The sequence below is a fragment of the Mobula hypostoma genome, chromosome 4 (assembly GCF_963921235.1).
Source record: "Mobula hypostoma chromosome 4, sMobHyp1.1, whole genome shotgun sequence".
NCBI classification, from domain to species: Eukaryota; Metazoa; Chordata; class Chondrichthyes; order Myliobatiformes; family Myliobatidae; genus Mobula; species Mobula hypostoma.
Window position 1 is genome coordinate 128,637,223 of NC_086100.1, and position 72,089 is coordinate 128,709,311.

General features: G+C 44.5%; 1 long non-coding RNA gene across 1 annotated transcript; it reads left to right on the plus strand.

The window, feature by feature from the left end:
* Positions 1-19,336: 19,336 nt before the first annotated feature.
* On the plus strand, positions 19,337-43,640 carry LOC134345602 (uncharacterized). The gene is made up of 4 exons (XR_010017734.1): positions 19,337-19,507; positions 31,282-31,417; positions 34,223-34,325; positions 36,965-43,640. It is a non-coding gene; the product is annotated as an uncharacterized LOC134345602 (long non-coding RNA).
* Positions 43,641-72,089: the final 28,449 nt, after the last annotated feature.

The window sequence follows — 72,089 nt, forward strand, 5'->3', positions numbered from 1 at the left end:
TAGTGGTGTTGGGGCAGGGGGTGGCGAAGGGGAACCGCGAGCCACACCACCTACCAAGGAAAACTTTAGAGATAAGTTTGTTACGTTTGGGTAACTACATTCCTGAATTTCGATTTAATTTTACAATTCTTTTCAGAGCCAGGCTCAAGTCTGGACAACGTATTTGTCTGGACCCTAATGCTCATTGGGTGAGGAGGGCGATTGGCAGGACTTCAGTAGAAAATTGAGTCAATCTTCTGAGTAAGTTCCCATTTCTGTAATTGGGTAAGAGATAAGAAACCGACAACATTTACACATCTTCATATTGCTGCCAGGCTCGCATACCCACCATTCACCCTGAACACGTTCCTTTATCACCAGCTGCTCTTCCTCCTTCCCACCTGGGGATTTTAATTTTCCACCGGAGTACATGGTGTGAACTATCTGACAATTGATAATGCGTGGGGGTGGCGGGGGGCTGGGGAGAGGGGGAGGGAGGCAGCTTCTGTCAGGCTGCCTACTGTCGTACAACATAGAGCACAGAACAAACAGTATGCATCCCCTGATGTCTATGTCGAACGTACCAATGTAACTGATCCCATCCGCCTGTGCTTGGTCCATACCCTTCTATTCCCTGCCTTTTTGTGTGCCTGCCCAATTGCCTTTTAAACATCACCATCTTGCGTGCTTCCATCACCTTCCCTGGCCGCAGATATCAGGCTCCTGTCAGGCCTGCACAACAGACACCTCCCAGTCTCCACCCAGTTAACAGCAGTCACCTGCCACTTGTTTCCAAATCATCACTTCGTGTGAACCAGTCAGCCTCAACTCGTTGCTCCGAGCCTTCAGTTACCTTGTTGCCTTGTCATTTAAAAAATCCATTCTCTCTTGTTTTGTGGCCCCTCTTGGCTTCTTATTTTGCAGCTTATTTTAAAGGTAATCATCTCCACTGCTCTGCACTTGGGACAAGCCCCCTCTTTCTTGACAGGATGAGTGAACTACTGATTGACCCAGCAGAGATTGCTCGCCGAAAGGGAATTATCCCCCTTAACGAGTTCTCGATCCAGAAGCAGCTTGCAACTCTCTGTCTTGTTACAGCAACCCCACACCAGTCAACCTCCCTTGGAGCCCCAGATTGTAGATCCTAAATGCTTTTTGGATCCCCAGCCTGATGGTGCACTTTTCTGTTCCAGTGTGCCTTGTACTTCAAGCTGCAACATCTCTGTATTCTACAGATTGAGCCAAGATTTCCTTAGTCATCTCTCTCTTGGCTGGGTGAGCTCTAAACTGGATCACCTCTAACTCAGACAATGAAAACACCATTCATAAAAAATATGAGAAACTCGCTGATGAGATATGCTGGATTTTTGACCATTCAGGAAACGCAAGGCAGCCAACAGCTTAAAAGTCAGGAAATGCCCACCGACCTCCAATGTCTCATCTCTTTGGCCATCTGTGCCAACAAAATTTTATGGAATGAACCTCTAGATCACTAGCCAGAATGCCAGTTCCATTCCCAGAACCATTTCAGGCAGCAGGACCCTCTGGATAAGCATCACCTCTGGAAAGTGTGTAGTTAGTGAGAGCTCCCTTAACCCTTCTCATCCAAGAGCGTGAGGAAAGGTGGAGAAACAATTTGTGCATTTACTCCAGATTTCAATTACCCACACATGAAATGCCCACTGCATCCAGGAAAACAGTATCAATAGATAGAGACACGGTGCCTGCTATCTGGCATGCTCCCCCGGCTCCTTGTTCCGGCACCATAGCCTGACTCACTGTCTCTGTTCTCCTCCACATCCCGATATCTCCACACACACAGGAGGCTCTGGTGGATTCTGCCTGCACCCATAGCTGACTTCACCCAGTGGATCCATGGAGATGGAGGAATCCCTCGACCTCCAAACTCCCATAGGAATTCCATGACTTAGCCATTGCCTTCAGTAAAATGGAAACCAGCACCCTACTAGCTCACCAACCACATGACAGCTCCTACTATCTCTGTGCAAAATATTGAGCGATACAATTCCTTAATCTTTCCCCGTTTCACCTTTAAAGCTATGCTCGGTAGTATCTTACATTTCCTCATGGGGCTATCCCCCACGTACACCACTCATAATTTTATGTAGTTCCCTCCAGGTCCCTGTGCAGTCTCTCCAGGAGAAACAACCCAGGTCTGTCTAAACTCCGCTGGTATCACAAATTCTGTAATCTATGCAACATCCTGGTGAGCCTCTTCTGCACCCTCGCTAAAGCCTCCACATCATTCCAGTATTATGGTGACCAGAATTGCAGATATCTTTTTATGATCATGGAAGTCTCTAACCAAAAGGAGAGGAAATGTACAACACTGAAGCAGGCCATTTGGTCCTTTGACAATATGGGGGATCTCGGAATAATCCCATCATCCCACTCCCCCACTTACTTCCCTCTAGAACACACTCACTCACTTAGTTAATCCACTTACCCCCTAGCTGTGTTGCCATCCACTTACACCGAAGGTAATTTCCAGTGCCCACTTAACCTGCCAGCTTATCCTGGGTATGTGGGAGCAAACCTACATAAGGAGAATGTGCAAACTCCAGAAAGGCAGCTCCTGGTGTCAGATTGAACCCAGGTCACTAGAGCTGTGCCGAAGCACCACTAATTGCTGCACCATTGTATCCCTTTACCTTTGTGCCTTAGGGCCCAGCAGAAGCTCACTGGATAAAGCAACACACATCAAAGTTGCTGATGAACGCAGCAGGCCAGGCAGCATCTCTAGGAAGAGGTACAGTCGACGTTTCAGGCCGAGGCCCTTCGTCAGGACTAACTGAAAGAAGAGCTAGTAAGAGATTTGAAAGCCTGGATTGATTCACTTTCAATGAAATTGAATATTCAAATCTCTTACTAGCTCTTCTTTCAGTTAGTCCTGACGAAGGGTCTCGGCCTGAAACGTCGACTGTACCTCTTCCTAGAGATGCTGCCTGGCCTGCTGCGTTCACCAGCAACTTTAATGTGTGTTGCTTGAATTTCCAGCATCTGCAGAATTCCTGGTGTTTGCGTTTTGAAACTCATTGGATAAAGTTTATTTCAAAGACTAACTTAACATAAAATCAAGCAAAATCCGAAGTCTTTCTCTCTGTTTTTGTTTTGTGAGGGTCCTTTAGGAGTTAATTTACTGAGCTAATGTACTGATGATACATTTGTCTGAAATTTCCCGGTGTGTGCTCTTTTAAGACAATCTTTAACCTGCTTAAAGTAGAAAATAAAATGGCATATGCACCAACTAATATCTACTGAAACTTTCTTGTTACTTTGAACTTTGTTGTGAAGTATTTCTACACTGATAAATTAATATATTGATTATATTTTTTAAAGTTTGTCTGCTTTCTGAACATGAAGATGACCCCAAGAACAGTGTGACATCAGCAAATCACTTTCACTTACCCCCGCTCAAGGACTGGAAGTTCACCTTTAGCACATCGTTACTTCCATCCTCATCAGCCGAGAAAGACTGGATTGATTCACTTTCAATGAAATTGAATATTCAATGTAATTATGTTCATATCTGAGCAATGTCTTCATTTATACCCAATAAACCTTACCTGAGATGCTGGTTACTTGATTCTGAGCAAGCAGTGGATTGGTTATGATGTTCCCATTCAATTATCTGAGATTAAAAGAATGATAGAAATTGATGGTTCAGTAGAAATTAACTAACAGAAAAAGATGGGACAGTTTACAAACATGTCAAAAAACATTTTGAATGCAGAGCGGTTCTGAATTTCTCTGGTTAAGAGGGAGAAAAAAGGAGGCGCACAGCAGTTATAGGCAGGTAAGGACAAATGAGGTGCTTATGGAGTGTAAGAAATGCAAGAGAACACTTGAGAAAGAAATCAGGAGAGCTAAAAGAAGGCATGAAATTGCTCTAGCAGACAAGGTGAAGGAGACTCCCAAAGGATTCTACAGGTATACTAAGAGCAAAAGGATTGTAAGGGTCAAAATTGGTCTTCTGGAAGATCAGAATGGTAAGCTATATTTGGAGTCAAAAGAGATGGGGGAACTCTTAAAAAGATATTTTGCATCTGCATTTACTCAGGAGAAAGACACTGTCTATAGAAGTGAGGCAAAGAGGCATCAACTGCATGCACCTTATACAGATTACAGAGGAGGAGGTGTTTCCTATCCTGAGGCAAATAAGGGTGGATAAATTCTCAGGGCCTGACAATGTGTTTCTTCAGACCCTGCTAGAGGCAAGGCCAGAAATCACCAGGGCCCTAGCAGAGATACTTAAATCATCATTAGCAACTGGAGAGGTACCAGAGGATTGGAAGATAGCCGATGTTGTTCCACTGTTTAAGAAGGTTCTAAACATTAACCAGGAAATTATAGGCCGGTGAGTCTGACATCATTTGTGAGAAAGTTATTGGAAGGTATTCTAAGGGACCAGATATTTAAGTATGTGGATAGGCATGGACTGAGTAAGGATAGTTTGCATGGCTTTGTGAGTGGTAGATCATGTCTAACCAATCTTACAGTTTTTCGAGGAAGTTACCAGAAAAATGGATGAAGGCAAGGCAGTAAGTATTGTCTACATGGACTTTACCAAGGCATTTGACAAGGCTCCGCATTGGAGGCTGATCAAGAAGCTTTAGTCACTTGGCCTTTAAAATGAGGTAGTAAATTGGATTAGACATTGGCTTTGCGGGAGAAGACAGAGAGTGGTAGTAAATGGAGGCCTGTGACTAGTGGTGTGCTGCAGGGATCAGTGCTGGGTCCTTTGTTGTTTGTCATCTATATCAATGATCTGGATGATATTGTGGCTAACTGGATCAACACATTTGTGGATGGCACCAAGACTGGGGGTGTAATAGACAGTGAGGAAGACTATCAGAGCTTGCAGCAGGATCTAGACTAGTTGGAAAACGGGCTGAAAAATGACAGATGGGATTTAATGCAGACAGGTGTGAGGTGTTGCACTTCAGCAGGACCAACCAGGGTAGGTCTTAAACAGCGAAAGGTAGGGCACTAGGCGTGTGGTAGAACAGAAGGATCTGGGAATGCAGGTTCATAGTATGTTGTAAGTGGTGTCACAGGTAGATAGGCTGCAAAAGCCTTTTGTCACACTGGCCTTCATAAATCGATGTATTGAGTACAGGAGATGAGATGTGACGTTGAAATTGTACAAGGTGTTGGTGAGGCCTAATTTGGAGTATTGTGCACAGGTTTGGTCATCTACCTACAGGAACAATGTAAGTAACATTGAAAGAGTGCAGAGAAAACTTACAAGGATGTTGCTGGGTCTGGAGGACCTGAGTTATAAGGAAAAATTGAATAGTTAAGGACTGTATTCTTTAGAATGTGGAAGATCGAGAGAATTGATGGAAGTATAGAAAGTTACAAGGGGTATAGATAGGCTAAACACAAGCAGGATTTTTCTACTGAGTAACACACCATCAATGCTGCCATCACCCACATCTCTTCCATTTTGCATACATCTGCTCTCACCCCACCCTCCCACCACCCCACCTAGGTTAGTGTTCCTGTTGTCCTCAGCTACCACCCCAATAGCCTCCCCATCCAGCTCATAATCCTCCATAACTTCCGCCATCTCCAATGGGATCCCACCACCAAGCACGTCCTTCCCTCCCCGCACTTTCCACTTTTTGCTCCCTATGCGGCTCCCTTGTCTATTTGTCACTCCCCTCTAATCTCCCTTTTGGAACTTAACCTTGCAAATGGAACAAGTGCTACACCTACCTCTACACCTCCTCCTTCACCACCATTAGGGGCCCCAAACAGTCCTTCCAGGTGAGACGACATTTCACCTGTGAGTCTGTTGTGGTCACCTACTGTATCCTCCCAGTGCGGCCTCCTGTATATCAGTGAGACCCGATGTAGATTTGCAGACCGCTTCGCTGAGCACCTAGGCTCCATCCGCCAGAAAATGTGGGATCTCCTGGTGACCAGTCATTTCAATTCTAGTTCACATTCCCATTCTGACATGTCAGTCCATGATCTCCTCTACTGCCGCAATGGGGACACATTCAGGGGAACAACATCCTATATTCCATCTAGGTAGCCTCCAACCTGATGGCATGAACATCGACTTCTCGAATTTCTGGTAACTGCTCCTTCTCACTTCAACATTCCCCCAACCCCGTCTTCCTCTCTCACCTTATATCCTTGCCTACCCATCACCTCTCTCTGGTGCTCCTCCCCCTTCCCTTTCTTCCATAGTTTTCTGTCCTCTTCTATCAGATTCCCCCTTCTCCAGCCCTTCATTGCTTTCACTAATCAACTTCCCTGCTCTTTACTTCACCCCTCCCCATCTCCCAGTTTCACCTATCACCTTCCTCCTCTCCCTCCACCTTCTTATCCTGACCTCTCATTTTTTATTGTCCAGTCCTGACGAAGGATCCTGGTTCGAAATGTCAACTGTTTGCTCTCTTTTCCTTGACGCTGCCTGGCCTGCTGAGTTCCTCCAGCGTTTTGCCTGTTGCTTGGATTTCCAGCATCTGCAGATTTTCTCATGCCTTCCCACTGAGATTGGGTGGGACTACAACCAGAGGTCATGGGTTAAGGGTGAAAGTTGAAAAGTTTAAGGGGAACATAAGGGGGAAACTTCTTCACTCTGAGGTCATGAGAACGTGGAACAAGTTGCCAGCACAAGTGGTGCATGTGAGCTCAATATCAACGTTTAAGTGAAGTTTGGAAGATACATGGATGGTAAGGGTGTGGAGGGTTATGGTTCCGGTGCAGGTTGATGAGAGTCAGCAGTTTAAATGGATTCAGCATGGACTAGATGGGCCAAAAGGCCTGTTTCTGTGCTGTACTTCTCCGTGACTTTATGATTCTATAACTACACACTTCAAGCTTAAACCTGGTTGCACCCACATCTCAGGCACTGTGAAGCAGCAACTTTAGTGATGTGCCACAGTGAGTCAATGCCACTGGTAGCTAAGCCACTATCACCCAGTGTACAGATAATAATCAAAGGTTCAAAGGTCAAATTTAATGTCTGAGAAATGTATACAATACATATAATGCTTTTTCTTTGCAAACATCCACGAAAACAGAGAAATGCCTTGGAAAATGAATGACAGTTAAACATGAGAACCCCAAGGTACCCCCCCTCAACTCCCACCTCCCACGTGTAAGCAGCGGCGAGCAACGATCCCCACCTCCCCCCACCAGCAAAAAATATGCTCATCGGTACCATCACCGAGCCCAAATGTGTGCTAAGCGATAGCAAAGACACAGACCAAAGTTACCCCAAAGGCTTCGCATTTCATCCAACATTCGACAAACCACAGGTTCTCTCTCTCCCTGGCAAGAGAGAGGGAGGTGTCCCCCACTTTCACAGCAAGCGGGAGACATAACAACAACCGGCTGGTTAAAAGTCCATTTCGTCACTTTTTCAAGCTCTGTGTCCGAAGATCGCAAAGACCTCGGGTCTTCAGGCCCACAGCAAAAGATTTTCTGGCCTCCCCGACGACACACGAGTCTCCTGCCGTGACACTGACTCTCAATCCGCTCGTCTCCAGAGCCCTGAGATCTTAGGCTTCCAAACACAATCAAGATTCTCAGGCCAAACCCTTGGCATGTCGAATAGCGGCCAGTGGTGGAACCCCGAGAGCGGGTCCCATTCCCGCAAAGAACCGAAGCCTGCGTGGAACTCCGGGTCAAAGTCTTCAAAAGAACCCTGAAAGGAAAAAATAAAAATATTAAAGGTAGAAATAGAGCTGTGCAAGCAGGGAGTTGCTGTTAGGTGCCATCATTCCCCTATGCTCCACCTTTCCTGCTGTAATTACTGTTGAAAACAATTACCAGCAAAAGTATCACGTTACATTGAAAGGTTACATATGGAATGGTAAATATCTTGTTCAGCCTGGTCACTGGCCTCCTGTAGACTTTCGCTTGTGTTCCCTTTTATATGGACCATGTCATTAGCTTAGCAGGAAAGTGAGGCTGACGTTAAAGAAGAGCCGTGATCTTATGCTAATGTTAGAGCAGGAGTAAAGGGCTGAGAAATCAGAGGTGACACAAGAGAATACAGTTGCTGAAATATGGAGCAATGGATTGACCTCTAACTTGCAAGGGCCAGTTTACCAATACCTAGATGATGACCCCACTGACAAACACAACATTTTCTCCCGCACTGTGACAGATCATCAGGAGATCTTGCTTCCACAGCCTCTAACTGGATAGTGCCTCAACCCCCATACTTACTTCTGTCTCCTATTGAAGATCCACAAACAAGGCTGTCCTGACAGGGTCACTGTTTCTACCTGCTCCAGCCCCACAAACGTAATCTTCTCTTACCTTGACTCCATCTTGTTTCTCCTTGTCTATGGTGTGAAAACCCTCTGCTTCTTTTTACAACAAGGATCCAACCAGTTCCTCTCCACCAACGTTCTCACCTGCCTGGCTGAACTTGTTCTTACCTTAAGCAACATATATTTTGACTCCTCTCAGTTTCTACGAATCAGATGTGTATCCATGGGCATCTATATGGGCTCCATATATTCCTGGCTTTAAGTTGGCTATGTTGCACAGTCCCCGTTCCAAACCTTCTCCATTACCACTCCTCAACTCTTTCTCTATTACATCGCTGACTGTGCTGGTGCTGCTTCCTGCACACATGCACAATTCTTCAATCCTATCACCGTCAATTCTTCAATGCTATCACCTTCGCCATTAACTTCCACACTACTCTCAAATTCATGTGGACCATTTCTGACACTGCTCACTTTTTCTAGATCTCTCTGTCTCCATCTCAGTAGACAAACTGATTGATATTTACCATAAAGCCACCAATTTCCCACCTACTCAGACTTCACCTCTTCTCACTCTGTGTCTTGTGAGGAATTCATTCTTTTTCCCCAGTTTCTCCATTTCCACCGTATCTGCTCTCAAATTGAGGCTTTCTGTTCCAGGACATCTGAAATATCATCTTTTATCAGGAACCATGGCTTCCCTTCTGCTTTGGTTGATGGAGGCAGATGTTACATCTCCTCTGTTTCTTGTTTCTGCTGGTACTCCACCTCCTCCCAAATGGACCAAAGACAGAGATCCCTGATAACTACCTAACACTCCATGAGTAGGCACATCCAGCATATCACCTTGTGTTACTTCCCTCAGCTGAAACGAAATCTTAGCACCAGCCACATCTTCTCCTTCCCACCCCTTTCTTCCTTCCACAGGGTTTATCTCCTGGGTGACTTTCTGGCCTGTTCATCTCTCCACACCCATCCTTCCCTGACTCCAGACACTTTTCCCTGTCTTCACAGTAGATGCAACACTTGTCCTTACACCTCCTGCCCCACCAGCATCCAGGACTTAAAGAGACATTCCAAATGACACAAAGTTTCACACGCATGTCCTGCAACCTTGTCTACTGCATTCGGTTCTCCTGATGTGGCCTCGAGATCAACAAGACCAAGTTCTGACTCAGCAACTGTTTCACAGGCACCTACACTCAGTCCACAATAGCCACCCCGAGTTCCCAGTTAGAGACCATTTCAAATCCATGCTAACCTCTCCATCCTCGGCCTTCTCTACTGCGAGGATGAAGCCCCATGCAAACTGAAGGAGTGACAACTTGTCACCTGGAAGCCTACAATTCAATGTTTTCCGTCGCTTCCATCTCTGTGCCTACTTCTTTGGCGAGGAGTCTCCAGTCTGCACCAATGACCCCCACTCTCATCTTCAATCCATCTCCTTGCTCTGGTCTTCTGCCTGCTTTGGATCTTCTTATTTCTAACTGCCGATGAGACATCAGCCATCTCGACTTTAATGCTCCTCTCTCCAATTCAATCCCTCTGGCCGTGCTGCTGTCCACTCTGTTCTCACTAATCCCATCAAACTTGCAGATGGGAGGGGGTGTTGTAGTAGTCTGGTGAACTGACCTCGACCTTGCTGAGTTCAGACAACAACTCTCAGTCAGCTACTCTCACCGCTTGAAGAGGAAACATCAGGAGCATCAGGCCTTTGTTTCCCAACAGTGGTGATCTCCCATCCACTGCCACCAATCTCATAATTCCCTTACTCTGCACCTCCTGTTTCTACCTCCTACCCAAGATGCACAAACATGACCGTCCAAGTAGATTGTCTCATTTTCACTACGGGCGTCCAGTCCGTACACACCTCTGCCTTCCATCAGGAGCTCTCCACTTCTTTCTGGATAACAGACCCAGCCAGTTCCCCTCCAACACCAGTCTCCTCTGTCTAGCGGAATTGGTCCTCACCCTCAGCACTTTCTCCTTTGCTGTAGCCATGGGCACTCTCATTCGTCCCAGCTACGCCGAATGAGACTGCCGATGCTGGAATCTACAAATATAAGCTTAACGCTGGTCTAGTTCATTGAGTCAAGTGAAGGCAGAAGGTGTAGGATTGAGATCATTCATCAGGACTGAGACGGAACATGAAGGGTTTCCGAAATGTAGCTTTACGCAGCAGAGTGGGGTAGAGGATGGTAGGTGACAGGTGAAACCAGGTTTGGAAGGTGAGGGGGGGAGCAGATGAAACCAGTTCAGGAAAGGGGGTGGTGGAAGAGAAACTGGGGAGCCACTTGGGGATGGGTGGAGTACGAAGGGAATGATGCATAGATAGACCTAAGCAACAGGTCTATCTATACATCATTCCGTATACATCATATACGGAGCAACAGTTCAACGGCAGATGCCATCTCTCTGGCCCTACATTCCTCCTTAGAACACATGGAGAATAAAGACGCATACGTAAGGCTCCTTTTCATTGACTACAGCTCTCCCTTTAATACCATAATTCTAAATAAACTGATTCCTAAGCTCCGGAACCTGGGCCTTAGCACTCAGATCTGCAGCTGGATCTTCAACTTCCTCATAGGCAGGACCCAGGCTGTAAAAATAGGGGACAAGCTCTCCTCTACAATCACTCTGAGCACCGGTGCCCCCCAAGGCTGTGTACTCAGCCCCCTGCTGTACTCACTGTACACCCATGATTGTGTAGCCAAGTTTCCATCGAACTCAATATATAAGTTTGCTGATGACACAACAATTGTAAGCCATGTCTAGGGTAATGATGAGTTTGAGTACAGAGAGGAAATTAAGAACCTGGTGGCATGGTGCGGAGACAATAACCTATCCCTCAACGTCAGCAAGATGAAAGAATTCGTTGTTGACTTCAGAAGGAGTAGCGGACTGCACGACCCAATTTACATCGGTGGTGCACAAATGGAACAGGTCAAAAGCTTTAAGTTCCTCAGGGTCAATATCACAAATGACCTGACTTGGTCCAAGCAAGCAGAGTCCACTGCCAAGAAGGCCCACCAGTGCCTTTACTTCCTGAGAAAACTAAAGAAATTTGGCCTGTCCCCTAAAACCCTCACGAATTTTTATAGATGCACCGTAGAAAGCATTCTTCTAGGGTGCATCACAACCTGGTATGGAAGTTGTCCTGTCTGAGACTGGAAGAAGCTGCAGAAGATCGTGAACACGGTGCAGCACATTATACAAACCAATCTTCCATCCTTGGACTCACTTTACACTGCACGCTGTCGAAGCAGTGCTGCTAGGATAATCAAGGACACGACCCACCCAGCCAACACACTTTTTGTCCCTCTTCCCTCCTGGAGAAGGCTCAGGAGCTTGAAGACTCGTACGGCCAGATTTGGGAACAGATTCTTTCCAACTGTGATAAGACTGCTGAATGGATCCTTCATCTTTAAATCTTTTTTATTAATTATTATTGAAAATCAACAACAAAGAAAAATACATCAAGATAATCAAGACAACATATCCATACGTAGAATAAGAGTTAAACTATCAACCAAACTAAACAGTATATCAATAATAATTAAAAAAACAAAATGTTAAAGCTATTTTTTTGGAAAAAAGAACCCCTACTAACTAAAACAAACAAAAAAAAAACATCATAACAAAAAAAAGGGAAAAAAAACCATTTGGAGCACAAACCCAGAGCTATACACCATACAAGCTTCCATTAAAAAAAGACATCAATCCACCAACCAAATCTATTTACCAATCAGAAAAGGACCATCTTAATTAACTCAAATCAAATGATAATAACAGGCAAAAGAAACCCACCTTTTCTTGTAGTCAAATCTAGGATCAAAAGTTCGACTTCTAATTTTTTCCAAACTAAGACAAAGCATTACCTGAGAGAACCATTGTATCAAAGTGGGAGCAGAGGCATCTTTCCATTTTAATAAAATAGCCCTTCTAGCCAATAATGTGACAAATGCAATTACGTGTTGGTCTGATATAGAAATACTGTGAATATATTGAGGAATTATACCAAACAAACTGTCAATTTATTAGGTTGTAAATTGATTTTTAAAGCTTTAGAAATTGTAGAAAAAATAGATATCCAAAACTGTTTCAATACAGAACATGACCAAAACATATGTGTCAATATTGCTATCTCAGTTTTACGTCTATCACACTGACTATTTACATTAGGAAATATTTTAGACAGTCTCTCCTTTGTCAAATAAAAACGATGTACAATTTTAAATTGAATTAGAGAACGACTGGCACAAATGGAAGAAGAGTTAACCAGCTTCAAAATTTGCAACCAATCCTCTGTTATCAAGGTCATGTTAAACTCTCTTTCCCAATCTTCCTTAAACTTAAGTAAAGGATAGTTATCCTGTTGTAATAGTAAATTATAAATTTTCCCAATGAAACCTCCTATATATGGAAAATCACTTAAATATTCTCGTAAGCAATGTCTGACCTGAAGATATTGCGAAAAATGTGAATATGAGAGAGAATATTTAGTTACTAATTTCTTCAAAGGACATCAATCGGCATTCTTGAAACAAATCCATAAAGGAAAAAATTCCTTTATTCCTTCAAAGATTAAAGGTAGGATCACTAAGTGAAGGTTTAAATAAATAGTTTCGATAAATTAAACTAAAAAGGTTAAATTTTTTAAGATTAAAAAACTTACAAAACTGGTGCCAGATTCGTAATGACTGCTTAATCATAGGATTTATATTTAGAATAGAAATTTTGGCTAATTGTACAGGTAAAGGAGCTCCTAATAACGAAGTTAAATAAAATTGTTTCACGATTTTCAATTCCAAATCAACCCACGGTGGTAGTTCCTTTTTATTGGTCCAATATAACCAAGAACACGCATAACGTATATTAACCGCCCAATAATACATTCTTAAATTAGGCAAAGTAAGACCTCCATTCTTTTTTAATTTTTGTAAGTCATATTTTCCAATTCTTGGTCTTTTATTATTCCAAACAAAAGATGAAATAATAGAGTCAACCTGATCAAAAATTAGTTAGAAAAATAGGAATATTTTGAAATAAATATGAAAATTTTGGTAAAATCATCATTTTAACTGCATGAATTTGACCGGCTAATGAAAGTGTAAGTGGATTCTATCTAGAAAATAATTGCTTCATAAAATCCACTAAGGGAATTAAATTAGCTCTATAAAGGTCTCCATAATTTTTAGTGATGATAATACCTAAATATTTAAAAGAATCCGTAACTTTAAAAGGAATGTCATCATATATAAAAGGAAAATCATTTAGAGGAAATAATTCACTTTTATGCAGATTAATTTATATCCTGAAAACAATCCAAATTCATTTAATAATTTCAATAAACTAGGAATAGATTCTTCAGGATTCGAAACATAAACTAAGAGATCATCCACATAAAGGGAAATCTTATGAATAGTCCCATTTATGGAAATTCCTTGAATACCTTTAGCTTCACGAAGTGCAATAGCCAAAGGTTCCAACATCAAATTAAATAACAAAGAGCTTAACGGACATCCTTGTCTTGTACCCCACGAAAGTCGAGAAAAGGGGGATCTGCAGTTATTAGCAATAACAGTGGCAACAGGACTTTTATATATCAATCTAATCCATTTATTAAAATTAGTACCAAAGCTAAATTTCTCCAAAACATTAAATAGATATTTCCATTCAACCCTATCAAATGCCTTTTCAGCATCTAGAGAAACAACACATTGGGGAGTCTTAGAGGGGGATTAGTATGTAACATTTAACGGTCTCCGAGTGTTAGAAAAAGAATAACGGCCTTTTATAAAACCTGATTGATCCTGAGAAATAATTTTAGCTAGTATATTCTCCAGCCAATTAGCCATTATTTTTGAAAGAATTTTAGCATCCACATTTAATAATGAAATAGATCTATATGAAGCACAATCAGTAGGGCCTTTATCTTTCCTAAGAATTAAAGAAATAGAAGCTTCATAAAATGTGGAAGGTAGCTCTCCTAACAGAAAAGAAGCTTTAAGCATTTCCAACATATAAGGAGTAAGCAAGTCTTCAAATTTTTTATAAAATCCTACGGAAAAACCATCCAGTCCAGGAGCTTTACCAGATTGCATTGAAAGAATAGCTTTCTGAATTTCTCTTTCAGTAAAAGGAGCATCAAGAATTTGCTGATCTTCAATAGATATTCTAGGAAAATCAATCTTTTGTAAAAAGGCATACATATTAGAAGGGTCAGCTGGAAACTGAGATTTATAGAGTTCACTGTAATAGTCTTGAAAAATTTTATTAATATCATAATTACAAGCTAAACTACCATCTCCCTTACAAATTTTTAAAATTTGTCTTTTAGCTCTAACTGCCTTAAGTTGAGATGCTAATAGCTTGTTACTTTTATCTCCAAACATATAAAATTGACTTTTTAATTTAAGCAAATTTCTTTCAATAGGATAAGTTAATAGTAAATTATATTGTGATTGAAGTTAAAACCCTTTGTTAAATAAATCAACATTAGGAGAAACTGCATAAGTATTATCCAGATCTTTAATTAGTTTGGAAATTCTATCTAACTCTATTTTTGTCTATTTCTTGAGTTTAGCCAAATAAGATATTATCTGACCTCACAAATATGCTTTGAGTGTATCCCATATAATCAATTTTGAGACATCTCCCATATTATTAAAAAGAAATAAATCTTTTATCTGAATCTCTATAAATTTAACAAAGTCCGAACTTTGTAATAAATTTTCTGGAAAGCGCCAATGCAAGTTTACATTACTAACATCATTTAACTCAAAAGTTAAGCTTAAAGGTGCATGATCCGAAACAGCAATAGCGTCATATTCACATTTCCGGACTTTGGACAAAAATCAGAAATCAGCTATAAAATAATCAATTCTCGAATATTTTTATGGACATGTGAATAAAAAGAATAATCGCTATCATTAGGATGTAAATTTCTCCAGATTTCTATCAAACCATAATCAATTAAAAAGGAATTAATAAGTGTTGCTGAACAACTCGGAAGCTGCTGATTGGTTGAACTCTTGTCAATCAAAGGATTTAAACAACAGTTGAAATCACCTCCCATCAGCAGCATATATTCATTTAAGTCTGGTAATAGACCAAATACATTTTTTAAAAAAGAAGGATTATCTACATTAGGGTCCGTATAGATTAACCAGGACAATTTTTCTATTACAAGTTGTTCCTTTAATAATTAAAAATCTACCATTATTATCTGAGACAATGTCTTCTTGAATAAATAAAATATTAGATTTAATAAAAATAGATACTCCCTTTGTTTTATTTAAGCAAGTGGCATGATATTGAAGGCCCTTCCACGTTTTGAAAAGTCTATTTTGATTGCCCATTCTGATATGGTTTCTTGAACAAAAATTATATCGGGCTGGAATCGACTAATAATTTTAAAAGTCTTCCTTCGCTTAATAGGGTGATTCCAGCCATGTACATTCCAACTAATAATGTTTATCTGTTTAAGTACCATTGAATATTGTTTTAAACACGACAATACACGCATACCATCGCGGGCTAATCAAAGATGGTGGTGATGAGTATAACCAAACAGAAAACACGCGTGCTCCAGAACTCCATAATGGGGAAAAATACAGGAAATGTGTGAAAAAAAATAGAAAAATAAAATCCCATGATAAACCCCAAAATGCAAAAATACCCCCAAACCTCCCACCATCCCCAAAGATAGAAATCCGGCAAAGGAGAAAAAAAGCCGGAACGCATCCCCAAGAAGAAAAGCAAAAAGACAGAACCCCACGTGCCGCTCAATTTAAATAATGACTTAAAAGTTTTTACTCTCCATTCCCCCCTCCTCCTTACAAAGAAAATACGTAACCTTAAGATAAGAAAGCCCAGCAGAGAAGGAAAAAATGTTTATACATAATCATTGAAAATAAACTAGGGAACGCAAAAACAGTCTCCAAAGATGTCAAAGCAATGCTATTGAGCCCAAACAATATAATCTCTAATAAGAGAAAAGCAGCGCCATTATTCTTTAGCTTACTACCTTATTTAACAAAAGAACTGAAGCTAATTATCTATTACTAAACACTCCATAATATAAGAAAAAGTCTATATAAACTATAAGCAAACTATCACTTAATTAATAAAGAAAAAAGAAGATAGAAACAGATAACCAAACCAGTTAACAATCTGTCCGCTGTTTTAATCCACTCCGTATACTAAACAGACTTCAAAAAAGTCATTCTTTAGTCAAACCAAAAAGTTCACCTCTTCTTTAAATAATCCATCGATCAAAGGATATCTTCAGCATACAGAAATCTTCAAAGCATGTTTTCTTTCAGAAAATTATTCAGCAACTCTAATTAATCCTTCATACATCAGCCGATTCCACAATAGAATTGACAAAATCCGATGCCGCTTGGGGATCCAAGAAGACACGAGGTGTAGAATCTTTAGGAAATAATTTTAATTCTACAAGAAGTCTACAAGAAGGGTTTGCTGTCTAAAAGAAGGGTCAGAGCCGTCTCTATTTCCTGAGGAGACTGAGGTCCTTTAACATCTGCTGGACGATGCTGAGGATGTTCTACGAGTCTGTGGTGGCCAGTGCTATCATGTTTGCTGTTGTGTGCTGGGGTAGCAGGCTGAGGGTAGGAGACACCAATAGAATCAACAAACTCATTCGTAAGGCCAGTGATGTTGTGGGGACGGAACTGGACTCTCTCACGGTGGTGTCTGAAAAGAGGATGCTGTCTAAGTTGCATGCCATCTTGGTCAATGTCTCCCATCCACTACATAATGTACTGGGTGGGCACAGGAGTACATTCAGCCAGAGACTCATTCCACCGAGATGCAGCACAGAGCGTCGTAGGAAGTCATTCCTGCCTGTGGCCATCAAACTTTACAGCTCCTCCCTTGGAGGGTCAGACACCCTGAGCCAATAGGCTGGTCCTGGACTTACTTCATAATTTACTGACATAATTTACATATTACTATTTAACTATTTATGGTTCTATTACTACTTATTATTTATGGTGCAACAGTAACGAAAACCAATTTCCCCCGGGATCAATAAAGTATGACTATGACTATGACTATGACTAATCTCGCCGGGTATCTAAGTGATGGAAAAAGTCCTTTTATATGCGCTATCTTTGTGATAGATAGGAATTTGATCCGTTGTTGCATAACTTCCCATGGATAATCTTCGTAAAAACGGATCTCGGAACCGTTAAATTTAAAAACTTTCTGTTTTCTTGCACATTTTATGATTTGGTCTTTAACTTTAAAGCGAAGAAAGTTGACTAAAATTGGTCGAGCTTTATCTGGCGAAGTGAAAATTCTGTGAGCTCTTTCAATATCGGGAGGCTGAGATAGAAAATCCGGAAACAGAGATAAAAACAAATTGACAAAATAATCCAATAAATTCCCACTCTCAGCACCTTCACTAAGACCCACAATTCGGATATTATTTTGATGCAATTTTGCCTCTAAATCGACAATTTTGCATTGAGCCTGTTTCAAGCGGGTTGAAATATCCACAATCTGACGTTTTGATTCTTTAAACTCAGTGTTCAAGGAAACAATATTTTCCTTAATAGTCTGTAAACTCTGTTGGAACGACTTCAACTCAGGAGTGTTATTGTCTATTTTGTTGTCGAGACCCATCAACGCATGTTCCAAACGTTCAGCCCAGATAGGCGTATCTTCTGATTTTTCTTTCGAAGTTTTTCCCTTTCCATTGCTTGGTTCAAAAAGCTGCTTTCCACTTCTTAAAGGATACGTCATAATGACAACTATTTCCCTCCAAGATCCAAAAAGTAGAAGTTAAACAATTCAAAGTTTATACTGGGGAAAAGGAGGAATTAAAGGCAGCCACAAAATTTATGTATTACTCCATGGAGCTGCAGGAGGAAGTCCCTGAAAGGATCATGACCCAGATCTGGGCCATACCCTCCAAATATCCAGACCTGCCTTTCAGTTTTATTTGCACTACCTTACTTTCCATTTTTCTATTTTCTATTTATGATTTATCATTTAAATTTTTAATATTTACTATCGATTTGTAATCCAGGGAGCGGGAAGTGCAGAATCAAATATCGCTGTGATGATTGTACGTTCTAGTATCAATTGTTTGGCGACAATAAAGTATAAAGTAAGGGAGATGAGGAGATTGGAGAGGGATATGAAAACAAGGTGGCAGGGAAGAAGGTGGGAAGAAGTCAGTTGGAGATGTGGGCTACCTAAAACTTGAAAATTCGGTGTCTATTCCCTAACAGTTATTCTGTTTTTCCAACTTATATTGAGCTTGTTAGCCCTTCAGATCCGCTTCACCGTTCTGTAAAGTTCTGGCTGATTCAGTCTTGGCCTCAACATTCCATCCCACTCTCTCCAGACCTAAGGAACTGGAGCTGCAACTCAATGACCTTCAAGATATGGGAGAATGAGGAGGTGATAGATAGCAGCTACAGGGTGGTATTCACTGCTAGTTTGCAGGAGACAAGTAACTGGGTGACTGTCAGGAGAAAGAGGGGAAACGCACAGCCAATGTAGAGTACAGCTGTTGCCATTCCCCTCAGTAAGTATGTGACATTAGATAATATTGAGGGGATGACTTACCAGGGGTGTGAGACAGAGACCGGATCTCTTGTACCGACTCTGGTGCTGTGGCTCTGAAGAACAGAGAGGTGAAGAGGACTGAAGTGTTGATAGGAGATTCCCTAGTCAGAGGAACAGAGACGAGGTTCTGTGGGCTCGATAGAGATACCTAGATTGTATGTTGCCTCCCTAGTGCCAGGGACAGAGATTGTAATAAAAGTTAATATTTCATTAATCTGGTTGGATATTAATATGTAGTGTTTTCTGTATCTTCACCCCCACTACCCCACCACCGACCCCTTTGTATGGCAACATTTTGTAGCTTTATTCTGTTTAAATGATTTGTATTTTCACCTCTGCTTACAAAGTGGAGAAGCTGACATGAAATGAAAATTAGAGCAGATTAGTTTACACATTAGCTACAACTCATAAACTTGTCATTGACCTACCAGCAACGAACTTCATGTTTGTTGACCTTGTTTTTAAGTTTGCCTAATTCCTTGTTTACAGACCGAGAATGTTAGTTTTAAATAACATGTTTTTACAGTGAGGAAATAAAGGAAGTTTGCAGTAGTAAGACAGTGAGTTGATTGAAAAGAAATCACAAAACTAAAGCAGTATGTTTGCTAAAGCTGCTTTTATTATTCTTGTCCTGTTTGGGCTCCACCTGTCGTCCACACAAGGTAAGAACTCAGTCATTAATGGGGTGTACATCAGGTTTGTTATTATTTTTTTACCTACTATTCAAAACTTCAATGAATCTCTAGGACTGTGATATTGTTTTCAAACTTGAGAGATGGTCGAGAGAGGGGCAAGGCTGGCTGATCAGTTTTTCCTGGTACTGAAATTTCAGGTGAGACTGAAGATCCGTAAAAGAAGACATGGCAAGGAATGCATTACCTCAGTTTTGTGGGAGAACATCCAAGATGTTTCCTCAAACAAGGCTACATTGTTAGAGATTCGGAACATAATGGAAGTTGGCTCTTCGTTGAGGGTGTATTACTGAAAACAGGAAGTAGAGGAACTGGTACATAGACAAATAGCAGAGAAATATGATTTAAAAAATAGGGTTGTTATACGAGTGAATTTCAATATCCCATATCTCACGGGGGATGCATTCCCACAAAAGGGTCAGAGGGGACAGAATTTTTGAAGTGTGTCCAGGAGAGCTTTTTGTTGCAGTACATAGATTGAGCAATGAGAAAAGGAGGTTTGCTGAACTTTGTCTTCAGGAAAGGAACAGGTCAGGTGGCGAGAGTGTCAGCTTGAAGATAGTAACGATAACTCCATACATTTAAAGTGGTTATGGAGAAAGACGGAAATGGTCCAAGGAAGAAGGTCTGAAGTAAAAGGTCAATTTCAGTAAATTAGGACAAGATTTAGCAAAGGTAGTCTGGGAGCACCTATTTAAGAACCAAAGAGGATAACTAATTTCAATGGCACGGGCACTGGGGTGTTGGAGCCGGCAAGATCAACATTGACTTCTCAAACTTCCGCTGATGCCCCACCTCCCCCTCGTACCCCATCCGTTATTTATTTATTTATTTATATACACACATTCTTTTTCTCTCTCTCTTTTTTCTCCCTCGGTCCTTCTCACTATACCCCTTGCCAATCCTCTGAGCTTCCCCCTCCCCCTTTTCTTTCTCCCTAGGCCTCCCATCCCATGATCCTCTCATATCCCTTTTGCCAATCAACTGTCCAGCTCTTGGCTCCATCCCTCCCCCTCCTGTCTTCTCCTATCATTTTGGATCTCCCCCTCCCCCTCCCACTTTCAAATCTCTTACTAGCTCTTCCTTCAGTTAGTCCTAACGAAGGGTCTCGGCCTGAAACGTCGACTGTACCTCTTCCTAGAGATGTTGCCTGGCCTGCTGCGTACACTAGCAACTTTTGTGTGTGTTGTTAACTAATTTCAACTTCATTTGCCCCATCATTGAAGTGTTTTCACACCCAAAGGACTCACTTTCAACAATTCTTCATCTCATGTGCTTGATATTTATTGCTTATTTGTTTATTATTATTGTTTCTTTTTTTGTATTTGCACAGCTTCTTGTATTTTTCACACCTGTTGAATGCCCAAGTTGGTGCTGTCTGTTATGGTTATTATTCTATGATTTATTGAATATGCCCACAAGAAAATGAATCTCAGCGGTGTGCATGTACTTTAATGATACATTTACTTTGAACTTTGAATTTTGAAAACCCAAAGCATGCTACATGTATGTGAGGAACAGAAGGATGACTAGAGTGAGGGTAGGACCATTCAGGGTAAAGGGGAGATGTGCCTGATACAACAAGAGGTAAGGGAGGTCCTAATTGAATACTTTGCTTCAGCATTCACCAGTGAGACAGACATTGATGAATGTGAAGTCAGCATAGAACAGGCTAATGTGCTGGAGTGTGTCAAAATTAAGAAAAAAGCATCGTTGGAGCTTCTGAAAAACATTAGGATAGATACGTACCTGGGCAGGACAGGATACATCCCAGATTTTTACTGGAAACAAAGGAAGAGATTTCTGCGGCACTGATTTTTGTGTCCTCTCTAGCCCCAGGAATGGCACCAGAAGATTGGAGAATGGCAGATGTTGTTCATTTGTTCAGAAGAGGTAATAGGGATAACCCTGGGAATTATAGACCAATGTGTCTTACTTCAGCAGTGGGAGAATGAATAGAGATGATTCTCAGGGACGGGATTTACACATTTGGAGAAACATAGTCTTATTAGGGATTGTCAGTGTGGTATTGTGAGGGGAAGGTTGTTTTGTCAAGGAATTAACTGAACAAGTTGATAAAGGTAGAGCAGTGGATGTGGTGTATGTAGGTTTTAAGTAAGGCATTTGACTGGGTTTCCCATGGGAAGCTCATTCAGAAAGTCACGAGGCATGGGATTCATGGAAACCTGGCTGTGTGGATTCGGAACAGGAGTTCACAAGACTGATAGTGTGGTAGAGGTTGGATTAGGGTGTACATTTTTTATTTTCTAGTGTTTCCTTGTAGTTTAATGTTCCTATGCTTACTTGTATTTTTATATGATCACCTATAGCATATACATGTAATTCAATTCAATAAATCTTACAGCAATTGTACAATGGGTGATTCTGTATTTTTCTGCAGCAGGTGCCACACCACTTTTATCTGATTATTTTATAGTTAATTTTTATCACGGAAATTTAATTTATCTCAAATTTGAATATGAGACAGCCACAACTTCTTTTCCTTTGTCATTTATTTGTTCGTTCTGTGTTCATTCAACAATTAAATGGCAATTAGCACCAAGTTTCATGCCTCATTTTTGAATTCCAAACAATCTCGGTTCAACATCACCAGATCCAACAAGGTGGAGAGTATTCTGCCTGGAGGCTGGTAACTCGTGTTGTTCTGCAGGGATCTGTCCTGGGACCCCTGCTCCTTGTGACTTTGATTAAAAAATGACTTGATGAGGAAGAGGAAGTGGAAGGGTAGGTTAGTAAACTTTCAGATTACATGAAGGTTGCGGTGTTGTGGATAGTGTAGAAGGTTGCTGTCGGTCATAATGGGACATTGACATGATGCAGAGCTGGGCTGAGAATTAGCAGATGTAGTTCACTTTGGAAGATTGAACTTGAAAGCAGAACACAAGGTTATTGTGAGGATTCATAGCAGTGTGAAGGAACAGAGGGAACTTGGGGTCCAAGTCCATTGATACATTGAATTATCCACAGATGTTCGTAGGGTGGTTAGGAAGGCCTTTAAAATTCTGGTTGGGCCACACTTGGAATATTGCATTCAGTTCTGTTTGTCTCATTAATAAGAAGGAGTTGAAAGCTTTGGAAATGGTGCAGAGAAGTTTTACTAGAACACCGTCTGGATTTGGAGAATACGTCTAATGAGGAAACGTTGAATGAGCTAGGGCTTTTCTCTTTGGAGCAGAGGAGGAGGAGCAGTGATTTGTTAAAGGTGTATAAGATTATGGAAGGCATAGATAGAGTGGATAGCCAGCACCCTTTTCCCAGGTCAACAATGATCAATACCAGAGGACACCTGGTTTAAGGTGAGGGTTGGAAAGTTTAGGGGAACTGTCAGAGGGAGTCTTCTACACAGAGAATGATGAGTGCCTAGAATGCAGAGCTGTGGTAATAATAGAGATTGATACATTAGCACACTTAGACACTCTTTGATACACTTGGTACATATATGTGAAACCCCCTGGTTCCCTTGGCTGCGTAAGTCTAGGGAAAACACTCTCCGGTCCCACCAAACCCATGTGACTCAGACGGCTCTCCCACCCCAGACTCCAGGTTGTGTGATTCTGTGTAATTTGCTATCCTGTTACAAATTAGTGCCATGAGATATCAGACAGTACACTGCATGCGATTAAAGGAATTATATTGATGAATCTTAACTTAACTAAAGGGTTAGTAAAGGAAAACAAAAAGAAAAGGGCCCACTTTAATTAAACAGTCAAATGTGCACAAGTTGGATCTCATCTTGAACTTCTCCATCACTCACACGCTGGGCGATCGGTCCACGTGAAAACACACATCAACTTCCAACCATCGCTCGCAATCCATCTCCAACAAACCGGTCTCTCACTGGGTCGTACCCTACGACCGGTTCTCCCCAGTGTCTTCTCTCTTCATCTCCCACCAAACCAAAAAAAACCCCAAGACCAACCTTACCAAAAAAAGGCCTCCCTCCATGCTAGTTGGATGGCACACATTTCACATCATCCCTTGTCTTCAACAATAACCCAAACAGGCTGAAAGCAGAACAGACTGCTCTTACAGAACTGCTGAATGAAATCTCTACAGCATAACAGTAACATTATGAACCAGGGCATTACATACGTTAGAAAAGGGAGGGTTATAGTCTGTGTAGGAGGGAAAGGTTAGAATGACTGGAAATGGTTGAAATGTCAGCACTACATCGTGGGCCAAAGAGATGTTTTATATCGACCTGCACAATGAGAGGTACTCAAAGGAAAATTGTTGAGAATTCAGTGCAGAAGGTTCTTGTAAAGGTGAAAGCCAAGTGTAACAAGTGCCAGGAACCGTTGATATTGAGGGATATTGACAACTGCACAGAGAGAAAATAGGAAGCATATAGCAGACCAGGCAATGTGAGGGATTAAATGCGTAGTGCAAAAGGAAAGGGAAATAAAAACTGAGGTGGTATTCATGGGTTCGTTGTCCATTCAGGAAGTATGGACGTTATTACAGCTTGGGCATTCCAGAGTCTGGAGTTCAGTTCTGGTGCCCTTCTGTAAGGACTATCTTATGAACACCCCATGGAAGGCATGGGCCTTCCTCAGATGTCCTGGCTTCCTCCCACTTTCCCAAAATGTATCAGGTAGGTTATCAGAATCAGGTTTAATTTCACTGGCATATGTTGTGATATTTGTTGTCTTTGCAGCAGCAGTACAATGCAATACATAATAACAGAAAAGAACCGTGTGCGTTACCATAAGTATATATACAGTCTATAATAGATCCCCAGCGTGGGTAGATTGCCCCACAGCATTGTAGGCAGACTCTGGAGAGACGAAGGCTACGGGACTAAACCCAGGCAGCAAACCCGGAGTGGAGCCCCTAAGGCAGCTGGACATCACTGAACATCCTTCCAGCAGCTCCTGCAGCCAAGCTGGTGCCAATCGTATCGCTTCGCTTTCCTTTGGTCTGCACCGGAGAGGCTAAGGGGTGGGGGTGGGGTTCTTGACGACTGGGCATCCCAAGATCTCTGGGCATTCAACACCCAGGCTTGTGGCCTGGAGAGGTCACTCCAGTGCCACTTTTCCATTGTCCTTCAAGGCAGTCAATGCCGCCATCATCATATATAACAGTTGAATTAAATAAGTAGCGCAAAAGAAGGTGCTGAGGTAGTGTCCATGGGTTCAATGTCCATTCAGAAGTTGGATGGCAGAGGGGAAGAAGCTGTACCTGAACTGCTGGATGTGCATCTTCAGGCTCCTGTACCTCCTCCCTGACAGTAACAATGACAAGAGGACACGTCCTGGGTGATGGTGGTCCTTAATACTAGATGTCAACTTTTTGAAGCATCACTCTCTGAACACGTCCTGGATGCTATGGGTGCTGGTGCCCATGAAGAGGCTGACTGAGTTCACAATTTTCTGCAGCTTCTTTCAATGCTGCGCAGTAGCCACCCCCCTCCCCCACCAATAACTGATAGTGATGCAGCCACTTCAAATATTCTCCATCTGTAGAAATTTGTGAGTGCCTTTGGCAATAAACCGAATGCAGGTGTCCTCCGCTTTTCCAATGTTCACTTTACGGCACCTCGCTGTTACGAAAGATCTACATTAGTTACCTGTTTTCACTAACAGAAGGTGTTTTCACTGTAACGAAAAAAGGCAGTGCACCCCGAGCAGCCAAGCCCCTCCCCCGGAACTGCATTCTAGCCGGCACTGCTTAAACACGTGCCTGTGAGGATCTGTGCTTTATGTCGATTTATTTTGAGCATCCGTTAGCAAGATGAGTTCTCAGGTATCGGAAAAGCCTAAAAGAGCTCGTAAGGGTGTGACACTTAGCATAAAACTAGACATAATTAAGCGTTTCTTTCGTAGTGAACGAAGTAAGGACAAAGTGAGTTTGGCTTGTGGAAGTTGATGAAGATGATGTTAAAGAGGTTTTGGCATCCCATCACCAAGAACTGATAGATGAAGAGCTGATGCAATTGGAAGAGGAAAAGATAACAATTGAAACCGAATGCAGTAGCGAACGGACCGAAAGTGAAGTTGTCCAGGAACTGAACGTGAAGCAACTGCGTGAGATTTTCGCTGCAATGATTACAGAAAAGTACGACTTTAATTTTGAAAGGGCACGTAGGTTTAGGGCATATTTGCAGGATGGATTGAGTGTTTACAAAGAACTGTATGATAGAAAAATGCGCGAGGCTAAGCAGTCAAGCATACTGTCGTTTTTCAAGCCTTCCGCATCAGCCACAGCAGACGACAAACCTCGGCCTTCAACATCGAGGCAGGCAGACATAGAAGAAGATGACCTGCCTGCCCTGATGGAAACAGACAACGATGAGATGACACCCCAGTGTCCCACCACCCCAACCTCCGGGCCACAGACCGATACATTGCTGTGAAGAATGCAGTGGTGCAGCGGTAACTGGGATGCACCTAGCTCATCTTTCAGAAAAAAAAGCTGAAATAAACAAGCTAATTAATTAGGTGCCGCCCAGCACGTAAATGTCGGCTCAGATCAGAGGTGATTGCCGATTGCGTCGCCTCTGATCTGGGCCGACATTTACGTGCTGAGCGGCACCTAATTAATTAGCTTGTTTATTTTGGCTTTTTTCTTAATGATGTGCTGGGTGCGTACCGGCTACCGCTGTACGGCTGCATTCTTCGTGGATCGGTATCGGTACGCGGTCCGGAAGTTGGGGGCCACTGCACCACCCCAACCTCCGCCGACTCAGCCTAACACACCATCATCAGTGTGCTCGCTATCTTCCCGATTCCGGTAAGTGATACTACACTGTACATACATTATTTCTACTTTATATAGGCTGTGTATTTTTATATGTTATTTTCGTATGATTTGGCAGCTTCATAGCTTAAGGGTTACTGGAGAGAGTGTTTCCGCCAAGAGCACTTGCATGAGATTTTCACTACGGAGAACAGTGCAGGAATGATTGTAGAAAAGTATTTCTACTTTATATAGGCTGTGTATTAATCATATCATTCCTGCTTTTACTATATGTTACTGTTATTTTAGGTTTTATGTGTTATTTGGCATGATTTGGTAGGTTATTTTTGGGTCTGCGAACGTTCACAAATTTTTCCCATATAAATAAATGGTAATTACTTCTTCACTTTACGACATTCCGGCTTACGAACCGTTTCATAGGAATGCTCTACCTTCGGATGGCGGGGGAAACCTGTATCCTCAAACTCCTAATGAAATATAGCCCCTGTTGTGCCTTCTTTGTAGCTGCATCGATATGTTACACTCAGGACAGATCCTCAGAGACGTTGACACCCAAGAATTGCTCACTCTTTCCAACACTGATTCCTGCATAAGAACTGGTGTGTGTTCCCTCATCTTACCCTTTCTGAAGTCCACATCAGTTCTTTGGTGTTACAGATGTTGAGTGAAAGGCTGTTGCAGCGACACCACTCAACCAGCTGATGTATCTCACTCCCGTATGCCCTCTCATTGCCACCTGAAATTCTGCCAACAAAAGTTATTTTGTTGCAAATTTATAGATGGCATTTGAGGAGTGCCTAACCACAGAGCTAGTTGATCATTGCAATTACTTTGGGTTAATTGTGGGTGTGAGGTTGTTGGCGCGGCACATCTCGAAGAGCCAGATGTGCCTACTCCACAATGTAAAAATAAATAAACAAATAAATAAATCTGATGGCAGATGGGAAGAGGCTGTTCCTGAAATGTTAGGTGTGTGGATTCAGGCTCCTGTGCCTCCCCCTTGATGGCAGCAATGAGAAGAGGACATGTCCTGGGTGATGGGGTCCTTCTGTAGGCATTGCCTTTTGAAGATGTCTTCAATGCTGGAGGGACTTGTGCCCATGTTTACAACTTTTTGCGGCTTACTCCGATCCTGTGCAGAGGCCTCACCATACCAGACAGTGGTGTAACCAGTCAGAATGTTTTCCATGGTTCATCTGAAGCAATCTGCAAGTGTCATTGGTGACATATCAATTCTCCTCAAATGCTGAATCAAATATAGTCACTGCTGTGCCTTCTTTGTAATTGCAGCAATATGTTATGCCCAGGATAGATCTTCAGAGTTTTTGACCCACCAGGAACTTAAAACTGCTCACCCTTCCCACTGTTGAACCCTCAGTGAGATGTTCCCTCGACTCACCCTTTCTGAGCTCCACAATTAACTCCTTGGCCTTACTGACACTGAATGCAAACTGGTTGCTGAAATGCCACTCAACCAGCTGATCCATCTCACCTCTGCACAAAGGTTCTGAACTTAAAGAAGGGTAACTTTGAAGGTATGAGACGTGAATTAGCTAAGATAGACTGGCAAATGACACTTAAAGGATTGACGGTGGATATGCAATGGCAAGCATTTAAAGGTTGCATGGATAAACTACAACAATTGTTCATCCCAGTTTGGCAAAAGAATAAATCAAGGAAGGTAGTGCACCCATGGCTGACAAGAGAAATTAGGGATAGTATCAATTCCAAAGAAGTAGCATACAAATTAGCCAGAAAAAGTGGCTCACCTGAGGACTGGGAGAAATTCAGAGTTCAGCAGAGGAGGACAAAGGGCTTAATTAGGAAGGGGAAAAAAGATTATGAGAGAAAACTGGCAGAGAACATAAAAACTGACTGTAAAAGCTTTTATAGATATGTAAAAAGGAAAAGACTGGTAAAGACAAATGTAGGTCCCCTACAGACAGAAACAGGTGAATTGATTATGGGGAGCAAGGACATGGCAGACCAATTGAATAATTACTTTGGTTCTGTCTTCACTAAGGAGGACATAAATAATCTTCCAGAAATAGTAGGGGACAGAGGGTCCAGTGAGATGGAGGAACTGAGCGAAATACATGTTAGTAGGGAAGTGGTGTTGGGTAAATTGAAGGGATTAAAGGCAGATAAATCCCCAGGGCCAGATGGTCTGCATCCTAGAGTGCTTAAGGAAGTAGCCCAAGAAATAGTGGATGCATTAGTGATAATTTTTCAAAACTCGTTAGATTCTGGACTAGTTCCTGCGGATTGGAGGGTGGCTAATGTAACCCCACTTTTTAAAAAAGGAGGGAGAGAGAAACCGGGGAATTATAGACCGGTTAGCCTAACGTCGGTGGTGGGGAAACTGCTGGAGTCAGTTATCAAAGATGTGATAACAGCACATTTGGAAAGCTGTGAAATCATCAGACAAAGTCAGCATGGATTTGTGAAAGGAAAATCATGTCTGACGAATCTCATAGAATTTTTTGAGGATGTAACTAGTAGAGTGGATAGGGGAGAACCAGTGGATGTGGTATATTTGGATTTTCAAAAGGCTTTTGACAAGGTCCCACACAGGAGATTAGTGTGCAAACTTAAAGCACACGGTATTGGGGGTAAGGTATTGATGTGGATGGAGAATTGGTTAGCAGACAGGAAGCAAAGGGTGGGAATAAACGGGACCTTTTCAGAATGGCAGGCAGTGACTAGTGGGGTACCGCAAGGCTCAGTGCTGGGACCCCAGTTGTTTACAATATATATTAATAACTTGGATGAGGGAATTAAATGCAGCATCTCCAAGTTTGCAGATGACACGAAGCTGGGTGGCAGTGTTAGCTGTGAGGAGGATGCTAAGAGGATGCAGAGTGACTTGGATAGGTTGAGTGAGTGGGCAAATTCATGGCAGATGCAATTTAATGTGGATAAATGTGAAGTTATCCACTTTGGTGGCAAAAATAGGAAAACAGATTATTATCTGAATGGTGGCTGATTAGGAAAAGGGGAGGCGCAACGAGACCTGGGTGTCATTATACACCAGTCATTGAAAGTGGGCATGCAGGTACAGCAGGCGGTGAAAAAGGCGAATGGTATGCTGGCATTTATAGCGAGAGGAATCGAGTACAGGAGCAGGGAGGTACTACTGCAATTGTACAAGGCCTTGGTGAGACCACACCTGGAGTATTGTGTGCAGTTTTGGTCCCCTAATCTGAGGAAAGACATCCTTGCCATAGAGGGAGTACAAAGAAGGTTCACCAGATTGATTCCTGGGATGGCAGGACTTTCATATGAAGAAAGACTGGATGAACTGGGCTTGTACTCATTGGAATTTAGAAGATTGAGGGGGGATCTGATTGAAATGTATAAAATCCTAAAGGGATTGGACAGGCTAGATGCAGGAAGATTGTTCCCGATGTTGGGGAAGTCCAGAACGAGGGGTCACAGTTTGAGGATAAAGGGGAAGCCTTTTAGGACCGAGATTAGGAAAAACTTCTTCACACAGAGAGTGGTGAATCTGTGGAATTCTCTGCCACAGGAAACAGTTGAGGCCAGTTCATTGGCTATATTTAAGAGGGAGTTAGATATGGCCCTTGTGGCTACGGGGATCAGGGGGTATGGAGGGAAGGCTGGGGCGGGGTTCTGAGTTGGATGATCAGCCATGATCATAATAAATGGCGGTGCAGGCTCGAAGGGCCGAATGGCCTACTCCTGCACCTATTTTCTATGTTTCTATGTAATAGTTGTGTTGTCAGAAAATTTATAAGTGGTATTTGAACTGTCCGAGCCACACAATTGTGGCTGTAGAATGAGTACAGTAAGCACAGCAGGCCTCCACTTGCTGAGGAGATTAAAGTGAGCGAGGCTCCTGACCCTCAAACTATTACCGCATTCTACCAGGACACTGTCAAGAGTGAATTGACCAGCTGTATCACCATCTGGTATGGCAATTGCAAGGCATCTGACCGCAAGACCCTGCAACGGATTGTGAGGTTTGCTGAGAGAGTCATCTGGGTCACTCTCCCTTCATCCAAAACATACACCAGAATTGCTGTGTCCTCAGAGCCCTCAGCATTATCAAAGACCACTCCCATCCATATGAAATTTTCTCTTCGACCTCCTACCATCAGTCAATATCAGAACAAAGACTATTAGGCTGAGTGACAGTTTCACCCCCGCCCCCCCCCCCCCCCGGTCTCTGAGATTTCCGAACACCCTGCTACCACCCTGTACACATTACTCATGACAGCACCAGCAGCAGTAATAATGCTGCATATTTAACTATGCACTGTATGTCAACTTGTACTTCTACAGAATACATTTTATCTGTCAATGTTATTTTATGTACAGTGTGTGATATATGTCCTGCGTTGTCCTCTTGGTCCCAGAGGAATGTTGTTTCATTTAGCTGTATATATGTATTTGGCTGAAAGGCAGTAAACTTGAACTTGGACTTCAAAGAGCATCAAATGCTGTAGATATGAGCGGAGAAAGTGCATGTGAACTTTTGCCTCACTGGGAACGGCTGCTTGGGTCCCTGGATGGTGCTAAGGTTGGAAGTGAAGGGAGCACTATCCCATTGTCTCCATCTATGCTGATTCAGACACTGAGAGCTTCCAGCAATTTGTTTTCTTCTCCAGATTCCAGTAATGACAAACTCTATAGGCTATTCTTGGAAGGATTATGATTGTATATCAGTCCTAGACTCATGACAAATGTTGTCTGTCTGCTGGCTCCAGATTACTGCCTGAAATTGATTAATTCTTGTACAAACTGCATTATAAAGCACATTCTGGTCATAAGACCACTCTGATTCATAGCAACTGATTAAGAGTTTCCATGGGCTGTTTATCTTTATCTACTAATGAGCAGATAATCAGGTGCTGTGCACAGTGCTTGTGAGATTGATATAAAGTACAAGGCTACCCGCAATAAATTCTCAGCCCTGTCCTCAAAAAATCTAATAAATAGACAAAGATGTGAAATCAGTATATTTACTACAATGATTAAGGTTTTGTAATATTTCTTTGTAGACACATTTCTCAGAGAGGGTCCAGAGGAGCTTTATTGCCGTTGCATCAGCTACACCTCTAACTTCATTCATCCAAAGACTATGAAGGATATTGATATTATTCCAAAGGGTCCTCATTGTGCAATAGTAGAAGTAATGTAAGTCTTATTGATAAACCATTGTGACATTTATAAAATACCAGTTTTGCCTTCACCCATTGGATATATTAAATGTATTCTTGGTTGTTGAGGGAGGAGTGGGGAATGATTCAACGAAAGGAAACAGTCAGGGAAACGGGAGATAGTATCTGAACTGTTTGAAGCCAAGTGTGAGACTTGGTCATGTCCGCTGGGATTGCTGATGTTGTGAATGTGAATTGCGGCACGGATGGAGATCTTTACATGGCTGAGCTGAGACATGAACCGGCTGGTACTGAAATGGTGGACCATTGTGTTAGTGCCTTGGTTATATAATATAAAATGCAGGCAAATTCCATCTCTACTCTTACACAAGCAAAACACTGCTGGTTCTGGAATTCTGAAATTGGAAGAAAAAATGCTGCATCTGCTTGAACAGAGAAAAGAGCAATGCTCAGCTCCACTGTCACTTGATCTGAAATACTGACACTTTCTCTCCCCCAGAGTTGTAGCCAACCTGCTGAATAATTCCAACATTTTCTGCTCTTCCTCCCTTCCTCACCTACTAATTCTATGGCTGAAATCGCAAGTAAATTACTTTGTATTAGGTTGAGTAGAGTTGAATTTATACATAATTGTACAGGTGCAATGAAAAACTTAAAGCAACAACACGGGCATATAGCATCATAAAAGCAGGATTCGCAAGGAAAACATAAATCAGACATAAATCGTCCATGTTTTACAAGGTAAAAGCTATAATTAAAACAAAAAGAGCAAAGTGATCGAAGTGCTAAAGTGTAGGGTTTTGCCAGATGGTTCACGAACTGAATGGTTGTAGGGAAGTAGCTGTTCTTGAACCAAGTGGTGTGGGACTTCAGGCTCCTGTATCTCCTGCCTGATGGTAGCTATAAGGCCTGGATGGTAGGGTTCTCTGATGATGGATGTTGCCTTCTTGAGGCAGCTGCCGGTGGTGTGAAGGATGTACCTGTGATGTACTGGGCAGAGCCCACTACTTCCCTCAGCTCCTTACATTCTCGTGCGTTTAATCTGCTGTAGCAGACCATGACTCAAGCAGTCAGGGTTCTTTCAACAATACATCCAAATTTGTTGAAGAGTTTGCTGACAATCCAAACTCCCTAAGCCTCCTCAGAAAGTAAAGACACTGGCATGCTTTCTTTATCATTGCATCTATGTGCTGGGCCTACAACAGGTCATTGAATACTTTAATGCCCAGGAATTTGAAGCCGCTGACTCTCTCCACCACAGATTCTCCAATGTAGAGGGGCACATGTTCTCCCTCCTACCCTTTCCTGAACTCAACAATCAGTTCTTTGGTTTTACTGATGTTAAGTGGAAGATTGTTGCTGCGACACTACTCAATCTGGTGTCTTACCTTGCTCCTGTAAGTTGACTCATCACCCCCTGTGATTCCTCGAACAGTAGTTTCAGCGGTAAATCTGAAGAGGGCATTGGAGCTGTGCTTAGCCCCACGTGAGCTTGAGAGTTGATGTGCGCCTGTGTTGATGATCAGCGAGGAGGAGATGTTGTTACCAATCCACACTGACTTTTGAGGTCTGCTGATGAAGAAGTCAAAGATCTAGATGCAAAGGGAGGAATGGAAGCCCAGATCTTGCAGCTTGATGGCGGGTTTGGAGTGGAGTGCTAAACTACGGTTGTTGAACAACATCCTGACGTATGAGTTCCTGTTGTCCAGATAGTCTGGAGCAGAGTGAAGAGTCAGAGAAATCACATCCACTGTTGACTTGTTGTGGCAGTAGGCAAACTGGAGAGGATCCAGCTCATCTCTGTTGAGCTGATTTGCACCATAGCCAACTTCTCAAAGCATTTGATCTAAGCACTATACTGGTGGTTATAGAGGGAGGCCACTGTGCTCACCATGCCTTTTTGAAGCAGTTGAGAACCTCAGAGCACAGAAGAATGAGGTTGAATATATCTATAAATACTCCATCTGGTTGGTCTACAAGGACCTTTACTCCTTGGTCAGGTACGTGGTCTGGACCAGACGCCTTTTGTGGATTCATTCTCTTGCAGAATACCTGGACATTAGGGTCAGAGACTGACCTAAGAGGGTCACATGGAAATGGGGGTTGCGTGTGAGTGTGTCATTGTTCTCTCTATTAAAGCATGCATAGAAGACATTGAGCTAGTCATTTCCAATTATGTTGGACGTTATATTGTGCAAGCCTACCACAGCTGTTGAACATCCAAATAGGATTCCAGTTTTGTTTGAAATTGCTTTGCACAGCTGGATAGCCAGACGTAAATCGATCAGCAGATTACTAATCTCCTGAATCATCCAGGGATTATGATTGGGGAAGACTTGGAATGGTTCTTTGGATACACATTCAGAGATTTACACCCTTATAGAGTCAGTTACAGCTGTGGCATATTTATTCAGGCCTGCTGATGAATCCTTGAACATGATCTCATCCACCGACTCCAAGCAATCCCAAATTTGCTCTTTCGCTTCTGTTGCCCAGCTCTTCGTGGCTCTTTTCCCTGGCGCTGTGCTGTTCCGTCTCTGTACACAGCACAGCCAGGTGGTCAGGTTGAACAAACTGCGGGCGAGGGATGGAGTGGTAGGTGTTCCTGACAGTGGTAGAGCAGTGGTTGAGTGTGTTGATTCCTCTGGAATTGCCGCTGATGTGTTGATAGTAGTTAGGCAGAAACCTCTTCAAGCTGATCTGATTAAAGTCTGATAAGGCACCAAATAAAGGGCAAGGAAAACTTAAGAGGTACTGTAAGTTTGTTATACAGCTAATTAGATATCAAAATGATTGAATTAATTTTACCATGTTTTTTCAGAGTCACACTCAACAATGATAGGCAAGTTTGTCTGGACCCTGAAGCCAATTGGGTGAAGAAATTGATTGATATAATTTTAAGAAACAATTGAAGAATTTCCTGAGTAAGTTTTCATTTCATGTTTGCTCTCTGCTCTCTGTTCACACCTTCATACTTCATTCCTCCTTCATACTTCCCTCTTTAAATTTCCACTGGTGGTGAAGCTGACAAAGCATAAACTGTCTAACAAGCTGATGATGTGGGGAGAGCAGTCTCCTTCTCCTATGGGCATGGAATATCGAACATTTTGGCTCAGAAACAGGCCCTTCAACCCATGATGTCTATTCCAATCGTACCGGTCTACCTGATCTCATCTGTCCATTATCCACAGGATCCATATCCCGCCTGTTCATGCACCTGCCCAAATGCCTCTTAAACATTACTATCTTACCTGGTTCTGTCCACTAATCATGAATATGTAGGAGTAATCCAACACGGGGAGAATTTGCAAACTCTGGACAGATAGTTCCCGTGTCAGGATTGAACCCAAGTCGCCAGAGCTGTGCAGCAGCTCCACTAATGGCTGTATCGTTGTACCCCCTTACCTTTGTTTTTTGGTGCCCGGCAGAAACTCACTTGATAAAGTTTATTTCAAAGAATAAATTAACATAAAAATCAAGCAAAATCCCCAAAGCCTTTCCCTATGTTTTTATTTTGTGATGGTCCAAGACCATAAGACCATAAGATAGATGTAGGAGCAGAATTAAGTCATTCGGGCCAGTGAGTCTGCTCTGCTATTCCAGTATGGCTGATTTATTATCCCTCTCAACCCCATTCTCCTGCCTTCTCCCTATAACCTTTGACACTCCGACTAATCAAAAACCCACCAACCTCTGCTTTAAATATACTCAATGACTTAGCCTCCACAGCTCTCTGTGCCAATGAATTCTGAAGATTCACTACTTTCTGGCTAAAGAAGTTCCTCCTCATCTCTGTTCAAAATGGATGTCCCTCTATTCTGAAGCTGTGCCCTCTGGTCCTAGACTCATCCACTATAGGAAACATCATCTCCATATCCACTCTGTCTAGGCCTTTCAATATTCAATAGGCTCCAATGACATCCCTCTTCATTCTTCTAAATTCCAGCAAGTACAGGCCCAGAGCCTTCAAATGTTCCCAATTCATTAACCCTTTCATTCCTGGAATCACTCTCATGAACATCCTCTGGACCTTCTTCAATACCAGCACATCTTTTCTCAGACACAGGGCCGAAGCTGCTCACTATATTCCAGTGCAGACTGACCAATGCCTTATAAAGCCTCAGCATTACAACCTTGCTGTATTCTAGTCCTCTTGAAATAAGTGCTAACATTACATTTACCTTCCTTACCTACAAGTTAACCTTTAGGGAATTCTGCACAAGGACTCCAATGATCCTTCGCACCTCTGATTTTTGAATTTTCTCCCCATTTAAAAAATAGTCTACATCTTAATTCCTTCTACCGAAGTGCATGACCATACACTTCTCAACACAGTATTTCATCTGCCACTTCCTAATCTGTCTAGATCTTCCTGCAGACTCACTGCATTCTCAACGCTACCTGTCCCTCCACCCATTTTGGTATTGTCTGCAAATCCGGGGACAAAGCCATCAATATTGTCATCCAAATTGATATATAATGTGAAAAGAAGAGATCCCAACACCGATACCTGCGGAATGTCACTGGACACTGGAAGCCAACCAGAAAAGGCTCTCTTTATTCTCACTCTTTGCCTCCTGCCAGACCGCCAATCTTTTATCCATGCTAGTATGTTTCCTGTAATAACATGAACTCCTATCTTACTTAGGAGCCTTTTGTGGCACTTTGTCAAAGGCCTTCTGAAAATCCAAGTAAACAACATCCACTGACTCTCATTTGTCTATCCTCAAGAGTTCCAATAGGCAAGATGGCAAGACTTCCCCTTAAGGAAACTGTGTTGACTTCAGCTTATTTTACCTTTGGCCTCCAAGTACCCCAAAACTTCGTCCTTAATGATGGACTCCAACATCTTCCTAACTATTGAAGTTAGGATAACTAACCTATAGTTTCCTTTCTTCTGCCTTCTTAAAGAATGGAGCGACTTATCTTGCAGGCACTCTACAAGTTCTCTTCCTTTGGATCCAGCACCAACCTGATTTTCCCAATATACCTGCACACTGAAATCCTCCCTGACTATCATAACATTGCCCTTGTTACATACCTTTTTTATCTCCCGTTGTGATTTTTAGCCCACATCCTGGCTACTGTTCGTAGGCCTGTTTGTAACTCCCATTCCTTTAGGAGTGTATTTCCTGAAGTAATGTACTGATGATATATTTGTCTGAGTGTCCCCTTTATGCTCTTTTAGGACAATCATTAACTAACCTGCTTAAAGTAGAACATAAGGTGGCATATGCACCAGCTAATATCTACTGAACAGTGGTGTAGTGGCACCTGTACCGGACTTCAAGGTGAGTGATCCTGGGTTTGAATCTGGCAGGTTCCTTGCACGCTCTCCATTTGTGCTGGCTGAACGTCGAGCTAGCAACTCGGCCTCGTTAAATATAGACACATGCTAAAGAACTGGCAAGGTTGATGCCTGTTGGTCAACAAGGCGCAGAGTGGAACAACATCTACTGGATTATAGGAAAAATTCCTGTTTCGTTATTCCTTGTTCTAAAATACTTCTGTGCTGATGAATTAATGTTTTGATTCTCATTTTATAAAACTGATCTGCTTTCAGAATGTGAAGGTGACCCAGGAAAAGTGCGACAACATAGACTGGTACCAATCAGCAGGTCACCCTCGCTTACCTCCCGCACAAGGACTAGAAGATCACAGCCTTCACCTTTATCATAATCGTGCTCCTGTCTTCATCAGCCAAAGGAAGACTGGATTGACTCACTTTCAGATGAAGTCTATTCGACAATATTATCGCATTCATATCTGAATAGTGTCTTTGTTATACTTAATTAAACCATTTTCAGTATAATGTTAATTAGATTATGAGCAAGCAGCAGATTGGTTGTATCATTCCTAATCAGTTAACCAAGATCAAAGGAATCATAGCCATTTATGATTCAGAAGTGCCAGCTAAATGAGAGGCAGCATTCCAGCCCAGTTACACTTCCCAGATTTTGATTTGTAATCTTGAAAGTTACAACAGTTTACCGTCACATGTAAAACCATTATGAATGCAAAGAGGGTTACGAATCTAACCACGTCTGGCTACCACCATCCTGGTTAAGTGCTTCCCTCTCTACATTAGCTTGGTCACTTCATGTAAATCTTCCTTGATTCCCAAACAAAACAATGCTAGTCCCGGCCAGTCTTTCCTCGCAGCTAAACTTCTCTATTCCCAGCTTTTATGCAAGTCTCTATAAGAAATAACTTTGTTAGATGGGACCACAACTATGTGCAGCATTCTAGATGTAAACCAGTTTTTACGCCACTTCCCAGTTCTTATGTTCTATGTCCCGTTACTAAAGGGAAGTAACCCGCCACTCAGTCATAGAAATGTACAGCGCAAAAACAGGTCTTTGAGCCCATCCGGTCCATGCTGAACCATTTAAACTGTCGAGTCCTATTAATCTACACCAGGACCATAGCCCTCCATACCCCTCCCACCATGTACCTATCCAAACTTCACTTAAACATTGAAATCGAAATCACATCCACCACTTGCACTTTCCACACTCTCACCAATCTCTGAGTAAGTAACTTTCCCCTCAAGTTCCCTTTAAACATTTTACCTTTCACCCTTTACCCATGACCTCTAGTTGTAGTCTCACCCAACCTCGGTGTAAAAAGCCAAATTGCATTTACCCTATCTACACCACTCATAATTTTGTATATCTCTATCAAATCTGCCCTCCATCTTCTATATTCGAGTGAATAAAGTTCTAACCTATTCAGTCTTTGGGCTATGTGAGGGAAACTTGTACACTTGGTGGAAACCTAGGGAGAAAATGCGAACTCCACATAGACAGCTCAGTCTGTTTCCTGGGAATTATAGTCCTAATGGTTCCAGAGATAGAAGGGGTCACTCTGGCATTATAACAGAAATGCACTTCTAAGCTTATGCTGTGCCAGAGATCTGGTTGAGGCTCCAGCTCCTGCTGGCAGATCTTGTCACAACAAAACAGTTGAAGTGATCTGATCACCCTATGGTTCAGTGTGGAGTGAGCCCCAGAGGTCGCGAGGGCTGGGACGCATGGTGCGTCTGCTCAGCATTGAGATGGGGGCTTGGGGCTCCACCTGGCTATCACTGTGAGTGTGGGCCACTGCTGGGAGCTGGCGAATATGCTCCATGTGTCGATGGACCACCCGTCTTCCGTGGTATCTCCCATCACCTCCCACAGGACGGTGGTGAATTTTGTTGCATTCCCTTCACTTTGTTTGGCTGCACAGTTCTCCCCGCCCTAGCAGTTCCTCGGTGGCTCAGCGGCAGTGACTGCTCTTGCACTTGTGGCTGTGGAGAAGTCCCTGGGTGTGCAGAGAGGGGCAGTGCCCACCTCATCCAACGGGACTGTGCTGGCCAGTGTGCCAAGCTCACCCTGGCATTCACCTCCTCCCTCCAGCTGGCACTAGACTCACTCCACATTGTGCCTCCATCACAGGCGAGGTCCAGTGGTGATGAGGGCAGAGGATCACAGCAGGTTAAAGAACAGTGGGGTATTTGCCTGTGTGAGTTCCGACCCCAGCACCAAACATCTGTACTTTGTGGCAGAGTACCAAGCCAGTAGCAGTGTCAGAACTAGAATCAGAATTAGTATCATTGACATAGAGTTATGGAAAAATACAGCACAAAAGCAGGCCCTTCAGCCCATCTAGTCTATGCCGATCCATTTAAACTGCCTGCTCCCATTGTGCTGCACTGGTACCATAGCCCTCCATACCCCTACCATCCATGTACCTATCCAAACCTCTCTTAAATGTTGAAATCAAGCTCACATGCACGACTTGCGCTGGCAGCTTGATCCACACTCTCACAACTCTCTGAGTGAAGAAGTTTCCTCTCATCTTCCCTTAAATGTTTCACCTTTCACTCCTAACTGTGACCTCAGTGGAAAATGCCTGCTTGCATTTACCCTATCTATACGCCTCATAATTTTGTATACCTCAATCAGATCTCCTCTCAATCTTCTACATTCCAAGGAATAGAGTCCTAACCTATTCAATCCTTCCATATAACTCAGGTCCTCCAGACGCAGTAACATCCTTGTGAATTTTTTCTATACTCCTTCAGTCTTTTCACATTTTAGCTCTAACCCATGACCTCTAGTTGTCATCCCACCCAACCTCAGTGGAAAAAGCCTGCTTGCATTTACCCTATCTATACCCCTCATAATTTTCACCATTATCAAATCTCCCCTCAATCTTTTATGTTCCAAGGAATAAAGTCCTAATCTATTCAATCTTTCCTTCTAACCCACATCCTTCAGACCCATCAACATCCCTGTAAATATTCTCTGAACTCTTTCAACCTTATTTACATTTTTCCTGTAGGTAGTTGACCAAAACTGCACACAATACTCCAAATTAGGCATCACCAATGTCTTATACAACTTCAACATAACCTGCCATCTCCTGCACTCAATACTTGGATTTATGAAGGCCAAAACAGCAAATGCTTTCTTTATGAACCCCTAGCAACTTGAATTTTGGACCTGCATTCCCAGATCTCTTTGCTTGACTGCACTCCTCAGTGCCTTATCATTCACTGTGTAAAGACCTACCCAGGGTGGTCCTACCATAGTGCAACACCTCGCACTTGTCTGCATTGAGCTCCATGCAGACAACATCCACTGCTTTGCCTTCATCAATTTTCCTGGTAACTTGCTCGAAAAACTCTATAAGATTGGTTAGACTTGACCTACCATGCACAAAGCTATGCTGACTATTCTTAATCAGTCCCTGTCTATCCAAATACTCATATATCCAGTCCCTTAGAACGCCTTCCAATAACTTGCCCACCACTGATGTCAGGCTCCCTGGCCTATAATGTGCTGGCTTTTTAGAGCCCTTTCTTAAACTGCAGAACAGCATTGTCTATCCTCCAATCCTCTGGCACCCCAGCTGTCGCTAAGGATGATATAAATATCTCTGCTGGCACCCGGCAGTTTCCACACTTGCCTTCTGCAGGGTCCAAGGCAACACCTTATCAGGCCCTGGGGATTTATCCACCCTGATTTGCCTCAAGACAGCAAACAGCATCTCCTCTGTAACCTGTAGAGTCTATGAAGTTGATGATGTTTGGCCTCCCTTCTGTAGACTCTGTGTCCATCTCCTGAGTAAATACAGATGCAAAAAAAAAAGGCATTTAAGATCTCTCCCATCCTTTTTAGCTCCGCACATAGAGGACCAATTCTGATATTCCAGAGGATCAATTTTGTCCCTTGCAGTCCTTTTGGTCTTAACTTGTCTGTAGAAGCCTTGGGATTCTCCTTCATCTTGTCTGCTAAGGCAACCTCATGCCTTCTTTTAGTCCTCCTGATTTCTTTCTTAAGTGTTCCCTTGCATTTCTTATACTTAATAAGCACCTCATTTGTTCCTACCTGCCTATAATGAGGCAATGCACCTCCTCTTTTTTCTTATCCTGAGCCTCATTATCTCTTAAAAAGCAAGGTTCCCCAAATCTGTTATCTTCACCTTTCATTCTGACAGGCACATATAAGCTTAGTACTCTCAAAATTGACTTTTGAAAACCTCCCAAGAACATCTTGCCAGGAAACAGCCTGCTCTAATTCACACTCGCAAGATCCTTTTTGCAGACTTCCTTTGAAACTAATGGCAGTGTGATCACCAGATGCAAAATGCCTGCCTGCACAAAGTTCTGTCACCTGCCCTGTCTCATTCCCTAATAGCAGATCAAGTATTGCACACTCCATTGCTGGGACTCATATGTAATAATTAAGAAAGCTTTCCTGAACACATTTGACAAACTTTATCCTATCTAGTCCTTCTATGGTGTGGGAGTCACAGTCAATTATTCTGGCACTCTGGTTCCCATCCTCCTCCAACTCTAGTTTAACACCCCACCCCCACCCTGTGCTGTTCTAGCAAATCTTCCCTCTAGGATGTTAGTCCCCTTCCGGTTCATGACATATGTCATGTAACATGTTGTTTTCTCATAGCAGTACAGTGCAGTACATTAAATACAATAAGAAACATACATTAAGAAATTAAATAAATGGTGCAAAAAGAGAGTGAAATTAGTGAGGTAGTCTTCATGAGTTCATTGTCTGTGCAGAAATCTAATGGTAGAGGGGAAGAAGCCATTCCTAAAACACTGAGTGAGTCCAGAGGCTCTTGTGCCTCGTCTCTGACAGCAGCAATGAGAAGAGAACGTGTCCTGAGTGGTGGGTGGTCCTTAACGACAGATGCCGCCTGCTTCGGGCGTTGCCTTTTGAAGATCTCCTTGATGGTGGGGAGGCTGGTGCCCGTGATAGAGCCAGCTGAGCTGACAACCCTCTGCAGCGTTTTCTAATCCTGTACATGCCAGATGTCGAAGCAACCAGTCAGAAAGCTCTCCACACTACATCTGTAGAAATTTGCTGGAGTCTTTGGTGACGTACTAACTCTCGTCAAAATCCTAATGAAATACAGGTGCTGGTGTGCCTTCTTCATCATTGCATTAATATGTTGGGCCTGGGATAGGTCTTCAGGGATGTTGATACCCAGGAACTTAAAACTACTTACCCTTTCCACTGCTGGTCCCCTGATGAGGACTAGTGTGTGTTCTCTCCTCCAGAAATCCACAATCAAATCCTTGGTCTTGGTGATGCTGAGTGCAAGGTTGCTTTTGCAACACCACTCAGCCAGCTGATGTATCTCACATCTGAACACCTCCTCGTCACTATCGGAAATGTTGCCAACAACAGCTATGTCACTGGTGAAGTTATAAATGGCATTTGGTCTGTGTCTAGCTGCAGAGTCATGCATGAAGATGAAGTAGAGCAGTGTGCTAAGTACACATCGTTGAGGTGTGCCCGTCTTCTGAACCATCTCATCTACATGTCCTGCTGTTTCAGAGGTCTATGGACATGCACTCTAATGAACCTTTGCTCTCTCAATGTTCTAGTATTTGCTTTCTTCACCCTTTCCAAGTGCCTTACTTCACATCTTTTCAGATTGAATACCTGTTCATTAATAACTTCCTGCCATCCTCAACTTACATCTTCTCAACAACACTTGTACCTTTAAACCACCTGGAAGCTTGTTAATCATGCCCACCGTGATTGCCCAATATATTGATATACACTAGTAAAACTAAGGGAACCTGTACTGAGCCTTGATAATGACACTGGAAATAATGAACACGATTCGATCCTGAATACACTCAATGTTGGACTTTGCTTTCAGTCACAGGGTCTGCCAAGCTTTTACGTTCATGACCAGTTTTCTATCTCGTAAAACACACAAAATGCTGGAGGAACTCAGCAAGTCATCCTGATGAAGGGTCTAGGCCCAAATTATTAACTGCTTATTCCCCTCCATAAGCGCAACCTAACCTGCTGATTTCCTCCAGCATTTTCTGTGTGTTTCTCAAGATTTTCGGCATCGGCCCAATCTCTTCTGTTTCTATCTAGAGCCTTTGCTGAAACATCAAAATTCACTTTTCTCATCAGCCTTCCTTGTTACATCCTCGAATTTAATCACATTGAAGACAACCTTCTCTAAACAAATCCACATTTACTTGCTATGGATGAAAAGCCATTAAGAGACTGTCATCCTAAATGTAGCATGTCTTTAGTCAACTCAACTGAGCGCGTAGCGGATATTGAGTTATACTCAAATACAATGACAAAGCAGACACGTGATTGACAACCAACAAATGTGATCATAACAAAGTCTGATCTGCATAAATGATAAAGTAACCAGTCCAGAACCTCCCATGGACCATGCATGAATTGGAAACGTGGGTCCAATTTGTCTATTGCTTCCCCTATCTGTGGTTCAATGGTGAAAGATACCTTAACCTCAAGGTATCTAGTTCTAATGCCTACTTCAATGGTGCCAAATGCCTTTGCTCTTCCATGTCTGGTGTTCAAATCCCTGGCCCATTTGTCTATTGTTTCCCTGTATCGATGGCTGTGTCAGCCATCTGGTGCATTTCACACTGTTGTGTTATAACTTGGTCAACTTTATCCCAGTCCCACTAGGGCTCCGTTTGTTCCCCTGCTTTTTTTGGTAACCCATACCAGAATGCCTCATAGTTATGTGACTCTTGCTTTGCCCAATTATTGAACAAGTTTGAACATCCAGAGCTTGAGGAACCAGCTATTACTTTGTAATTACAGTGGTCTCTTTCCAAATCACTTGAGTTGAATTGCTTCCTGTTGTAAACGATCATCTTCTTTATCTCAAAGTTGCTGGCGAATGCAGCAGGTCAGGCGGCATCTCCAGGAAGAGGTACAGTCGACATTTCGGGCCGAGACCCTTCGTCAGGACTAACTGAAGGAAGAGTGAGTAAGGAATTTGAAAGTGGGAGGGGGAGGGGGAGGGGGAGATCCAAAATGATAGGAGAAGACAGGAGGGGGAGGGATGGAGCCAAGAGCTGGACAGGTGATTGACAAAAGGGATATGAGAGGATCTCTTACTAGCTCTTCTTTCAGTTAGTCCTGACGAAGGGTCTCGGCCTGAAACATCGACTGTACCTCTTCCTAGAGATGCTGCCTGGCCTGCTGCGTTCACCAGCAACTTTGATGCATGTTGCTTGAATTTCCAGCATCTGCAGAATTCCTCGTGTTTACCTTCTTTATCTTGTGGGTCAGAATCTTTGTTTACAGAGCTGCCCCTTTAAATTTCAAGGCTGATTATGATAGTTCGTTATATCTTAAAGTAATTTGGAGAATGGTTCTTTCTCATATCATTGCTTTCTAGATTAACTAAATGTCCTCTGACTGTGACACACTGCTCCCTATCCCTAATGTAACTATTTGATCAATCTGTGCATTTGTAATGTCTGTACTTTCTAAATGCTAATTAATTACATGCTTCACTTCTACAGCAGTAAGTATTTGTTAATTTGCAAAAGGATTTATACACTTTTGAAATATTCTTATCAGCGAGTTTATTGTGTTTTAATGTTTAATATTGGTTTATTTGTATATCGAGATAGATAGACAGATACCTTATTGATCCCAAAGGAAATTACACTGTTACAGCATTACAAATGCACAGATATACAAATACTAGAAGAGAAGTAGGAAAGAATAAAAAAAAAGTTACCTCAAACAGTCTAACAGGAGGGGGTCATCACTTCCCCGGCTATCGGTTGACTCATTATAGAGCCTAATGGCCGAGGGTAAGAATGACCTCCTATAGCGTTCTTTAGAGCAGCGCAGTTGCTCCTCTGTTCTGCTAGGGTGGCATGCAGAGGGTGAGAAACATTGTCCAGAATTGCCAGGATTTTCTGTAGGGTCCTTGGTTCTACCACAGCCTCCAGTGCGTCCAGTTTGACTCTTATAACAGAGCCAACATTTTTAATCAGTTTATCAAGCCTGTTGGCATCACCCGTGCTGATGCCTTGCCCCATTACCTTTTAAATTCTGATAGCTTTATGCCATCAATGAAATGATTGCATTGAAATGGTCTGTAATTATTTGTTTAATTGGTCAAAGTGGTTAATTACAAGAGTTGGAATGATCTTCTGGCATCCACACTCACAGGCAGAAGGTATGCAGTGAAATTATCCTAATTTGAAAGTGACTGAACCCTTCTGTTCAAGTCATCAACATAGTCTGTTTACTTACCAAGGAGCCCCTTGTGCAACAACATTGGGATGCAACCATATAAACCCTGGCAAACACTTGATAAGAAGTTCAAAATGTACATGTCCATGCTGAGCTGTGGAGAATTGTCTGCATTACCCCAAAAAATCCATCCCAGAGGAATCATATCCCTTCACAGTACGTTCTAGAATAATTAATGGCCCAACACAGTTAGGGGACAATCATTACTGAAGTTGCCTAATCATGAATTTGTAAGTAAAATAGAATGAAGATGCATTTAATGCAAGTATTATTTAGAACCAATATAGCTACCTTTTTTTAAAATTAAAAAAGGATGTTTTATTGAGCCTGGATGACACTGGACTGGAATTATAGGTGTGTAAAGTGTACTTTTTGGTAAGATTCCAAGTCAACAAACCAGTCAAGGCAATACTGCTTTTTTTAATGATTTTTAAAAATGTCATTTGAAAGGTAGAGGGAGCAAGTGTGGGATACCCCGGTGGCTATTTCTTTCAGCAATGTGAAACGCTGGGGGACAGTAGAACGACAGTTATTGTGAGGGGGACTGATAGGAGTTTCTGTGACTGTAGAAGGAATTGCAGGATGGTACGTTGTTTCCCCAGTGCCAAGATCAAGGATGCCTCTAAATGGTTGCAGAGTATTCTCAAGGAGGAGTATGGGCATCCAGAGGGTGTGGCGCACATCGGTAACAATGGCACAAGTAGAAAGGAGGGAGAGGTCCTTTGCAGTGACTGGTTGAGAAAGCGACAGGACCGCTTGCTCAATATTTCAGGATTTCAATGTTCTAGAAAAAATAGAGAGGGGGTAAAATGGTGTGGTGGTGAATTTGTGCTATAAGACAGGGATAATATCATAGTTGCATTCAGAGAGGATATAAAAGAGGTTCATTTGCTTAGACTGCATGGGTAGAACACAAAAATAAGAAAGATGCAATTACTCTGGTGGACTCATACTATAGACCTTCCAACAGCCTTATGGACAATGAAGAACAGAATCAGAATCAGAATCAGGTTTATTGTCACTGACATAAGTTGTAAAATCTGTTGTTTATTGGCCACAGTACAGAGTAGGCATAACATGTGTGACGAGAATACACATAGATAAGATGTTAGCTGTCCTGTGTGACCAGCAGTGGGTCTGCCACCTGTCTTCAAGAGAGAGATAAGGGACGCAATGAAACAGCACCTGGAGATGTGTAGAGAGCTGTCTGGAGCGGCTCCCCCTTTGAACCCTGAACTGTTTGAAGTGATGGACAGGCGATACCCCAGCAGGGGGATAAAAAGGGACAGGTTCGCTAAGGCGACACACACGACACCCGAGGTAACGAGACCCTGGAAGCGGTGCGCCTCTCACGAGTCGGTGGGAGGTATCGGACAACGCACAGGGTGGAAAGGTACGATCAGCGGGAACCCGGTGTGTGTCCGCCCTTGCCTGGGTGCCGGGTTCACTGCAGAGGATCGACCGCATCTGGAGGAGGGGTCACAGTCGGCGACCTCAGGTGACATCACCAAGGACCTGCCCAAAAGTTGCTTGTGAGCAATTATCGTCGGTCTGTGAGTGGAAGCCGTTTCTGAATGATCAGTCGTTCCCGTTCTCTCTCTCTCTCTCTCCCCCCACGTTGTCCATCGCCATGGCAACGATTACTGCGAACTGAACTAAATTGGACTGAACTTTGTGTCACTTTGAAATTGGTCATTTATCCCTAGACAACGATAGAGCTTGATTGATGCTGTTATCTTAATTCTGTGCACATGTGTGTTTATCATTGCTGAACTGTTGCATTTATTATCCTTTCGATTACTGTGTTGCTTGTTTTTTAATAAAACTTTCTTAGTTCTAGTAATCCAGACTCCAACTGAGTGATCCATTTCTGCTGGTTTGGCAACCCAGTTACGGGGTACGTAACACATGAGTTACAATAAAAATACACTCGGTGTCCACTTTATTATGTACCCCCTGTGCCTATAAAGTGCCAACAGAGAGTACACTCCTGGCCTTCTGCTGCTGCAGCCCATCCACTTCAAGCTTTGACATGTTTTACATTCGGAGATGTTCTTTTGCACACTGTTGTAATGTGGTTATTTGAGTTTCTTTCACCTTCCTGTCAGCTTGAACCAGTCTGGCCATTCTCCTCTGACCTCTCAAGGTGCTTTGTCCACAGAACTGCTGTTCACTGGATGTTTTTTTGTTTTTGTACCATTCCCTGTAAACTCTAGAGGCTGTGGTACGTGACAATCCCAGGAGATCAGCAATTTCTGAGATACTCAAATCATCTTGTCTGGCTCCAACCATCATTTCGCTGCCACTGTCACAACCACGGATTCGGCAGTGCAGTAGATATGGCAATTGTGCTCGTGAATATGCACGTGTCAGCTAATCATTTCATTGTGATTGTATTTAACTCCATTCATTCCATCGTAGTGTTTGTCAAGACTTGGACATGGACACAGCAATACTTTGCTGCTGGCTTGCATTCCGCCTTTGCTGAGAAATTGATCTGTCGAGTCAACTGATTCTGAAGACTAGTGGTATTCGTTTTATTCTTAGTTGTTCTTTTCAGCTGCTGTGTAGGCTTCATTTTCCATTTTGAGAGTTTTAGTTAATAGCCATGTTTGTCCTAGCATTTATTGATTTCTTTTCCCTTTAACACTGTTCTCATTAAAGACTGTGAACTGTCGGCCCACTTCAATGTCTCTCACTCCACACTTGGGCCATATCCACACCGCGTGACAGTCACAATCACCTAGATCACATTTCTTCTCCATTCTGATGTTTTGTCTGAACAACAACTGAACCTCTTGACCATGTCCGCTTGGAATAGTGAGGAAATATTTATGAGTTTATGGACTGTTTGGAAACCTGATGGCCAAGGGGGAGAAAAATCTCCCTAAAGCATTGAGTGTGGGTCTTCAGGCTCCTGTATGTCCTTCCTGAAGGTAGTAAGGAGAGCAGGAGATGTCTCAAATGTTGAGGGACCTTACTGCTGGATGCCATCATCTTGAGGGGCTGCCTTTATAAGATGCTCTCCATGGGAGCAGACATGTGCCCAGAATGGAACTGTCTACGTCTACAGCTCTCTGAGGCCTCTACAATCCTGTGCATTGGAGACTCCATACTAGACAGTGATGCAACCACTCAGAATGATCTTCTTGGCACACTTCTAGAAATTTTGTTATAGTCTTTGTTAACATACCAAATCTCACAGCCTTAATGAAGTGTAGCCACTGGCATGCCTTCTTTGTGATTGCATTATCATGTTGGGCCAGGATAGACCCTCTGAGATGACCATGCCCAACAACTTGAAACTGCTCACCCTTTCCACCGCTGGCCCCTCATTGACAATTGACACATGTTCTCCATACCTCCTGTTCCTAAAGTCTATAATGAATAGATAGGCTTGACAGCCAGTATCTTTTCTCCAGGGTCAAAATATCTAGTACTAGACAAGGTGACAGAGTTAGTTCAAAAGAGATATCCTTTGCAAGTGTAATGCCCTGGTTCACATCTTTATTGTTATGCTGTAGGTGTTTCATTTAGCAGCTCCGTAAGAGCTGCTGTTTTGCTTTCTGCCTGTTTGGGTTATTGGTGAAGATAAGGGATGATGTGGAATGTGTGCCATCCAATTAGCAGGAGGTTTTCTTGGTGAAGTAGAATAAGGTTGGGGTTGGGGCTTTTGTTCAAGAGAAGATGAAGAGAGAAGATGCTGGGGTGAACCAGTCGTAGGATATGACCCAGCGAGAGACCCGTACGTTCGAGATGAATTGCTAGCGACGTTCAGAAGGTGGTGTGTGTTTTCACGTGGACCGATCGCCCAGTGTGTGAGTGACTGAGAAGTTCAAGATGAGCTCCAACTTGTGCACATTTGACTGTTTAATTAAAGTGGGCCCTTTTCTTTTTGTTATTCTTTACTAACCAGTTAAGATTCATAATTATAATTCCCTTAATCGTATGCCGTGTACTGTCTGTTATTTCGCGGCATTAATTTGTAACAGGGTAGCAAATGACACAGCATCCACACAAACCGGGGTTTGGGGTGGGATTGAGTGCGCCTCAATCTGACGAGTTTGGCGAGGTTTGAGGTTGTCTTCCCTAGACATACGCAGCCAAGGAAACCAGAGTGGTTTCACAATTATTTGTGCAAGGACTGGTGGTTATAGAAACATAGAAACATAGAAAACCTACTGCACAATACGGGCCCTTCGGCCCATAAAGTTGTGTCGAAAATGCCCATATCTTAGAAATGACTAGGCTTACCTACAGCCCTCTATTTTTCTAAGCTCCATGTACCTATCCAAAAGTCTCTTAAAAGACCCTATCGTATCCGCCTCCACCACCGTCGCCGGCAGCCCATTCCACGCACTCACCACTCTCTGCGTAAAAAACTTACCCTGACATCTCCTCTGTACCTACTCCCCAGCACCTTAAACCTGTGTCCTCTTGTGGCAGCCATTTCATCCCTGGGAAAAAGCCTCTGATTATCCATGCAATCAATGCCTCTCATCATCTTATACACCTCTATCAGGTCACCTCTCATCCTCTGTTACTCCAAGGAGAAAAGGCTTAGTTCATTCAACCTATTCTCATAAGGCATGCTCCCCAATCCAGGCATCATCCTTGTCTGCACCCTTTCTATAGTTTCCACATCCTTTCTGTAGTGAGGCGACCAAAACTAAGCACAGTACTGAAAGTGGGGTCTGACCAGGGTCCTATATAGCTGCAACATTACCTCTCAGCTCCTAAATTCAATTCCACGATTGATGAAGATCAATACACCGTATGCCTTCTTAACCACAGAGTCAACCTGCGCAGCTGCTTTGAGCATCCTATGGACTCAGACCCCAAGATCCCTCTGATCCTCCACACTGCCAAGAGTCTTACCATTAATACTATATTCTGCCATTATATTTGACCTACCAAAATGAACCACTTCACACTTACCTGGGTTGAACTCCATCTGCCACTTCTCAGCCCAGTTTTGCATCCTAGCAATGTCCCGCTGTAACTTCTGACAGCCCTCCACACTATCTACAACTCCCCCAACATTTGTATCATCAGCACATTTACTAACCCATCCCTCCATTTCCTCATCCAGGTCATTTATAAAAACCACGAAGAGTAAAGGTCCCAGAACAGATCCCTGAGGCACTCCACTGGTGACCGACCTTCATGCAGAATATGACCCGTCTACAACCACTCTTTGCCTTCTGTGGGCAAGCCAGTTCTGGATCCACAAATCATGTCCCCTTGGATCCCATGCCTCCTTACTTTCTCAATAAGCCTTGCATGGGGTACCCTATCAAATGCCTTGCTGAAATCCATACACACTACAACTACTGCTCTTCCTTCATCAATGTGTTTAGTCACATCTTCAAAAAGTTCAAAAAGGTTCACAAGGCATGACCTTCCCTTCACAAAGCCATTCTGACTATTCCTAATCATGTTATACCTCTCCAAATGTTCATAAATCCTGCCTCTCAGGATCTTCTCTATCAACTTACCAACCACTGAGGTAAGACTCACTGCTCTATAATTTCCTGGGCTATCTCTACTCCCTTTCTTGAATAAGGGAACAACATCCGCAACCCTCCAATTCTCCGGAACCTCTCCCGTCCCCATTGATTATGCAAAGATCATCGCCAGAGGCTCAGCAATCTCCTCCCTTGCTTCCCACAGTAGCCTGGGGTACATCTCATCCGGTCCCGGCAACTTATCCAACTTGATGCTTTCCGAAAGCTCCAGCACATCTTCTTTCTTAATATCTACATGCTCAAGCTTTTCAGTTTACTGCAAGTCATCACTACAATCACCAAGATCCTTTTCCGTAGTGAATATTGAAGTAAAGTATTCATTAAGTACCTCTGTTATTTCCTCCGGTTCCATACACACTTTCCCACTGTCACAATTGATAGGTCCTATTCTCTCACGTCTTATCCTCTTGCTCTTCACATACTTGTAGAATGCTTTAGGGTTTTCCTTAATCCTGTCCACCAAGGCCTTCTCATGGCCCCTTCTGGCTCTCCTAATTTCCTTCTTAAACTCCTTCCTATTAGCCTTATAATCTTCTAGATCTCTAACATTACCTATCTCTCTGAACCTTTTGTAAGCGTTTCTTTTCTTCTCGACTAGATTTATTACAGCCTTTGTACACCACGGTTCCTGTAGCCTACCATAACTTCCCTGTCTCATTGGAAAGTACCTGTGCAGAACTCCACACAAATATCCCCTGAACATTTACTACATTTCTTCCGTACTTTTCCCTGAGAACATCTGTTTCCAATTTAAGCTTCCAATTTCCTGCCTGATAGCCTCATTGTTCCTCTTACTCCAATTAAATGCTTTTCTAACCTGTCTGTTCCTATCTCTCTCCAATGCTATTGTAAAGGAGATGGAATTATGATCACTATCTCCAAAATGCTCTCCCACTGGGAGATCTGACATCTGACCAGGTTCATTTCCAATACCAAATCAAGTACAGCCTCTCCTCTCGTAGGCTTATCTACAGGAAACCTTCCTGAACACACCTAACAAACTCCACCCCATCTAAACCCCTTGCTGTAGGGAGATGCCAATCGATATTTGGGAAATTAAAATCTCCCATCACAACAATTCTGTTATTATTACACCTTTCCAGGATCTTTTCCCTATCTGCTCCTCAATATCCCTGTTACTATTGAGCAGCCTATAAAAAACACCCAGTATAGTTATTGACCCCTTCCTGTTCCTAACCTCCACCCACAGAGACTCCGTAGACAATCCCTCCATGACCTCCACCTTTTCTGCAGCCGTGACACTATCTCTGATCAACAGTGCCGCGCCCCCACCTCTTTTGCCTCCCTTCCTGTCCTTTCTGAACTATCTAAAACCTGGCACTGGAAGTAACCATTCCTGTCCCTGAGCCGTCCAAGTCTCTGTAATGGCCACCACATCATATCTCCAAGTACTGATCCACGCTCTCAGCTCATTCACTTTGTTCACAACACTCCTTGCGCTAAAATAGACACATCTCAAACCTTCGGTCTGAGCACGTCCAGTCCTTTCTCTATCACCTGCCTATCCTCCCTCTCTACAAACTTTCTCTATTTGTGAGCTAACCTCCTCTTCCCCAGTCTCTTCAGTTCGGTTCCCACTCCCCAACAATTCTAGTTTAATCTCTCCCCAGTAGCCTTAGCAAACCTCCCCGCCAGGACATTGGTCCCCCTGGGATTCAAGTGCAACCCGTCTTTTTTGTACAGGTCACTCCTGCCCCAAAAGAGGTCCCAATAATCCAGAAATCTGAATCCCTGCCCCCTGCTCCAATCCCTCAGCCACACATTTATCTTCCACATCATTCTATTCCTATTCTCACTGTCGCATGACACAGGCAGTAATCCCGAGATGACTACCTTTGCGGTCCTGCTTCTCAACTTCCTTCCTAACTCCCTATAGTCTTTTTTCAGGACCTCTTCCCTTTTCCTACCTATGTCATTGGTACCTATATGTACCACGACCACTGGCTGTTCTCCCTCCCACTGCAGGATATCTTGGACGCCATCTGAAACATCCCGGACCCTGGCACCTGGGAGGAAAACTACCATCCGAGTTTCTTTCCTGCGTCCACAGAATCGCCTGTCTGACCCCCTAACTATAGAGTCCCCTATCAATACTGCCATCCTCTCCCCTTCCTTACCCTTCTGAGCCACAGGGCCAGACTCTGTGCCAGAGGCACGGCCACTGTCGCTTCCCCCAGGTAGGCTGTTCCCCCCCCCCCACAAAAGTACTCAAACAGGAGTACTTATTGTCAAGGGGTACAGCTACAGAGATACTCTCTAGTACCTGACTCTTCCCCTTCCCCCTCCTGACTGTGACCCACCTGTCTGTCTCCCATGGCCCTGGTGTGACCACCTGCCTATAACTCTTTTCTATCACCTCCTCACTCTCCATGACCAGGCGAAGGTCATCGCTCTGCATCTCCAGTTCCCTAACTTGGTCCCTTAGGAGCTGCAGCTCGACAAATCTGACGCAGATATGGCCATCTGGGAGGCTGGGAGACTCCAGGACCTCCCACGTCTGACACCGAGCACAGAAAACTGGCCTCACCCACATACTTCCTCCTTTCCGCAAATAACACCGGTGAACCTACCTCGCCTCATCCCATTACCACCTAAGCCCGTTGAGCCAAAGCCCTGTCACTCTGCTGCCTCTCACTCCACTGCCAGCTCCGAACGCTGCCCGCTGGATATGGCGGTCTTCTTTTTAAACCTTTATCTGGAATGATACAAAGATAGGTAATGCTGAAGAACAGGGAGACTGCGGAAAGACAGCTTACGAGAATGGCTAAAGAAGTGGCGGATGAAATACAGTGTAGGGAAGTATGTGGTCTTGCATTATGCTACAAGGAGTAAAGCCATAGATGATTTTCTAAAAGGGGTGTGAATTCAGAAATCAAAGGATCAAAGGGATATGGGAGTCCCTAAAGATGAACTTGCAGGTTGAGTTAGTAGTAAGGAAGGCAAAATCAATGTGAGCATTCATTTCAAGAGGACTGAAATATAAAAGCATGGAATTGAATTGACTTTCTTACATCCTTCACATACATGAGGAGTAAAAATATTTATGTTATGTCTCTGTCTAAATGTGCAATGTTCAAATTTGTAATAAATAGTATGTACAACTCCCCTTCTCTCCCCTCCCCTCCCTTCTCCATCCTTCTCATCCTCTCTTCTCTCTCCCCTCCCACTCTCCCTCCCCTTCCCTTCCCTCCCCTCCCCTCACCTCTCCCTCACTCCTCCCTTTCTCCCCTCCAATCCCCTCCCCATTCTCTCCCTCCCTCCCCCTCCACTCCCCTCCCTACCCCTTCTCTCCTCTCCCCTCTCCCTTCATCTCCCTCTCCCTCCCTCTCCCTCATCCCTCCACCTCTCTCCCTCTCTCCTCTTCACACCCCTCCCTACACTACCCTCTCCCTCCCTCTCCCCTCCACTCCCCTCTCCCTTCTTCTCCCTCTCTCCTTCTCCCTCTCTCCTCCTCTCTTCTCTCTCTCCCCTCCCACTCTCCCTCCCCTTCCCTTCCCTCCCCTCACTTCTTCCCCCCTCCTCCCCACTCACCTCTTCTCCCTCCCTTCTCTCCCCTCCACTCCCCTCCCCTCCACATTCCCTCCCTCTTCCTCCCTCCCTTCCCCTTCTCTCCCCTCCCCTCTCCCCTTCCCCTCCCCCACCTCTCCCCCTCCACTTCCCTCTCCCCTCCACTCCTCTCTCCCTCCCTCTCTCTCCCCCTCCACTCCTCTCTACCTCCCTCTCCCTCCCCTCCCACTCTCCCTCTCCCTCACCCCTTCCCTTCTCTCCCCTCCACTCCCCTCTCCCTCCCTCTCCCCTCCACTCCCCTCTCCTCCCTCTCCCTCTCCCCTCCCACTCTCCCTCTCCCCTTCTCCCCTCCACTCCCCTCTCCCTCCCTCCCTCTCCCCCTCCACTCCTCTCTCCTTCCCTCTTTCTCTCCCCCTCCACTCCCCTCTCCCTCCCTCTCCCCCTCCACTCCTCTCTCCCTCCCTCTCTCTCCCCCTCCACTCCTCTCTACCTCCCTCTCCCTCTCCCCTTCCCTTCTCTCTCCTCCACTCCCCTCTCCCTCCCTCTCCCCCTCCACTCCCCTCTCCCTCCCTCCCTCTCCCCCCTCCACTCCTCTCTCCTTCCCTCTTTCTCTCCCCCTCCACTCCCCCCTCCCTCCCTCTCCCCTCCACTCCCCTCTCCCTCCCTCTCCCCTCCCACTCTCCATCTCCCTCACCCCTTCCCTTCTCTCCCCTCCACTCCCCTCTCCCTCCCTCTCCCCTCCCACTCTCCATCTCCCTCACCCCTTCCCTTCTCTCCCCTCCACTCCCCTCTCCCTCCCTCTCCCCCTCCACTCCCCTCTCCCTCCCTCTCCTTCTCCCATCTCACTCTCCCTCCCCTTCCCTTCTCCCCCTCCACTCCACTCTCCCTCTCTCTCCCCCTCCCCTCCCTTCTCCTTCCTTCTCCTCCTCTCTCCCCTCCTACTCTCCCTCCCCTTCCTTCCCCTCACCTCTCCCTCCCTCCTCCCCTTCTCTCCCCTCCACTCCCCTCCCCTCCCCATTCTCTTCCTCTCCCTCCCTCCCCTCCACTCCCCTCCCTTCCCCTTCTATCCCCTCCCCTCTTCTTTCCTCTCCCTCTCCCCGTCCCCTCCCCCACCTCTCCTCCTCCACTGCCCTCTCCCCCTCCACTCTCTCCCTCCCTCTCTCTCCCCTCCACTCCTCTCTACCTCCCTCCCTCTCCCCCCCCTCTCCCTCCCTGTCCCTCTCCCCTCCCACTCTCCATCTCCCTCACCCCTTCCCTTCTCTCCCCTCCACTCCCCTCTCCCTCCCTCTCCCCCTCCACTCCCCTCTCCCTCCCTCTCCTTCACCCCTCCCACTCTCCCTCTCCTTCCCTTCTCTCCCCTCCACTCCACTCTCCCTCTCTCTCCCCCTCCCCCTCTCTCCTCCCCTTCTCTCCCCCTCCCCTCCCTTCTCCTTCCTTCTCCTCCTCTCTCCCCTCCTACTCTCCCTCCCCTTCCCTTCCCTCCCCTCACCTCTCCCTCCCTCCTCCCCTTCTTTCCCCTCCACTCCCCTCCCCTTCCTCTCCCTCTCCCCTTCCCCTCCCCCACCTCTCCCCCACTCCCCTCCCTCCCTCTCCCCTCCACTCCTCTCTCCCTCCCTCCCCTCCCACTCTCCCTCTCCCCTTCCCTTCTCTCCCCCTCCACTCCCCTCTCCCCCTCTCTCCCTCTCCCCTTCCCTTCTCTCCCCCTACTCCCCTCTCCCTCCCTCTCCCCCTCTACTCCCCTCTCCCTCTCCCCTCCACTCTCCCTCCCTCTCCCTCTCCCCTCCACTCCCCTCTCCCTCTCCCCTCTCCCTCCCCCTCTCCCTCCCTCTCCCTCTCCCCTTCCCTTCTGTCCCCTCCACTCCCCTCTCCCTCCCTCTCCCCTCTCATTCTCCCTCTCCTTCCTCTCCCCTCCCCATTCTTTCTCTCCTTCTCCCCTCCCCTTCTCTCTCCTCCCCTCCCTTCTCCCTCCTTCTCCCTATCCCCTCCCCTCCCGTTCCCTCCCCTCCTCTCTCCCTTCCTCTCCCCCTCTTCTCCCCCTCCCCTCTCCCTTTCTCTTCCCCCTTCTCTCCCCTCCCCCTCCCTTCTCCCTCCCTCCCTTTCCCCTCCCCTCCCCTCCCCATTCCCTCTCCCCTCTCCTTCTCTCCCCCTCCCTCCCTCCCCTTACCTTCTCTCCCTCCCCTCCCCTTCCTCCCCTTCTCTCCTCTCCCCTCCCTTCTCCCTCCCCTCACCTCTCCCTCCCTCCTCCCCTTCTCTCCCTCTCCCCTCCCCTTCCTCCCTCTCTCTTTCTCTCCCCCTCCTCTCCCCTCTCCCTCTCCTGTCCTCCCCCCTCCCATCCCCTCCCCCTTCTCTCCCCTCCCCTCCCACTCTCCCTCTCCCCTTCCCTTCCCTCCCCCTCCCCTCACCTCTCCCTCCCTCCTCCCCTTCTCTCCCTCTCCCCTCCCCTTCCTCCCTCTCCCTTTCTCTCCCCCTCCCCTCTCCCTCTCCTGTCCTCCTCCCTCTCCTCCCCTCCCTCTCCCCCCTCCCTGCCTTTGTTGTTTGTGTTGTTGTAATAGCAAACAATCACAAGCAACAAGTTTTATGCTCAACTTATGAAGAACCTCAAATCAAAACCATCAGTTTCTGACACTGACAGAAAAAGGAGCCAAAGATACATTCTTGCCAACAGGCCTTATTCTTCCAGAGCATTCCAAAGTACAGGATCAATCCACAGGGTTTCTCCATGGAGATATTCACATTGTGTATACTGAGATACAGTCTCTCTGCCTGTTGTGGTTCAGACATCGGGCTCCTCAATCTGTTTACATCTGGCTTCTTCGAGCCAGATGTTAAAGCTGCTGAAGAAGGGACCCAGGAGGGGCAGATTTTCGTGAATCAAACAGTGTGAGGCATTTTAATTTTAAGAAAAACCTTAACAACTCATTTATTATCCGTCAAACACTGAACATCAAGTGTGGTAAAATAACTTCACGTAATTCCATCATCAGGTCAGAGCAGCCGCTTAAAGTGAGTCCCAACTCGGTGGCTGTGAATTCTGTATCTTTCCACCAATTACGTTACCCTACACAGGACCCCAAGAATACACTGAGACTGGAATTGTGAGCCCGCCTGGAGCTCGGACGAGCCGCCTGACTCGGGCCCTCTGTTCCATGGGTAGAGGAAGAACAGCTGCCTCTGGCTTGTCCAGAGGTGTGTTGACACACTCATGGCCATGTCGTGACGGTAGAGTCATGCTAATGGAATCCTCCAAATCTTGGTGGGCTGGTTTAAGGCAATCTATTGAAATACATCCTGGTTTATCCCCCTTATCTATGAGAAACTTCTTTAATCTCCATTCCAAAACACAGAACGGGTGATTGTAAGGGGGCCTAAGGGGATGCTGGTGTGCAGGAACCCAAGGGTGCTCATCGCCATGATGGGAAGCAGAAAGGACAGCAGGTTCGCTTTGGAAGCTGTTCTGGGCCCCGCTAGGTCCACCGGAGACAATCATGTCAACACTCACCCATCAGGGAAGCTCTCAGAACAGCCGTTAAAGAGTGGTGAGACCGATTGCGTAGGCTATTGGACTACGGGTGATACGCCGTGTTATGGTGTAGCCTAATGCCAGTGTTCTGGGCATTCATAGCCCAGAGATCTGATATGAATTGGGGACTGCGGTCAGAGGATATATCAGATGGGGTGACAAACTGAGCAACCCAGCTGCTGATGAACCCCAAGCAGCCACATCTGTGGTCATCATTGATGTTAGAGGGACAACCTCTGGCCACCTGGTGGTACGGTCCACCATGGTATGAAGGTGTGTGAAACCACGGGAGGGGGAAAGAGGACCAACAAAGTCTATATTGACATGATCAAACCGTCATTCAGGGATCTCAAAAGGTGCCAGTGGTGCCTGAACATGATGGTTAATTTTTGCCCGCTGGCCCTCAACACAGACTGCACTCCAATCATGCACATCTTTTCTAAGGCATTGCCACACAAACTTTAGTGCAACCAGTTTCTGTGAGGTCTTCTGGCCTGGATGCAAGAGGCCATGCATGGAGTTAAAAAAAGACTGTGGGCACTATGGGGTGAGGGTGACCGACTGAGACATCGCACAGGAGCGAAACCCTAGCTTCCCCGAACTTCATGTCAGCCAACTGCAGACCCGTGTCTGCTGTTCAGTAAGGCAGGATCTCTGGGTCAATACCTTGGTCAGCTGCCATGCCAGCATAGTCAATATGGCCTCAATGGCTGGCTGTGAGAGGCAATTGATATGTTGCGTATCAGTTGTGAACTCTGATATGTAGGGCAGGTGGTGTTGCTGCCTTGCAGACCAAGGGTCTGATATTTTGGCCACCGCATGCAAGAGGGGTTTGTGGTCAATGTATGCTGTGAAATGGTGACCCTCTCGAAGAAGATGAAAATGGTGGACAGCCAGATAGAGACTGGAAAGGTCACAGTCAAACAGGCCGTACTTCCTTTTGAGGGGACGGAGCTGCCGGCTGAAAAAGGCGAGCAGCTGCCACACACTTCCAACCAACTGTTCGTGCACAGCACCCACAGCATAGTCTGAAGCGTCAGTAGTGACGGCTAGGGGTGTGTTGGGGAGCGGGTGTGCCAGTAGGGTCACATTGGAAAGAGCTTAATTATTACCATCAAATGCCCCGTCATGCCCATTGACCAGTCAAACATGTGACTAGGGATATTGCCTTTCAGCACACTGTACAGGGGGAGCATAAGTTCAGTAGCTCGCGGAATGAAGCAGTGATAGTAATCCACCATGCCTAAAAAACTCCCATAGTTTCTCAGTAGTGCGTGGCAGTGGGAAGTTCATGATAGCAGCTATTTTTGTTGGGAGGTTGTTTCACACCTTCTGTGGAGATGCAATGGTCAAGAAAGTAACGGTTGACAACCCAAATTGGCTTTGGCAGGGTTGATAATCAAAACCTGTGTTGGCTTAAGTGCTCGAAAAATGTGTGGAGGTGAAATATGTTTTCGAATTTGGATGCACTGGTGACAAGTATGTCATCCAGGCAGACAAAAAGAAAATCTAACTCTTAATATGGAGTCCATCAACCATTGGAAAGTCTGTGCTACATTTTTCAGTCCAAACAGTATGTGCAGAAATTCAAAGAGGCCAAATGAGGTTATTACAGTAATTTTGGGAACGTCCTTCGAGCACACAGGCACCTGATGGTAGCCCCTAACTAAATTGACTTCGGAAAAAATTAACTTTCCGGCTAAACATGCGGAAAGGTCTTGGATGTGTGGGACCGGGTAACAACTGGGGGTGGTGGCCTCATTAAGACAGCAGTAATTGCCACAAGGGCAGCAACCACCATCGGGCTTAGGGACCATATGGCGGGGTGAAACTCGCGGGCTAACCTACCGCATACAATGGCATCTTTCCATGTTGGCAAACTCAGCCTTGGCGGTTGCCAGCTTTTCTGGGTCCAGTCTATACATGCTGGTATGGACTGATGGGCCAGTTGTGGAAATATGGTGCTCGACCCCATGTTTTGTGACTGTAGTGGAGAATGTGGGCTCGGTGAGAGTTGGGAATTCGCCCAGCAGTCAGATAAACTCACATACAATGTGCATGCGCTTGACAGAGTCGTTGAGGGGAACTTACTGGGGAGGCAGGGTAACGACACAAAGTCCTTAACATCCGCAAGCTGGCAGTCCTTAAGATCGACCAGCAGTTCTTGGGCACACGGGAGATCTGCACCGAGCAGAGGTTGAGTCACTTTAGCCAGGACAAAATCCCACGTGTATCGCCATCGGCTGAGGCAGAGCATCTCCAGTCATGTCCCACAAGTCTGGATCTTGCCGCCGTCGATGGCCTCCGGCGAGGTTTTGTCGCTCTTTGCCTTCTCACCAATAGGTGATGCTGGCAGCACACTCACTTGAGCACCCGTGTCACACAGGAAGCGTCACCCTGAAAGGGTGTCCGTAACGAAGAGAAGACGTCCCCGGCAGCAGGAACCCATGGTGTTCGTAGGCTTCTGATGTCCTGATGTGCTGGCACTATTCAAGCTGCAAGGTGGTCGGCATTTCCTAGTGCTCATACCAAGCTGAGCATGGTAATAGCACAGACCAGGTGCAGTCTGCTTTGCAGCATTAGCCCGTTTCACGTGCTTATGTTGGAGGCCTTGCTGACCGGGCTTATTGAGGCAGGGACAGGAGGAGGAATGATGCACCTCCGCCTGGCTGGGGATCGACTATCAGCCATTCTAGCAAGCTCTCCATTGTCTTTCACAGGTGCATTAGCGAGGGCTATGCAAACTTGGTCAGGCATTTTCTGCATGAGGAGTTCTTTAAAAATAAAACATGAGTGGTGATTTCCCAGGAGAGACAGCATGTGGTACATTAGCTCTGAAGGCCAGACAAGCAGTCCAAAAGTCTATAAAAGGTTTCAGTGATCGGTACTTATCGTGATCAGGAGGGTGTTCCAGCCGACCCGCCACTCCCGATGCCGTGGAACCGCTGAGCAACGCTACCAGATAATAAGCATTGGTGTCGCTCATGGTGATTTCTTGCTGTGCGATTTCAGCCTTGGCTTGTACAAATCAAGCAACAGCATTTTGCTCCCAAAACTCCAGCAGTTTTAAAGCAACTGTGTTGGCCGACGTGTTCAACTCTGGAATCGTCCTAGAGGGTTGGGGTCACCACTGTAGGTTTTCGCAAATCAAACGGCGTGAAGCATTTTATGTTTAAGAAAAACTGTAGCCCTGTGGTTATTGATTTATTAAATTTAATTGTAAAACATGAGTGTGCATTTTTGCAATGAAATATTACTTGGCAGCTTGCATAGCCTTATGTGTTGTGTTTACCGATGACCAATATAACAGGGAGAAGAAGAGTGCTTGAAGATCAGAGGATGGTAGCTGAAGCCAAAGAAGAACCCCTTGATAATATTTAGGGAGCACAGATCATCCATTAACATCTTGGAGAAGCTCTCCCTGTGGAGTTACTGCCTGATCAGAGGTGGTCACTAAGATATGCTCATTTCCACAGATGGTGCTACAGTCAGAAGTGCAGCAAACATAACAGTGGGCCTCAGCCTAGCAGTCATCTGTCAATATCCCACTTGCCATGCACTGTTTCACTCACACTGTGACAGAACCACTCCATAAAGACCAGGGTAGAGAGCAACAAGAAGTTTGCGAGTAACTACTTTTCAGACGTGTCTGGCTTTCATCTTATGCAGGAGATATTTGACTTGTCACATTCAGTTCATCCAGGAAGGGGCAGCCAGTCATTTGGATGGAATTTTCCCACAACGTGAGTCACAGAGTCACCTGAATTTTCTGTGAGGACCAATCAGCTCCCAAAGCAATGGCACTGACATTTGAATACACTCAAAAAACTGTCCCTTGATTTATTACAATTTTACCTGTCCTTTACATTAAGGGAAAGGCAAATTATGAGTCTATAAGGCTAGAACTTGCGGGTGTGAATTGGGATGATGTTTTTGCAGGGAAATGTACTATGGACATGTGGTCGATGTTTAGAGATCTCTTGCGGGATGTTAGGGATAAACTTATCCCGGTAAAGATAAGGAATGGTAGGGTGAAGGAACCATGGGTGACAAGTGAGGTGGAAAATCTAGTCAGGTGGAAGAAGGCAGCATACATGAGGTTTAGGAAGCAAGGATCAGATGGGTCTATTGAGGAATATAGGGAAGCAAGAAAGGAGCTTAAGAAGGGGCTGAGAAGAGCAAGAAGGGGGCATGAAAAGGCCTTGGCAAGTAGGGTAAAGGAAAACCCCAAGGCATTCTTCAATTATGTGAAGAAAAAAAGGATGACAGGAGTGAAGGTAGGTCCGATTAGAGATAAAGGTGGGAAGATGTGTCTGGAGGCTGTGGAAGTGAGCGAGGTCCTCAATGAATACTTCTCTTCGGTATTCACCAATGAGAGGGAACTTGATGATGGTGAGGACAATATGAGTGAGGTTGATGTTCTGGAGCATGTTGATATTAAAGGAGAGGAGGTGTTGGAGTTGTTAAAATACATTAGGATGGATAAGTCCCTGAGGCCTGACGGAATATTCCCCAGGCTGCTCCACGAGACAAGAGAAGAAATTGCTGAGCCTCTGGCTAGGATCTTTATGTCCTCGTTGTCCACGGGAATGGTACCAGAGGATTGGAGGGAGGCGAATGTTGTCCCCTTATTCAAAAAAGGTAGTAGGGATAGTCCGGGTAATTATGGACCAGTGAGCCTTACGTCTGTGGTGGGAAAGCTGTTGGAAAAGATTCTTAGAGATAGGATCTATAGGCATTTAGAGAATCATGGTCTGATCAGGGACAGTCAGCATGGCTTTGTGAAGGGCAGATCATGTGTAACAAGCCTGATAGAGTTCTTTGAAGAGGTGACCAGGCATATAGATGAGGGTAGTGCAGTGGATGTGATCTATATGGATTTTAGTAAGGCATTTGACAAGGTTCCACACGGTAGGTTTATTCAGAAAGTTAGAAGGCATGGATCCAGGGAAGTTTGGCCAGGTGGATTCAGAATTGGCTTGCCTGCAGAAGGCAGAGGGTGGTGGTGGAGGGAGTACATTCAGGTTGGAGGATTGTGACTAGTGGTGTCCCTCAAGGATCTGTTCTGGGACCTCTACTTTTCGTGATTTTTATTAACGACCTGGATGTTGGGGTAGAAGGGTGGGTTGGCAAGTTTGCAGACGACACAAAGGTTGGTGGTGTTGTAGATAGTGTAGAGGATTGACAAAGGTTGCAGAGAGACATTGATAGGATGCAGAAGTGGGCTGAGAAGTGGCAGATGGAGTTCAACCCAGAGAAGTGTGAGGTGGTACACTTTGGAAGGACAAACTCCAAGGCAGAGTACAAAGTAAATGGCAGGATACTTGGTAGTGTGGAGGAGCAGAGGGATCTCAGGGTACATGTCCACAGATCCCTGAAAGTTGCCTCACAGGTGGATAGGGTAGTTAAGAAAGCTTATGGGGTGTTAACTTTCATAAGTCGAGGGATAGAGTTGAAGAGTCGCGATGTAATGATGCAGCTCTATAAAACTCTGGTTAGGCCACACTTGGAGTACTGTGTCCAGTTCTGGTCACCTCACTATAGGAAGGATGTGGAAGCATTGGAAAGGGTACAGAGGAGATTTACCAGGGTACTGCCTGGTTTAGAAAGTATGCATTATGATCAGAGATTAAGGGAGCTAGGGCTTTACTCTTTGGAGAGAAGGAGGATGAGAGGAGACATGATAGAGGTGTACAAGATAATAAGAGGAATAGATAGAGTGGATAGCCAGTGCCTCTTCCCCAGGGCACCACTGCTCAATACAAGAGGACATGGCTTTAAGGTAGGGGGTGGGAAGTTCAAGGGGGATATTAGAGGAAGGTTTTTTACTCAGAGAGTGGTTGGTGCGTGGAATGCACTGCCTGAGTCAGTGGTGGAGGCAGATACACTAGTGAAGTTTAACAGACTACTAGACAGGTATATGGAGGAATTTAAGGTAGGGGCTTATATGGGAGGCAGGGTTTGAGGGGCGGCACAATATTGTGGGCCAAAGGGCCTGTACCGTGCTGTACTATTCTATGTTCTATGTTCTATGTAACAACTCATTTATTGCCTCCGAACACTGAAGACAAAGTACAGTAAAAGAATTTCATGTAATTACATCATCACGTCAGACCAGATACTTAAAGTGAACCCCAACTCAATGTCAGTGGTTGCCATCTCCACCAATTTCAGTAGCCTGCAGACCAATTCAAATCCAGCTATAGTGAATGTAGAATTTTATATTTAAACAGTCAATTTAAAGTTTCACATAAAAGTAATATGGCCACATAGCTACCAAAATGATATAAAAACTCATCAGTTCTGGTTCACTACTGCAATTCTTTACTGGTCTGGCCTATATGTAACTCCAGATCTCAGCAATTTGACTCAGAAGTGGCCAGGTAAGGCACAATACTCATATTGGCTATGTTAAAATAGTAAAGAAGGATAAAACTAGGAGGACCATCTGCCATGAATCTAGGCACACACAATTTGACATGGCAAAGTTGCTCTCAGCCTAATTAGCCTTGCAAGTTATAAACATATGGCGACTAAAATGAGCAAGCTGTCCCACTGACTCATCAGCCCGAGGTACACGTGACCTCTGAATAATTTCTTACAGACCATGCCCCAAATTCTTCCACCACAGTCTGCAGATCTAATCTACCCAGGTGAGAGGTGCAACCTTGTGAGTCTTCAGCATTGACTCTCAAACCACATGAATACCGTGGTCATACACCGAGGAAGAATACTTCTCCTGATTACCACCAGCAAACTAGTTGCTGAATTGATCTTCCTCCATGTTGAGTGAAATCTGGAAGAGGCGCAAAAAGCAGCAAGAGCACAGAATGTACTCTGGTTGGAGGATTTTAACGTCCATCAACCTTTGAGGAGCTTCAGGTCGTTGACATGCTATGAATGAATTAACATAATGGACAAGGAACTTGGCTTTGTCCTTATGAACCTTACTGTGGTAGATGCATCAGTCTGTGTTAGGACCATCAACCTGTCCTTATGGAAAACAGAGGCTCATTTTACTATTGTAGATGACATTGCTAAATGGGATAAGTTTAGAAGAGCCCTTCTCCACAGGGAACAGCAGAAATGACATACTACACCACAATCAGAGTGCAGCACATCCCTCTCTTTACCACTTTACTACCAAGCAGTGAGATACGTGGAAGGACATACTGAAAGCAGCACTAGGCACACCTGAGAATGAGGCGCCAGCCAGTTGAAAGTGCAGTGTAGGATAGAATTCATGCTAAACATCAAGAACAGCTCACAAAGGATAGGGCCAAGAAAACCCACAACCAATCAATATTTCAGAGGAAATGTTTGCAGTTCTGCTACATCAGGCCATAAGCAGTGTGGCAAAATAAACATCTTACGACAGGAGGTTCCAAAAACATTCTTATCCTCAACAAAGGCTGGGCCCAGCACGTGTGCCGAAGATGAGTGCTAAGCATTCAAAACGTATTCAGTCAAAAGTGCCATGTGGATGATCCACCTTGGTTCCCTCTGAGATTCACTCCACCACAGAAGCCAGTCTTCAACAAATTTAGTTAAATTCACTTGCTCTCCACAAATGGCCGTGAGAAGCAGAAAAAACATGGTGCTGGGACCAATGTCATTCTGGCTGTAGTATTGAAGGTTTGTGCCCCAGAATTAGCTGTGCACCTAACCAAGGTGATCCAGTACAGTTATAATACTGGTACCAACCCAACAATATGGAAAATTGCCCACGAATGCTCTGTTCACAAAAAAGGAGAATCTGACTAGTTTCCATTCAATCAGGCTACTCTTAATTATAAGCAAGGTGATGCAGGGTGTAATCAACAATACTGCCAAGTGGCACTTACCAATAACTTATTCATTGATGCCCAGACTGGGTTTTGCCAGGACAAATGGATTTCAGAACTTATCACAGCTTTGGACTATAAAGCTAAATTTCCAGGGTGAGGTGGGAGGGACTACCCTTAATTTCAGGGCAGTCTGGATGCTGTGGAAGCTCCTGTCTGGTGGAAGTTAGGTCACTGCTGCTGAGCTGCTATCTGAGATAATCTTTTTTTTGCAGGATTTGAGCCCATCAAAATTGCTTTCTTTGCAGTAACAGATCTCTTATCGCTATTGATTTGGAGAAATGCTGATGGAAATAACAGTGCAGATTATGTGGTCGTCAGTAACTGTAGGAGCGTGGGTGATTAGATTAGATTAAATTAGTTTATTGTCACTAGCATGTACACCAGGACACTATGAAATTTCTTGTTCATGTGAAGCTCACAGAATAAATAGCATGCTTAATAATAATATATACAACACTAACATAGAAATGACCACAAAACAACTGAATGGTGCAAAGTACAATTGTGCAGTTTGAATTAGACAGATTACTGAACAGCAACTTCTGTTGCAGAGATATTAATATAAACACACACCTGACATACACACACACACACACACACACACACACACACACACACACACAAACACACACACACACACACACACACGCACACGCACACACACACACACACAAACACACGCACACACACAGACACGCACATGCAAACACACACAATAACACACACAGACACACACACTCAAACACACACACACACAAACACACACACACACAAACACACACACACACACACACACAAACATACACACGCAGACACACACACACACACAAACATACACACGCAGACACACACACACACACACACACACAAACATACACACGCAGACACACACATACATACAGACAGACAGACACACACACATACACAGACACAAACACACAGACACACACACACACACGCAGACAGACACGTACAGACAGACACACACACACACACACACACACACACACACACACACACACACAAACACACAGACACACACATCTCTGAAACACACCTTCATACATGTAATGGACTCTAACGCTCCTGCTTTCCGACCCCTTGTGCATTCGATTCTCCTGTCTTTGAAACTCCTGATTTGCAGTGTTCGACAAATCTGCTAACCTCCTCCCACCCTCCCACAGTCCCCTCCCACAGACTCTGAAGCAACTCTTCTGAACCTTGCCATTTGGGATCCTATTATTTTCTCAATAGGCTTCTGAACATGAGTGGAGAAAGTGTGACTTGCCCGGAGAGAAAGTGAATCCATCCCTATTCACCTGGATAGTCGGGGTGCACCGGACTGGCTGTCCCACACTGGGAGAATGCACATTGGTAGCATCAGTCTTTAGTGAGTGGGTGATCACAGACTTCTCAAAGCCTGTGAGGGTGGCCCAGGGTAAGTTACTCAGTCAGCATCGGGCACCCCAGCTGGTGTGCTCTGTTCCTCTCACCTTCTCAGAAAGATGCTGCTTGGTACTGCTCCTACTGACTGCTGGCCCTTCCCTTCTGCTGCCTCACCTCTCTAGTGATCCAGTGCTGCAGCTTTGTCATTCCCAGGATCTCACTCAGCTCAAAGCCTCCTGACGAGGAACGCCAACAAACAACACACGTGATACGCTGAAGGAACTCAGCGGGCCAGGCAGCGTCTGTGGAAAAAAGTAGAGTTGATGTTTCAGGCCGAGACCCTTCAGCAGGGCTGGAGAAAACAAAGATGAGGAGTCACAGTTAGAAGGTGGGGGGAGGTGAGGAAGAAACACAAGGTGTGAGGTAAAAATGGGAGTGGGAGGGGTGAAGAAAAGAGCTGGGAAATTGATTGGTGAAAGAGACACAGGGCTGGAGAACGGGGAATTGAATAGGTAGGACAGAAGGCCATGGGAGAAAGAAAAGGAGGGAGGAACACCAGAGGGAGGCAATGGACAGGCAAGGAAGTAAGGTGAGAGAGGGAAAGGGGGATGGGGAAAGGTGAAGGAGAAGAGGGAGAGGGGCATTACTGGAAGTTCGAGAAATCGATGTTCATGCCATCAGGTTGGAGGCTACCCAGACGGAATATAAGGTGTTATCCTCCAGCCTGAGTGTGGCCTCATTGTGACAGTAGAGGAGGCCGTGGATTGACATATCAGAATGGGAATGGTAAGTGGAATTAAAATGGGTGGCCACTGGGAGATCTGAGATCCTGCTTTTTCAGGCATATGGAGTGTAGGTGCTCGGCGAAGCGGTCTTCTGACCGTGTCTACTCCACGCCATTCCCCATCCTCTTGTCACTCTCTCACCTTAGCTCCTTACCTGCCCATCACCTCCCTCTGGTGCTCCACCCCCTTTTTTCCCCTTTGATGATCACCTGTCCTCTCCTATTAGATTCCCCGTTCTCCAGCCCTGTATCTCTTTCACCAATCAACTTCACAGCTCTCCTCTTCACTCCTCTCCCTCCCATTTTCACCGATCACCTTGTGTTTCTTCCTTCCCTCCTCCCACCTATGATTGATGGCAGAGCAGGCTTAATGAGCTGAATGGCCTAATTCTGCTCCTCTGTCTTATTGCCATATGGACCCCTTCCTATCCTCCATGGAGTATGCCAGGCAGCACCGTTTCTTTATGGACACCATGCTGTTCAGACTGCTAACACATTTCAGTCAGACCAAAGTACATCTCTTACTGAGCTGATGGTCTTGCGGCTGCACCTGATATTTGTCTTGACATTTGTCCTTGGGAATAACTCAATGATCAGAGACTCTTGGACCTGGCTAGAAGCCTGAGAAGAGTTTATGAGTCATGTACAGCAGGAAAGCACTAGATCCTTTTTCAGAGAATCCTTTGATATGCAGTTGCTTGGGATGAACCTCAACAGAAACTCTTGCTTCCTTTTCCAGACCTCCTCTTTAAATTCACAGTTCACAGAGTGTTGGGTAATGCCCACGGTTTAACACTTCCACTGGAAGCCGCAGGTTGGCCATGGTGAACTGTGTTAGCTGGAGAAAATATTTCAGTTGAGGCTAAACCAATGTTTTATTATTAGTGACAAACCCCCATGCTTTTGATTTTGTGCATTTCATATGTCTGCATGTTCCACTACAGTGTTAATGGTAGAAAAAAATCAAAGATTGCATCTCTGCCACAGGAATAGATGTTTACTGTCCCACATTTTCAATGTTATAGAAAGAAGCGAGGGAGATAAAAAGGGTGGGGGGTACAGTGTTGAACTACTAATTAGGGATAATATCAATGCTGTATTCAGGGGGAACATAATGGAGGGCTCGTCCACTGATTCTATATAGGTAGAACTCAAAATAGGAAGCGTACTTTCACTCTGATGGGATTGTACTACAGACCCCCAATAGCCACCAGGATATTGAGGAACAGATATGCAGGCCATTAAGGAAAGGTGTAAAATCAATAGGGTTGTTATAATGGGGTCTACAACTTCCCTCATATAAAGTGGAACCTGCTTAGTGCAAGAGTTTTGAATGGGACAGAATTTGTTAGGTGCATCCAGGAGCATTTCTTCAATAAATATGTACTATAGATAGTCCAACAAGGATCTGGATCTGGTGTTGACTAATAAGGCTGACCAGGAGACTGACCTTTCAGTAGCTAAGCAGTTGGGGACAGTGACCACAACTCCTTAGTGGGGGAGTCTAAGACCCAAGGCACAGGCTCAGAATAGAGTTGGGTGCATTTAGAACAAAGATAAGGAGGAATTTCTTCAGCCAGGTATCAGAGAATCTGTAGAATTCATATGCCACAGAGAGCTGTGAAGGACAAGTCATTGGATAGATTTAAATTGGAGGTTGATAGGTCCTTGATTAGTCAAGACATCAAAGGTTATGAGGAGAATGGAGTTGAGAGGAATAATAAATCAGCCATGATAAAATGGTGGAGCAGACTCAATGGGCCAAATAACCTATTTCTCTTCCTATGTCTTATGATTTTAAGTTTCAAGTCAGTATAGATAAGGATAAATATAGCCTTGCACGAGAATATTAAATTGGAGCAGGGGAAATTATGAGAGTGTAACCCCAGGTTCTGTCCGCTGTGTAAGTCTAGGGAAGACAGTCTCTGGTTCCACAAAACATGTGAGATTGAGATAAAAAACCTCCTGTTTGGGTGGGCGCTGCCTGATGTGTTACCCTGTTACAAATCAGTACCACGAAATAACAGAGAGCACACCATATGCAATTAAACGATTTAGCTTTATAATTCTTAATTTGACTAAAGGGTTAGTAAAGTAAAACAAAAAGAAAAGGGCCTATTTTAATAAAACAGTCTAATGCGCTCAAGTTGGAGCTCACTATTTCCCTTCCATTGGTCCTCCATCGACTTCCCCGGGCTTTGACAACTGCTGACCCCACTCCAAATCCACTCCTTTCTGGTGTCTACGACTTCTCCTTTCTGGCATCTTCTCTCCCCATCTTCCACTGAACAAAAGACCCACATCACCTCGGTCTCAGGCACACAGGAAGAAAAAAAACTACTTTCATTGGACGGTGCACATTCCAAAGCCCTCGTTATCTCCAGCCATAACCCAAACACTGCTGCTGCAGAAAAACCATCACATTAGCAGTGGAACCTTTCCCAAAGTGTTACACTCTCCTCACCCCCCCCCCACCAAATTTAGTCATGTCCTCATGACATTGAGATAATTTGCCAACCCTTCATGCAAAGCACAAAGTCCAATCCAGGTGTAAAAGGCAGTGACATAGCTCCCCAAAGCGGGAGGGGTCACACTCTGTTGGTAACAACTCGGTCATCTCAGTTCTCAACTCTGCAACAATCATAAGAGGGTGTTACAAGATCATAACACATAGGAGCAGAATTAGGCCATTCAGCCCATCGAGTCTGCTCCGCCATTCCATCATGGCTGATCCTGGATCTCACTTGACCCCCCTACACCTGCCTTTTCGCCATATCCTTTGATGCCTTGACCGATCAAGAAACCATTAACTTCTGCCTTAAATATACCCACCGACTTGGCCTCTGCCACAGTCTGTGGCAGAGCATTCCACAGATTCACCACTCTCTGGCTAAAAAAATTCCTCCTTACTTCTGTTCTAAAAGGTCGCCCCCCAATTTTGGGGCTGTGCCTTCTAGTTCTGGATACCCCCACCACAGGAAACATCCTCTCCACATCCACCCTATCTAGTCCTTCCAACATTCGGTAGGTTTCAATGCAATCCCCATGCATTCTTCTAAATTCCAGTGAGTGCGGCATTAGGCAGGAACTGGTGAGATTTAATTTGAACAGCTATTACTGAGCAACATCCACACCTAATGTGTGGAAGGTGTTTAAAGACCAGCTGCACAGAGTACAGGGCAGGTATGTTCCAGTCAGAAGGAAGGGCAAAGATGATAAGGTACGAGAACCTTGGATGTCGAAAGAAGTGATGAATTTAGTAAGGAAGAAAAGAAAGTATGTAAAGCATAGGGAGCTAGAATCAAGCAGAACCCTTGGGGGAATTCAGAAAGTAAGGAGGGGCCATGAAAACTCCTTGGCAAGTAGGATTAAAGAGGATGCCCAGGCTTTCTATCCATATATTGAGAGAAGATAACTAGGGAGAGAGTGGGACCACTCAGGGATAAAGGGGGTGGCATTTGCTTGGATGCAGAGGATGTGGGTGAGTTCCTTAATGAGTACTTTCTGTCTGATTTACCAAGGAGAAGGACATGAAGGATAGGGAGAGCATACTGAGCATATTGATATGCTAGAGCATTTGAAGGTAAAGGAGGAGATAGTGTTGGATCTCCTAAAGAGCATTAAGGTGGATACGTCCCCAGGATACACCCCAGGTTATTGAGAGAGGCAAGAGAAGAGATTACTGGGGCTACGGCCAATATCTTTGTGTCCTCTCCAGTCATAATTGAGGTCCTGGAGGACTGGCAAGTAGCTCATGTTGTTCCATTATTCAAGAATGGAACCAGGGATAATCTTGGAAACTATAGACTGGTGAGTCTTAGGTTAGTGGTAGGGAAGTTACCGGAGAGAATCCTTAGAGATAGGATTTACGAGCATTTGGAAAACCATGCTTAATTAGGGAGAGCAAGTGTGGGTTTGTGTAGGGCAAGTTGCGTCTTTCTATGTTGATTGAGTGCTTTGACAAGGTGACTAAGGTGATTGATGAAGGTAGAGCTGTGGATGTTGTCTACGTGGGTTTTAGTAAGGTGCTTGACAAGATCCCTCATCTAGAACATCAGGATGTACAGGATTCATGTGAATTCATGTGAATTGATCATTTGGATTCAGAATGGCTTGTCCGTAGAAGATAGAGGGTATTAGTCCAAGGGAGTTATTCTAACTGGAGGGCTGTGTTAGGTGGTGTTCCACAGGGATCTACACTGAAACTGCTACTGTTTGTGATATATAAGTGACCTGGATGAAAATGTAGATAGGTTGGGTTAATAAGTTTGCAGATGATACAAAGTGGTGTTACAGATAGCGTAGAAGACTGGCAAAAAATACAGCCTGTTATAGTTGCAGATATGGGTGTAGAAATAGCAGATAGTATTTAACCTGTCCAACTGTGAAGGTTTACACGTTGGTAGGTCAAATGCAAAGAGACAGTACACTGTTCCGGGCTAGACCTTTAACAATGTTGATGAGTAGAAGGATCTTGGGGCCAAGTTCCTGGAAGTGCCTGGAAGTGCCTGGAAGTGG